Source organism: Amblyomma americanum, chromosome 1 (genome assembly GCF_052857255.1).
Source record: "Amblyomma americanum isolate KBUSLIRL-KWMA chromosome 1, ASM5285725v1, whole genome shotgun sequence".
Taxonomy (NCBI): Eukaryota; Metazoa; Arthropoda; class Arachnida; order Ixodida; family Ixodidae; genus Amblyomma; species Amblyomma americanum.
This window is the reverse complement of record NC_135497.1, coordinates 420,640,913-420,713,001: the sequence shown is the minus strand read 5'-3', so window position 1 is coordinate 420,713,001 and position 72,089 is coordinate 420,640,913. Positions and strand designations below refer to the sequence as shown.

The following is a 72,089-nucleotide window of genomic DNA, read 5'->3' as shown; positions in this document are numbered from 1 at the left end:
TCGGCCGTTCAGCGACGGCGCGCATCTTCACTCCACCTCCATCCACACCGATGTCCGCCGTCCGACTACTGCTTAATCCCACCGCAGGGACATCATTGTTACCTTACGGCCCCCATTGGCTATTTGGGATGTCGTTTTTGCTGAAGGACGAATCCCAAAATAAAAACGTAACAACTATTTATTCACTTGACGAACGCAACGAACGGGCACACCAACGCTTCGCACGTCTCGGTAGCGGAAAGAAGTCCTCTTCCCAGGCGGGCAACCTGTTTTTGTAGCCGCCCTCTGTGCCGCATGCCTCGGGGGACGCAGCGGTGGCGCTGTTTTATCGGTAACGCAGTCCAGCCTGCGGTCGTGTTAAACTGGGCCGGATGATAACAAGGCGGAGGCTGTGCGGAAATAAGCGCAGAGTGTGGCTCCACATCACATCTCCCCCCCCCCCCCCCCCCCCCGGCGGAGTGGAGAGCCCTCAGAGCTTGTAAAAATGTGTGCAGCAGCGTACCTGACCTCCATAGCGAGTAGTGACATAAGCAGGAAACGATTTCGTGGGTCGTGCATGGACGCCTGTGGGTGCACTGGTATTCCTGGTATGAAGGAATCGATGTAGGCTGGATTCAGCCGGTCGATAGAGACGCGGACGTGGTTCCCGTTAACGCAATGAGTGAAGATTTTGTCGTCGCGATGGAGTACTGGGTAGGGTCCGTTGGAAGATGGCTGGAAAGGCCTGCGGAGGGTGTAGTAGCGGCGAAAATTGTGCGCGCACGTTGCCAGATGCTTGAACATGAAAAGGGCAATCTTACAGTGGCGAGCTGCAGGTGGCGGGCGGAGGGCAGCAATGGTGCGTCGGAGCCGGTTGACGAAAACGGTGTTATCTAACGTCGTACTGGTGGATGGCGGTGCAGCAAGAAATTCGCCTGAGAGACGGAGTGGTTCCCCGTAGACCCGTAGACGAGCTGTGCGGGTGTAGCCTGAAGTCCGGCTTGAAGGTGGCGCGAAGACCTAGGGCGACGGCTGGGATGGCTTCGAGCCAGGTTTAGTATGGGTGGCACATGATGGCTGCTTTCAATTGTCGTCGGAAACGCTAGATAATCCCGTTGGCGCAAGGGTGGTAGCTGGTGGTCCTGGAGCGCTCGAACCCGATCGTAAGCCCGAGGAGCCTGAAAAAGTGGGATTCGAATTGTCGTCCTCGGTCGGTGGTGATACAGCGAGGGCACTCGAAGCGAGCAATCCAGGCGGGGAAGAAAGCCGAGGCGAGATCTCCCGCAGTGATTCCCTCAAGGGGCCACGCCTCAGGCCATCGAGCATACCTATCGATTTCGGGAACTTCGGCGCGGATGGCGTGGTACGGTGAATGATTTTCAACACCGATTACTTTGATGCTTGGCTAGTCGGTAGTTGTTCGCTGTCCTGGCGAAGAGTGTCCCGTTGTCGCGTCCATGAGACGGTCGTGGCGGCAGTCCGAAAGAAGGTTGTAGTGCGCCAAGAAATCAGAGCCGATGATTGGCTCTATGGCGCCGGCGATGACATAATTCCAATGAAGGACAGGGCTTAGGTTTCTAAATGGACTTGCAGGCAGAGTGAGCGCAAGTCTAGATTGTGGACCGGCTTGCCGCGCTGAGCTCGAAAGACGCAGGAGGACGCGTAAATTGAAGATGGGTTCGTGGGTTGCAGCAAATGTCGGAACCGCTGCTTTGTAATTTGGCCGTTGACGAAGATGCGATGGCTTTCAGATTGGCAGCTCGCATCCGTGTCTGCGAGCTGGATTTGGCATTTCCCTTATGTCCAGCAGAGTAGTGTGGTCGACACTGTCGTGCTCTGTCCCCGAAGTTTGGTTTGGTTTGGTTTATGGGGGTTTAACGTCCCAAGGCGACTGAGGCTATGAGGGACGCCGTTGTAAAGGTCTCCGAAAATTTCGACCACCTGGGGTTCTTTTACGTGCACTGACATCGTACAGCACACGGGCCTCTAGAATTTCGCCTCCATCGAAATTCGACCGCCGCGGCCGGGATCGAACCCGCGTCTTTCGTGTCAGCAGCCGAGCGCCGTAACCACTAAGCCACCGCGGCGGCTCTGTCCCCGAAGTGTCGATGGTAGAAGCACCGGTCGTTGTCACCAGGCTGCTGCGACGGGGTTTTGTCACTGGTTTGCGGGTGGCGCGTCCGCAAGTTTTGATCCAAGAGTCGTTGAATGAAGTTGAGCTGTCGACTGATATAGTCGAAACGGCGCGCAAGCTCTGTGGTGTTCAGCGGTGCGGCGACAGCCTTGATGCTGGGCAACTGATGCAAAGAGACCTTGATGACGCTATCCCGGCAATTTGGTCGATAGGTAGCGTCAGATGAGCCTGCAGAATTGCCTGGACGTGCGGTGGGAGTCGTTGAAGCCAAAGTTCTCGCAATAAGGAATCCTGGACTTCCATGCTGCCGGCGAAAGCCCGCATGTGGCAGAGGAGCTGCGAAGGCTTGCGCTTGGCAAGTTCTGCACACTGTAATTGTCGTACCTTCTGGTCTTCCGAGAGCGACAGTTACGTCCTGAGGTGTTTGTGATGATTTTCCGTTGGTGGGTTGGCAAGAATATCCCGCACCTCGTTGGCGTAGCGGGCATGGAAGTGGGCGACGACATAATCGTAGAGGGTCCGGCCTTGCGTCATGTGCGCGAGGGAGAACTGAGACTCGAATTGGGCGAACCATACCTCGAGAAAGTTGGCCCAAAACGGCGGAAGTTCCATGCAGGTTGCTGCGGCATGGAAGCGTTGAGTTGGCCGTGCCTTACTTCCTGAAGCTGTTGCTCCTGCTTGTCCATGGCGATGCGTTATTCTCTGTTGTCCGGATCACCAGATGTGTGATGTCGTTTCTGCTGAAGGACGAATCCCAAAATAAAATCTTTACAACTGATTATTCAGTTAGCAACGGCAGCGAACAAGCATACCAACGCTACGCATGTCTCGGTAGTGAAAGGAAAAAAGCCCTGTTCCCTACCGGGCATCCTGTTTTGTTTAGCCACCGTCGGTGACGAATGCCTTGGGTAACGCAGCGGTGGCGCTGTATTTCACTGGTAACGCAGTCCAGCGTGCGGCACTGTTACGTTGACCCGGATGATAACAAGGCTGAGGCTTCCCGGAAATATGCGCAGATTGTGTCGCCACAGCTATAAAATTCCTCAGTGCCGAAATATAAGGAAAAACTTTGAACTTGCCAGCCTCCCTCGTCTCCTAGCGCACCGCATAATAATCGAGCCTCCCAATGGCCTAGGCGCCATGGTCACGTGTTAGCACGCGCTTTTTGGCTCCGCAGCAGGCGTCGGCGCCATTTTCGTGGTAGAAATCGTGCTTCGTTTTCGTTTTGTGCGGTAGAGTTTTGGCGGGAAGCATTTCTCGAGCATTGGTGGTGTATAGTCGTTGCGGCGGCGCCCAGCTTCTGTTTCGGTTACGGGTCCTACATTCGAAGTGGCAGCGAGAAAACGTTTTAATTAGCACTGGCTTATCTCGGCTATGCCAGGATATACGTTGCGTGAGCTACTCTGAGCCGCTGAGCATCAATCGCCGCTGAGCAGCAATTTCGCTCTCCTCTATGGGTATACCTAACTGGCAAACGCTCCGCTATATGTATACCCCCATTGATACCTCTGCGCATGCGCACAAAATGAGAGGCTCTATGAAGCGTCTCCGGCGCAGCGTCAGACTTGGCTACTGCGCAACGGAGGCGCACAGCTGGGCACGCGCCGGCGCCAGTGCCTCTGCCGCGGCTATAAAGCCACGCTTCTGGAATGCGCTGAGCGGCGAAGCGCGCGCGGCGGCAGCGGCTCCGGTGCGCCAGCTGTATGCGGTGAGAATTCACTGCTTCTCGGTCATGCGTCGCACGGCTCTCCAGGAGCCACGCTAAACTTCTCAACCTTGGCGAGTGTAGCTCACGCTACAAAAGCAATGCAGCTCGCCGAAAGGTTTGGCTTTGTGAGATTGGCTAGACTAACATTGATAATGTGCTGGAATCGTGTCTTTCCGATTTAAGTGACCGTTCATCATTTGTCGCGCTTTTTCCGGAGGATTTGGTGCGAAGCGCAACAGTCATAATTCCGTTTGGAATGGCTGTAGATGGATTTGTTCGCTCGCGGGTTACGAGCGCCGTGCTTCTCACTGTATTAACCCCGCCAGTCACGCTGCTGGCTGTGCTAGGCTCTGCAGGTGTACTTTTGATGTCACGGGCATTAGGTGGAGTATTGTTTTGATTGTACTCGGACTCGGTCGCGGGCTCGAATCATAACTAGCGATTCATGTTGCTTGAGCTGCGCCGTTTACGAGGCTCGCTGTGCAGGTCTAGATTTTATGCTGCGCGCATCGGTGGGCGTATTTGTTTTGTTGCAGTTAGACTCCTTTGCTAACGAACTAGAGACTAATGAGGCGGATCTCGATGTTTGAGCGACGCTGTTCATGCCTCTTGCGGTGCAGGTCTTGCTTTCATGTCGCGGGCATTGCTGACCGTATTTGTTTTGATAGGGTTGATACCAAATTCGGTGGTTACTGTGCCTAGGCACAGTAACGGCAGCTATGGCTTGAATACTCTATATCTCCATGGATAATCCTGGAGGATACAAGCCAGGACCTCCGTTATCTTTGTTACATATATTTCTCCTTGTGTTCTAAATTTTTGAATCCAAGAACTTCCTAAACGAACAACGTTTTCCTTCAAAAAAGGCTGAGTAAATTCGAGTCTTGGTTTTTCAACGCTTGATTTTTTTTATTCTGCTTCGATGGAAAGTGATTCATTAACTGCGGCAGTCCTGGCTGCTGCGTGTTATGCATGGAGGTTACACGAGGTAAGAAAATGCCTCTTATCAGCCATTACTGCATATGGTGGCCCAAGATGACAATCACCAAAACAAACAACATTTTATTAGGTCATGCAGAGCTGTAGCTGCGCGCGAAGCAGCGGTTAAAATTCTTTTTTGATAGCTACTAGTAAATTCAAACTGTTAAGCATACATAAAACGCAGTCTGAAACAACTATATATTGCAGTGCGCTATTAGGGCACCGTATTCACCTATTTACAAACGATAAGGAGCGACAGTCAGTCGGATCCTTTTAACTTTAGCCTGTGAGGTGCCCGAGGTATAGTAACTCCGAAACAAGCGCTAAGCTCTCCTGCCCTAAAAAAAATTAAGATGAGCAGGCACCTAGGCACAACCGCGTGCATAAGCAAACGTGCCTTTGACAGAATATATTATGAAAGCATTACACCGCCTTCGTTTAAATGAAGACTAGGCCGCAAGTCTAGTCTGATGTCAGTCCACTCCCTCTTGGCAGAGTTAAGTTTTGAATTACATTGGGCAAAAGGCGCTGGTCCAAAACCAACATTCCGAGGATGTTCACTGGTGTGCCGCGAGCTCGCTCGCGCATGCGACTTCCACCGTGTGCACCGCGAACCAAGCGATTGCAGTGCAAAAGTTCCGAGAAAGCAGTGCAGCATGGGTCGAGGCAGTTGTTTGGGTAACTATAATTCTTGAATCGGCCATGCAATAATCTCATTGCGGCCGAATCAGACAGAAAAAGTGACAAACAATTTATTCTGCTGCGCGATCCACTGCGCGCCAAAGCGCGAGCATTGGGAAAGAACTCTTAGGATGGGCATAGAGCTCGGCCGCGCGCACCACCTTAACCGCGTGCACCGCAGTCAAAACGATCGCATCTAGAAACAAATTCGGTAAAGCAGTGCAGCGTTGCTCGGAGCAGTTGTTGTGTACATAGATTTTTAGATTTTTAAATCTCCTATGCCATGATCTCATTTCGCCCGCAACCAAAACAGAAAACGCACGCGCTGTCCACTGCGCGCCAAAGGGTCAGCATTGGGAGCGTCTGCTAGCTTCCGCTTGCCTAGGTGCTGCCACGTAGGCGCCCGGGAGGAGCCGAGAGAACGCGCGCCGGCAGAAGAGAAGGACGGAGGAGATGTCGTTACATTAAGTTAATCGAGGGGCTTTAATTGGCTTGAACTGCGGACGTTACTAGAGGTCCCCGTTGAACACGCCCGGTGAGCCTGCAGGCGCCAAAAATAGGTCGCTGAAGCCCCGCTTCTAATAAATAGCCACATTGGAAATGAACAATGAACTGTGATGTGATGGATGACTGGTGAGCTGCTATAATCTTTGAAAACGGTGCGTGTGGTCTTTTATCTGCCACTGACACAAGGTGGTCCTGGGGAATCCTTGTTAGATGACGTATGTGGATCAGCCGGGTGTCAAAGGTTATTTCGTTTATTTCATCCTTAAAGGCCCGAAGACATAACATAAGGAGGGGCTTACAAATGGTTTTGTGTATATGCACTCATGATGAAAACATAGGCACAATGAACTTAACACTGGAACTGCAAACACTAAAAAAAGAATAAAATACGCAGGATCAAGCGGTTATAATACGGGTAAAAAAATAAGCACAAAAATACAGGAAAAAGTACAGGGCAACTATAATTTCACGTGTTCTGAAAACGACTAGTGAGTTTCGCGCGAAATGTTTTGCGATCGTTGCATGAAACTACGTCGTTTGACAGGACATTTTAAAGTCTCATTGCGTCATAAAAAAAAGAATTGGTCAGCAAAAAAAGAACTGAGAGTGGGTAGTCCTGTGCAATTGTAATGGTAGCAGCTGTTAATGCGCTGCGAGGGTGACCTAGGCATGTGCGAAGTGCCTGACCTTGTATAGTTTGGAGGGCACGCAAATTCGTCTTGCATATGCTTGAAAGCACTGCTTCACAATACCACAAGAATTTCGAAAATAGGGCTGTGTACAATTGCAGAATTGATGGAATCGACGAGCTCCATGATTTTCCGCAAAGGAATCTGAGCAGGCGTGTCATACACATTAGCTTTTTGTTTACAAACCTGCAATGCTGGCTCCATGATAAATTCCGGTCTATAAAAATTACTAAAAACGATGGGAAGCACGATAGGCAATGACATGGCCGTCCATAGTTAGCGGATAACGATTCATATTTTTGCGCGTAAATGCTCCTATAGCGCACTTCTCGGCCGAGAAGATCAGACATTGCTCTCGGAGATAGGAGCAAGTTACGGTTGCTGCCCTCTGATGACTTGCTCGCAACTCGAGACGCGTCACAGAGGAAGCCCAGACGCAGATGTCGTCGGCATACAAGAGATATGGACGGTATTAGGTAGGTAGTCCGGGAGTCTTATAAGTGTTAGATTAATCCAAGCAGGACTAAACAATCCGCCATGAGGCACGCACCGCTAGGTATAAATCGCGGGTGTGGAGCCATCTTCGCACATAATAAAGGAATGTCATTTTGCTAAGATAGCTTTGGATCCACCTATGCATCCGTCCACAGATTCCAACATCCTCCAGAGAACCAAGGATGGCCTCATATGCCACTTTATCGTATGCACCTTTGACATCAAGAAAAAGTGCCGCGCACATGCGCTTCTGGCGTTTCTGTTGCTGTACTGTGGAGACAAGACCAACGACATTGTCTATATATGAGCGACCCCGTCGAAAACCCGCCATGGCATTAGGATACACGCTTCACTAACTTTCCCTTCATACGTGCTGGTTGTATACAGTGCAAGCAGTAATAGTGTTACTCGTAGCACGAATACGAAGAGAATCGTTTTTTTGTAACAGCGATTTAATATGCGGAAGTTTTCATTGATAGTACCTCTTTTCTAAATATACCCACCCCCCTCCAATTTATGTTTTGTGTAAAACTGACCCTGCAGACAATTACACTGCAAAAGTAATCTTCAGTCCCTCAAAACTCCTTTCACACGCCTAACTGTCACAAACGCACTGATACAAAGTGTCTTTGAAGCGAGTAATTTGCAGCTTGCACAGGATCGTATAGAAATTAATCAAATCTCCTAAGTTTTGGTAACCGTAATACTCCTGTCACGCCGCGAGCTGTCATTTTAAACTGGTGTTACTCGCGTTCAGTGTCCTTCCCGCAGCGTCACACGATTAACTTCACTCAAATTGGCTGTAAAAGTTCCAGCGCCGAAGTAAGTTTGGGGCTAACAACACTTGGCTGAAAGTTGAAATATTCCTCACACGGTACGGGTGTGAACAGTTATCTTTGCTGGGGGACGAAAACTTGTGTGCAATCCCGGCTTCCGGACAAGAGTCGCTTTGTGAGTTATACGCCAGAGAAGAAGACCGCTCGACTGTGTCGACAACGCCAGGTTTATGCGGCCGCTCTCGAGACTGGCAATGCCGCCAGGCAAGGCGAGAATCAAGCTAAGGCTGTAGAAAAGTGGCGATCGCTTCTTCGAGGTGAGCAGAGAAAGCAGCGAGAGATTCTGATCGCGCTGCACGGTTCGAAGAAGAAAAGCGGCTCAGTGCCGCTGCACGGGAGGCAGGTAAAGGCAGCAGATAAAGAAAGAGCAGTGCTCAGTGTGAGGAAAACAGTCGCGCAAAGGAGGCCGGACGTCAGTGTCCTCGATCCTCGATTCCATTCGCCCCAAGATGGCGGAATGGGATTGCGAAGAAGAGCGTACTTGGAAGCCGCTACCATGCAACACAAGAAGAGATTATGAGGGGCAATGCAAGGCGCGAGCTCGACGCACGTGAGAGACCGAAGCGACGATATTCAAACACAGAGCCTCGGGCCAGTCATCACTCGCGACAGCCATCGCTATCGTTGACACCACTATAGGAGATTACGAGGTGCGCACCGGTTGCTACAACGCTGCTCCTGCAGACACGGAAATTGACTTTCAAGCAATCTTCTTAGGAGTCTACGGTTAGAAGATGCTCGCAAGGAAGAACCCAGATTGAGTACAGGTCAGGACAGCAACAGTGTAAATAGGAGTCACTGAGGTATTGGACAAGCACTCACAGGACTGGCACGACAGAGCATGAAATAAAAGTCGCGTGTGGAGCACACCGCCGGGATTTTGGTGCCAACAAGTGCCTCGAATGGGTGCCAGTGCAAGCGGGCAGTGTCGGCAACAAGGCTGCGTATACCTTGGCGAACGAGGCTAAATAATCGCTGGCTATCGTCCTTTCCGCCGGATATGCGTGCCACCCGAGCCAAGACCCTCACGGGCTTCCCGAAGCACTCAATGACCTTCACCTGTTACCTGCAGGACAACCCCATGGACTCAAGTCCACAGTTGGGGAATGAGGTTTGGAGATTATTAAAAATATTATGGGTGTGAAATTATTGGAAGCAGGAAGGCGACTCATTACAGTAATGAATGAGTTTATATGCAATAGATAACTGAATGCGGAGAAAATGGCTTTAGAGTCAAATATATAGATGGTTGGGTTAAGAAAGAAACATGGGCGCGTCAATGAAAATGCAAGAAAGATAATGAAAATATTTAGGACGTTACCCCATTACAACGTAAAAGAAATTTTTGCATGCCGGAGGACGCATTACTGTTGCTCCGTCAAAGAATAGATGATGTGAAGGTCAGAAGGAAGACAGAAGACAAACACCAGCGGAATTGTTCGAACGGCAGATATAGACGCCACGTTTACTTTGAGCAGAAAAGCTGCGGAAGAATTGCAGGAAATGATCATTAGTTTCTGGTTCAGTAAAGAACTGGCGCAAAGTGAAGGCCATTAGACCAAATTTATGCTAATAGCTCCGAATTTCACGTTTTTTATAGCTTGCAGTGATTCTCATTGATGTATCTTAGATCTTGGAGACTATTCGCTATTCCCACGACTTGACAGAAATAAATATGTCTAGACCCCAAAAACAGTGCTCTTGCCGCTTTGAAACAGGCGGTTTCCCACCATTTTGTTTTAAAACAGCAGAGAACATTTGTTTCAAACAGTACAGAACATTAGTTTCAAATTGCACAGAAAAAAATGTGTGGTGTACGGTCTAAGTAACTGAAAGTCCTTCCATTACAATCCTAAAACCCACACCTGTACACCCCATAGCACAGGCTCAAAGCGTTTCGTTTCACTTCTGTATTATTGTGCCAGTAAAGAGATAATTTAGAAAAGTTCATTCGCAAGCCAGGCGCTACACACCGCCCGCTCTGGCCTCACGTTCACTCAGTGGCAGACTTCATCTGTTTAAAAATTAAACACGCTATGGCGTCAGTAATGCGTATCCCCTTTCTCCTCTCGCGTCCCCTTCAGGACATCGGTCCTCTGCGTCGGGTCCGCCACCACCTGCGCTAGATAGGAGCCAGTGTCAATTCTGGCAGATCCGCAAAACTCTCCGCACCGCTTGGTGAGCCAGTACTGGCAATCGTAGGGAGTTTCTCTCCAGAAGACTGATAACTGATGTCACTTCGTTACTGCTTTTGGGAAGCGCTGCGGCCTTGAATGAATATTTGTAACGCTATGGAAAGAACAAAATTGCATGCAGTGAGCTTTGATACACTTCCGGATATAAATCTGTTTAAAAGTTTTTCACTACTGCTGTTTTTCACTACTGTGTTTTTCACTACTGCCATGACACTAATCATAATCAGCCAAACTATGCCCAGGACACTGCAAAGATCTCTCTCAAATATCTAATTCACTATGTCCTGTGCCTGCCGCTCACTATTATCTCAACAAACTACCTAATCTCTTCCACCCTCCTAAACTTCTGGCGCCACCTGCTGTGCTTTCCTGCACTTGGAATCCAGCCCGATACCATAAAAGACCATCGGATATATTGCATTGAGATCACATTCTCCTGCCAATGCATATTTCTTCTCCATTTGTAATGGGACACGACAAATTCGAGTGAGCTGCATGGCCCACTTTTTTCCTTTCACCTAATGTTACACTTTTCATTTTCTATTCCATGCCCGCTTGTGTTGCCCTAATTTTAGGTTCGATATATTCGTAAGCCTCCATGTTTATACCTCATAAATGAGCACCGATAAGATACAGCTTTTATTTAGTTTCCTCTTGAGTGGCGCTGACAAGATGTCATTCATGATCTGAGAACTTCTGCCAAGTACATAAAAACCCATTCCTATACTCCTTATTTCACTTCGTGCTCCAAACGTGCGGTCTACACCAGCTAAAGCAGGTGTATTCCTTTACCACTCCAACGTTTTGTTGCCTTTCGTTACCTGCTACGCCATTCCGAGGCTGTTGGACATTGATTTTAGCATGTTACTTTAGACAAACCAGTTCTTGTTTTCTTTTACGCCCCATCATTCATCTTCAGAGTTCCTTATTAAAGCAATGCCATCAGCTGCCCGCGGATGTTATAAACCTATATCATCTGCATTTCTCAGTGCGTATCTCAGAATAAAACATGTTATCACGCTGTGGTGATTACTGGAGATATTGTATCTCCCTGCCTGAAGTATTCCTTGATTTGGATATTATTGGTTTGCAGAAGTACGCTTCTTTCAGCTCTTATTGAGCGAATATATGATTTAGCGAATATATTGTGACGAAGTAGAAGAAGACGAACTGTGCAGTGGCGCGGGCAGGAGTGCTCGCGCCAGGCCATCCGCATAAAATCATTCTGTAGTCACCTGTCATCTCATCTCATTCATGGGCTTGCCGTCACGTAACATTTGGTGTGAGGTGCTCGGCTCCCTTCTTCGCCATCCAGGTCCCAGAGCTTGGGCGTCCTGCGCCTGCCGTGATCAACGGTCATGTGTACCTGGTCCGCCCCGCCCGGCTGTGTCCCAACTCGCCAGACCTGAACCGACCTCGCCGTTCAGCCCAGCCCCGTCCCCCACCCGGACCACAACACACGACGAACTGACGACGTTGCCGCGACCAGAATGACCCGACCTACCCTGGACGCAGCCGACACGTGAAGACACCGCCCCCTGCACCTGCCGTTCGGTGCGTCCAATGGCCTTGGCCGCCGGCTCCTGGCACCCTGCAGCCCGGATGAATCGTGGACCGGGACTCATTCACCGATCGTCTCATCCACCGTGGCGGCAAGCCCGTCACCTCCTTCTTCTGTATTAGACCATTTTCAAGCCCATCGCCATCTGCAGCATTTCATCGTCACTGCTGATCTTCTCTTTCGCGATCGGGACGATCCCCCGGCGGCCCCGGGTAGTGTGACGAAGTAGAAGAAGACGAACTGTGCAGTGGCGCGGGCAGGAGTGCTCGCGCCAGGCCATCCGCATAAAATCATTCTGTAGTCACCTGTCATCTCATCTCATTCATGGGCTTGCCGTCACGTAACAATATAATGAGCGAATATATGATTCCAAACCCCAATCTATTTCAACTTTACCAACATTAGCCTAATAAGTAACCTTTCTATACGCAGCCCAAACAGACTTTTGGTCGCAGACAGCTGCACTCGCTTCAATACAAGCAAACGCATTCAAAAAATGGATTACATCATTTTGGCGACAAATCTGGTAGCTGATGCATTAAATCGGGGAAAGGGGCATTAAATCTTGGACAGTATGCGCTTCAGTTTTATTAGCGTCGTTGCTTATGATGCGAAGATGCTTAAAAGCTAGTTCGGTATTAAAGAATTCGAAGAATTATATGACAGATATATCATACACACATGTTCACATACGCAAGTGCTCCTTGCGGGAGCTGATGTACAAGTCCAAGGAAGCGGACATTCGATTCGAGGTGCCATTGGCCAGCTCCGGTTGCGCATTCGGATCATGGCGTGAGTCCTTGTGATTCTGCGAGAGGACGGTAGGGAAAATGTGGCGCATCTGGGGCATCCACGCTCGAGTCAATGCTGAAGCACATTAGGATGACGTCCGTGTCCGGGCAGGAAAGTCACCGCATCCGATCGCTCGCTGTCGTTCTGCCCTGTGTCGCAGTGCCTCAGCTCAGCATGTTCACCGTCTGCCTCCATGTCTGCGACAATGTGTGCACGGACAGTATACTGCAAAAAATAAGAAAACTGATCTTTATCGAAAATATACAGGAGGCACCCTTTCCTGAAGGCGCCGTACTCACTATTCTGTTCCGGATTGCCGCCACCAGTGGTCGTTATTACACGAAGAAGGACGAGCTGCGCGGAGGCACTCGAGTTTGAGGCTGACATTCCGAAGCGACTGACATGTTTAGAGCAAGCCGATGAGCCGCTCGCAGGCGTCTGGAGTGAAACATCACGGGTTGAATACGCTGCTCGCGAAGTGTACGTTGTTGCTACATTGTGCACCAGCGAACTGATCCCTGGACATTCCACGAAGCCGTCCAGGAGGGCATCCTGAACCAGAAAGGGTAATTTAAGTATCGTAAAGGAATTAAAGCACATCTTGGCGTAATCATTGAAGCGTAACTATTCAAGAGACATTGTTAAGACCAGCTGACATGTTGTTCGCCGATGGGGATTTTTTCCACATGAGTAAAAAATGGCCTTATTTAAGAAGTTTCAACATATTTATAACCTACGGTTGGAAATCTGCACGTGCTTTCTCCCATCTTTCCTCGTTTGTTGGCTATGAAACAGGGGTGGGAGATCAGCTTCTATATACCTCATTACTATTTGGCTCTTTCAGCGCCAAGTACTACCAAGGTTTGCTTGCGCAAAGCACGGTAAAACTACCTGCGTGAACATTTTATTATTTTTTCAAATGAGGTACAGCGAAATGGAACCGCAAGCAGTTCTATTTCTCAGCTATTGTAGCAAATTTCTCGGCAACAGAAAGCTCTGCTCTGCGCAGAGACCGTAAAAAGATCTAATAGAGAAATCAAGTTCACGCTTGTACCGCTCATATAGCGTGTGTTAAAGTTTTTGAGTTATATTTAAAAAAAGGAATTTTTCGGAAAATATATGGATTATGTGGCATAGTAGTGACAGGATGAGCGCACACCAGAAAATCGGTGAATCAACATAACTACTAAGATGACTAACTATTTTTCAATAATTAACTTTTGAAATAAGGTTTCGGCGTCTAGTTGCAATTAGAGTATTGTGGCCGGCCGTTAGTAAACGCCATTACCGGTTTTTGGGATTTCGAAAACGCGATTACCTTCGCTGCTATGGCTTTACAAAATCTGGCTGCATAGTGTGAAAATGCATGCACGTTTAAAAAGATCAAGACACAGGAAACGCTCTAGGGCACGTGACTAGTCAAAAAATACAAATTTTTACGAGCTACAGCGGCGAGGCGAATCGCGTTTCCGAAATTCCAAAAACTGTTATGGCAGTTACTAACGGCCGAGTACAAATATATAATTGGAACTAGAGGCCTAACTCTAATAGTTCAAAATTCATCATTGGAAATTAGTCAACCCTTTTACTAGTTAAGCTGATACTCCGGTTTACTGGCGTCCGCCAATCCTGGAAGTACCACGCCACAAAAGCAATATTTTTGACTCAAAAATAAGACTGAAAAATTACAATGTCTTGCTTGTGACACCAGGTATAATTTCTCGCACAAAACAACCAGGGACCGACTGGATACTAAAGTGAACGCTGTGTTGTCACTGCGTGAAAAGATAAAGATTTGAGATATTGTTAGCCATGACATGAAATGCAAGATGCTGCGCTGTTCGAGTCGTATGTTCGACAACAGTTAGATCGCAGCTGTTAAGCGTCCGTTGCTGTGGTTGAGCGGCACCGGCATTGTAACCAGCTGTGCCTACAACCTGCAAAGCGGTGGATGAAAGCACAGCGATAGCGTCGAGAACGCAACGTAGAACAGCAAAAAAGGATGGTGCAAATATTCACCCATGACAACACGAGGAGAAAATGAAGGGCTAGGGTAGGGCGACAGCGGTGGGTCAGGGAACGCTCGGTTTCCGATGCTCACGGAAAAATAAGCTGGCCTTGTCTTCTTAAGATTCTGAGAGCACTTCATTTTTGTTTGCGCGGGCAGTTGCTGACAGAATTTTCTCGTCTTTAAAGCTCAGGATGATGTTGCAGTCCTTTCAAGGTACGTGCGTCAAATGAAATATTCGAAAAGCCTCGATTAGCAGCGTCAGTATTCGAAATTCATCACGGCGTATGCACGACATTAAAGCCTTAACGCTTTGACAAACATCAAAGTCATGCGCAGAAAAGCAAATAGCCTTCACATTCCATTTTATCCTTACGTTTGAATGTGCTTGCTTATCAATCCCTAGTGACCATGAAAACTTCACATTCATCGCAAGCCCGCCCTCAACGCCATCCTACATTTTCTGAGGCCACTACGAACCAATCATCGATAAGTCTCCCAAGTAATCCACGCGTGTCCGAAACGTACCTCTTCACAGGAGCAAGTCGTCTCCATCAGCAGCGCATCAGGCAGAAGCTCGCCAGTAGGCTGCTTTCGTCCATCAGTGCGCGCACCGCGGTAGCAGGGTCAGCATCGAGGATCCAGCAGCGCAGCGCGAGCAGCGTCTTGTCCCGAGCCACGCACCGTGAGGGGATCCCAACGGCCACCATGTAGCGGCGGCTGAGCGAGAGCAACATGCGACCCGAGTGCCTCGCGGCCGAGCCGAAGACTTGCGCGTTATGGGTCGGGCTTATCCCGTCCGGGTAGAGTCTTCGTAATGCCGGTGATGCGTCGTACGCCTTCAGCTTCAGACCTGCGGATCAGAAGAGCTTTTTTGAGAGAGTGGTAGAAATCAAAGGCGATAGGTGTTGCTGCCACGGACGCGCATCGGATTAGCCTGGTGTTCACATGACTGGCATCCGGGGCTTCAGCTAATATTCCTTCCTATTGTTGGACTTCTTTTTCTTTAACGGCCACAAGCTTGATGGGCACAAGGAATAAAGTGAGACGAAAAACACGAACACTGTTTCGTTTATTATTGTTGTAATTATTTTAAACGTTTTGAGATCCTGTTAGTCGCCGCCTAATGTCTTAGCCAAACCCCCGAGGCGAACCCACCGTTCTCCTCTTGAGGAAAACGACAACATGCAGCCGGCTGATCCCCGTGTTAACTGGGCTCGAAGATGTTTTAAACAGTGACGCGCTCTTATGTGTCCTGGCTTCATTATTTGAAGTCAATCTTATGGATGTTTTTCTTTCACGTAGCTTTTCTCGTTCACATGCGCCGAGTTTCATATTTTTCCTTGCGATCACTTCAATCATTCCCTCTGGCACTCCACACCAAACCCTGGCCAGTTCTTTTTTGTGGGCATGCGCCATAACTGAAGAGGCAAACAACGATCACAACAGCGGCCGCAGGAGTGGCTCTTATTGCGTGAGGGTAACAACAACAACAACAGGAGTGGCAGCCGTTCTTGCTAGTCTAAACTGTTTTGTTATGCACCAGTCCTTCGATATATCATTAAAGGTACGATGCTGGAGCAGGAGCCCGGCATATTTCGCCGTGTTGGCTTTGGAGTCAGAGTAGATCAGCTGAGTCACAGCTGTTTAGCGATGCTTGTGCGCTTGGGTTGATCAGTATACAAACTAGAGAGACGCTGTGTGCATGAAACCGCAGAAACCGCAACCGGAAACAGTATGGCTGTGGAAAAATTGGTCACCCGCAAACAGGAGAAAGCTAAAGTTCATCGCCTTTGAAGCCCAAAATAACCGAGGAGAGGGAAACTGCAAAGTGAACCGCACACGAGACATGAGCGGAGAGTCGCAGCTGCCGATATTATGAGAGCCAAAAACCAACCTAACTGACGCTCAGTAGAGCGCGGGTGGACAGAATAATGCGCAACGCTGACACAAATACAACAAGAAACAATCTCATGGGTCTCGACTTCATGCACAGAGAGTACCTTAATTCTGTCGATCATCCAGACTTAGCGGCACATTTTCATTCACTTATGCTCAGCAGCTATATTTTTTGGCTAGTAGAGGAGGCTGTAATATGGCAGTTGTGACAGAGGTTAGCCGGTGCACAGAAAGACGCGCATTGAGAATTTAGAAGGCAATAGCTCTTGCCAGAGGTGTTTGTAGGATTCATAGAAATGCGAGATTTTATTTGTCGTTGGCCATTCTTATAGACGGAGAAGTACGGACCGGCTTGGGATTTACTGGCGAGGTGTGGTTTCTTCCTAAACGTTTAGAAAGTAGTTCGTCTTACCACACAAGTCTCCGGTCAAATTGAGTTCGTTTGTTGTTGACAATGTTTTATCTCTCATGTTCAAGCAGTGACAACAGGGTTTCTACCCTTCGTCCGTGAGACAACAAATCAAAACGTTGTTTCCAATGCGGTGGTTGTCAAACTTTCTCAGCAATGGAACGGTTTTGGGCCTTTAAGCTGTATCTTGCAGCTTTTTGTGCGCCTCCGCTGTCTTAACTTTTCAAGGCAGAAAAATTTTGATTTTATTTTATTTGATTTGATTTAGTTAACTTCAACATCAAAATCTTTACCTTTACCATCGATGATGCTTAGGTACACATGAGGCGCAGTTTGCAGTTTGGTACGTTATTGCGATAAATCGATTCAGCAACCATATTTCACTCTTAAACACATTGAACAGGCGTTTATGATATGTCATCTTGTGTGCGAAATCAACAGCCTTTTGATTTTGTTCTACATCGCAACAATGGAAATTTAAGTAAGCCAGGAAGCAGAGAAAAGCAGGAATAACACTTTGCAATCGGTTTCAATGTGGCAGGCGAACAGAGGCACTGTTGACTGCTACATCAAACCTGCGTTACGGAGGCAGGCGAGTTTATCATGACTGCATGCACGTTTGAGGAATTTTCGGTGGCTTTCAGATCGAAATCCTGGCCAGTCCCCTCTGTGTAGGTACGTGCCAAGCTGTAAGGGGCCAGAAACGGCAACTACAGCTCGCGCTGTCGAATTGGCAACTTATGTTGAGAGGAGGAGCTGCGGTACATACTTGTGAAGGTAACACGAAGAGAATCAAGACTGCAGTTCGGGGCCTGCTGAAAAGGGTTGGCTCGCGCTGCAGGGCGTTTCGATTCTATTCACACCGCTCCTCCACAAGAGCTCCCTGATACGCGATCGTTGAAGTCACTGGAACTCTGCAGGTTGCACAATCATCAGAAGAACGCGTGTAACGTTCAGCTGTGTTCATTCATAATGGCGACAAAAGCGCGACAAGGCGGGCACACGGAAGAAAGGGCACACACGAGGTAAAGCGCTTTTGCTGTGTTCCTTTTCTTTCGAGTACGCGTCTTGCTCGTGTTTAATATCTATTATGGATCTTATTCTTCTGCGAAGTTTTTACTTTGCTCTCCAGTCTTCTTTTTTTTTGCCTGCACTGTCCAGCGACCGGATGCCCTGCTCACCAACACCAGAGGTTATGGTTTAGGCCCCTTTGCTTTTCGACCCTTCACGCTCCGCCTCTGCAGCCCGACCGCTTTGCTCATGCCTCTCAGCTGCTCTCCGCTGCCCGTGTGAACTGGGATTACAATAGCAGGGAGCAGATTTTGGCCGTTCGGCGACGTCGCGCACCACCACCACACCTCCATCCGCCCCGATGTCCGCCGTCCGACTACCGCTTAATCCCACTGGCAGGGACATCGTTGTTACCATACGGCCCATTGGCTACTTGGGATGCCGTTTCTGCTGAAGGACGAATCCCAACATGAAAACGTAACAACTGTTTATTCATTTGGCGATGGCAGCTAACGGGCATACAAACGCTACTCACGTCTCGGTAGCGGAAGGAAGAAAGCCCTCTTCACAGCCAGGCAACATGTTTTCGTAGCCACCGTCGGTGACGCAAGCCTCGGGGGACGCAGCGGTGGCGCTGTGTTGTATCGGTAACGAAGTCCAGTGTGCAGCCGTGTTGCACTGGGCCGGATGATAACAAGGCGGAGGCAGCGCGGAAATATGTGCAGAATGTGTGGCCACATCACGGCTCCCCCTCCCCCCCGCGGAGTGGAGAGCCCTGAGAGCTTGTAAAATTTGTGCCGCAGCGTACCCGACCTCCATAGTGAGTAGTGACACAAGCAGGCAACGATGTCGGGGGTCGTCGATGGACGCCTGTGGGTGCACTGGTATATCAAGGTTCGGCGGAATCGATGTAGGCTGGCTTCAGCCGATCGATAGAGAAGCGGACGTCGTTCCCGTTAACGCGCTGGGTGAAGGTTTTGTCGTCGCGATGGACTACTGGGTAGGGTCCGTTGGAAGATGGCTGTTAAAGCCGGCGGAGGGTGCCGTAGCGGAGAAAATTGCGCGTGCACGTTGCCAGATCCTTGAATACGAAAGGGGCAGTCTTAAATTGGTGAGCTGCAGGTAACGGGCGGATGGCAGCAATGATGCGTCGGAGCCGGGTGACGAAATATGTGTAATCTGATGTCCCACTGGTGGATGGCGGTGCAGCAAGAAGTTCACCTGAGAGACCGAGGAGCTCCCCGTAAACGCGCTGTGCGGGTGTAGCCTGAAGGTCCAGCTTGAAGGTTGCGCGAAGACCTAGGTCGACGGCTGGGATGGCTTCAAGCCAGGTTGAGTCTGGGTGGCACATGATGGCGGCTTTCAATTGTCGTCGGAAACGCTAGATAAACCCGTTCGCGCAAGGGTGGTAGCTGGTGGTCCTGGAGCGATCGAACCCGATCGTATGCCCGAGGAGCCTGGAAAAGTGTGACTCGGATTGTCGTCCTTGGTCGGTAGTCACACAGCGAGGGGACTTGAAGCGAGCAATCCAGCCGGCGAAGAAAGCCGAGGCGACGTCTTCCGCAGTGATTCCCTCAAGGGGCCATGCCTAAGGCCATCGATTATACCGATCGATGGCGGTGAGGCAGTAGCGACCAGAGGGCTGGTCTAATGCTCCGAGCGGTGAAGTGACATGCCTGGTGACTTTAGCGCTCTGGCATTGAATTCAGGAGCGCGCCCAGGTGTGGATATCCCGCTGCACGGAGGGCAAGACTAAAGCGGTCGGCCACGAGGCGTGTAGAGGCGCGTATAGCGAAATGGCTGAAATTATGCAGCTAGTTGAATAGACCGCGGCGATGGGAAATTGGCACGTAAGGCCAGCTTCGTTCTGTTTACATCTTGTAGTAGATAGTCGTTGTCGATCCACGTATGGGGCTTGTTGCAGATGTTGTGAGGACCCGCCCTTAAGAAGTTCTTGCAGTTCGACGTCCGTAGATGGGCTTTAATTTGGCGAGGACGACAGCTGTTATCAGCGAAGAGCTTATAGCTGCCACATGTGAAAACGCGTCGGCGGACCACGTTGTCCTTCCCGCTGACGTGTTGGATGTCGGTGGTAAACTGGGCAATGAACGAGAGCTGGTTCGGCTGGACCGGCGGGATTTTGTCGCGGCGTTAAGAGAAGGCGCCGGTCAGAGGTTTATGGTCAGCGTATTTAGTGCAGTGCTGTACTTTGAGAATGTGGCGAAAGCATTGAACTGCTTCGTATATCGCTAGAAATTCTCTTTATTAAGCTTGCGAACTCGACAGGGCGGGGGTTGTGGTTTCATTGGTGGGACTGGCCGCCGAAGGGGTGTGTTCCGAGCTGAGATTTCTTGGAGAAGAACGACAATGGATGTTAGGTGTTGTATACGCGTTGCATAAAAGCGACGCCGACAGCGAAGCTTGAGGCCTCCATGAAGAGCTCACAAAAGAGCATCTGGCACAGGATGAGTGAGAAGTGTGGCGGTGCAGAGGGCAGCTTTGTCGAGTTGCGTTCCCTCTGTTGAAACTTCTTGGCCGAGGAATTGGACGACTGTAGTGCCGAGCGTGCTCTTTGCGAGATTGTCGAGAAGGCCGTGGCCATCGAGGGGTTGGAAAAGTAGACAAAGGTGCCTTTGGTGTTCGTCGGCGTTACGGGAAAAGGTAAATAGGATAGGTCAATGGGAATAGGTCAATAAGATAGACGAAGTAGAAGTCGAGGCGGCGGACGACTTCGTCGATGAAGCATTTAAGATTTGTCAAGCGTTCCTGAGGCCAACGCTCATGAAGGGAAACTCGACCAAGCCGAAAGGGGTAATGATAGCAGTTTTCGGGGCGTCGTCCGGATTGACGGGTATCTGTGTGTAGGCCTTCACCAAGTCTAGCACGGAGAAAACGTGGCAGCCATAAATGTTATAGGCGAAGTCCTGTATGCGGCGAACGGCGTACCTGTCCGGACTGGTGCGGCCGTTGAGGGCACACTAGACCCCCCGTCACCCCCCCCCCCCAAGGGCCTCCAGCCTTCGGTCTTCTTCGGGACAAGGTAAAGTGGTGAGGCCCATGGGCCGTCGGAGCGGCGGGCGATTCCCTCACAGAGCATGGCTTCGAACTCTCCTTTGGCAATGCTCATGAGGTTCGTCCGGGGCAAGGCGACAGGCGCGGCAGAATACTGGGGGGTGGGGGAGGGGGCATGAGGTGGTCCGGATTTAGTGCACAGTGGTGTGCTGTACATCTTGTGGCAACCCGTTAGGGATCGTCAAACCGGGAACTTCGGCGCTGATGGCATGGTACAGTGAATGATTTTCAACACCGATTACTTTGATGCTTGGCTGGTCGGTAGTCGGTCGCTGTCCTGGCGAAGAATGTCTCGTTGTCGCGTCCATGAGACGGACGTGGCCGCAGTTCGGAAGGAGGTTGTAGTGCGCCTAAAAGTATGAGCCGATGATTGGCTGGATGGCGCCGGCGATGAAAAAATTCCAATGAAGGCCACGGCGTAGGTTTTAAAACGGACTGGTAAGCAGAGCGATAGCAAGTCTTGATTGTGGACCGGTTTGCCGCGCTGAGCTCGAAAGATTTTTAGGACGGGTAGCTTGGAGATGGGCTCGTGGGTTGCAGCAAATGTGGGAACCGCTGCTTTGTAATTTGGCCGGTGACGAAGATGCGATGGCCTTCAGACTGGCAGCTCGCATCTGTGTCTGCGAGCTGAATTTGGCGTCTCCCTTATGTCCAGCACAGCAGGGTGGTCGACACTGTCGTGCTCTGTCCCCGAAATGTCGATAGTAGAAGCACCGGTCGTCGTCACCGGGCTGCTGCGACGGGGTTGTGTCACTGGTTTGCGGGTGGCGCGTCGGCAAGTTTTGATCCAAGAGTCGTTGAATAAGCTGAGCGGTCGATTGATATAGTCGATACGGCGCGCAAGCTCTGTGGTGTTCAGCGGTGCGGCGACAGCCTTTATGGTGGGCAACTGCGGCAAAGAGGCATTGATGACGCTATCCCGGCAAGTTGGTCGACAGGTAGCATCAGCTGAGCCTGCAGAATTGCCTGGACGTGCGGTGGGAGTCGTTGAAGCCAAAATGCTCGCAATAAGCAATCCTGGACTTCAATGTTTCCTGCGAAAACACGCATGTGGCAGAGGAGCTGAGAAGGCTTGCGCTTGGCAAGTTCTGCACACTGTATTTGTCGCACCTTCTGGTCTTCCGAGAGCGACAGTTATGTCCCGAGGTGCTTATGATGGTTTTCCGTTGGTGGGTTGGCAAGAATATCCCGGACCTCGTTGGCGTAGCGGGCATTGAAATGGGCGACGACATAATCGTAGCGGGTCCGGCCTTGCGTGATGTGCGTGAGGGAGAACTGAGCTTCAACTTGGGCGAACCATACCTCGGGAGAGTCGGCCCAAAATGGCGGAAGTTTCATGCAGGTGGCTGCGGCACGGAAGCGTTGAGTTGGCCGTGCCGTACTTCCTGAAGCTGTTGCTCCTTCTTGTCCATGGCGATGCGTTATTCTCCGTTGTCCGGATCACCAGATGTGGGATGTCGTTTCTGCTGAAGGACGAATCCCAAAATAAAATCTTTACAACTGGTTATTCAGTTAGCAACGGCACCGAGCAAGCATACCAACGCTACGCACGTCTCGGTAGCGAAGGAAAAAAGTCCTCTTCCCAACCGGGCAGTTTGTTTTCTTTATTCACCGTCGGTGACGTATGCCTCGGGTAACGCAGCGGTGGCGCTGTGTTTCATTGGTAACGCAGTCCAGCTTGCGGCACTCTTACGTTAACCCGGATGATAACAATGCTGAGGCTGCGCGGAAATATGCGCAGAGTGTGTCGCCACAGCTATAAAATTCCTCAGTGCCGAAAAATAAGGAAAAGCTTTGAGCTTGCCAGCTTCCCTCGTCTCCTAGCGAACCGCTGGATAAACGAGCCTCCCAATGGCCTAGGCACCATGGTTACGTGTTAGCACGCGCTTTTTGGCCCCGCAGCACACGCCGGCGCCTTTGTCGTGGTAGAAATCGTGCTTTATTTTCGTTTTGTGCGACAGAGTTTTGGCGGGAAGCATTTCTCAAGGTTTGGTGGTGTATACTCGTTGCGGCGGCGCCCAGCTTCTGTTTCGCTCACGGGTGCTACCACCGAAGTTGCAGCGAGAAAACGTTTTTCGTCATTCCGTCCGGAAAATTTATCACTGGCTTTGCTCGGCTATGCCAGGATATACGTAGCGCGAGCTACTATGAGCCGCTGAGCAGCAATCGCCACTGAGCAGCAATTTCGCTCTCCTCCATGGCTATAACTAACTGGCAAACGCTCCATTATATGTATACCCCCACTGATACCTCTGCGCATGCGCACAAAATGAGAGGCGCTATGAAGCGTCTCCGGCGCAGCGTCAGACTTGGCTACTGCGCAACGAAGGCGCACAGCTGGGCACGCGACGGCGCCAGCGACGGCGCCGCTATGAAGTCACGCCTCTGGAATGCGCAGAGCGGCGAGGCGCGCGCGGCAGCGGCGGCTCCGGAGCGCCAACTGTATGCCGTGTGACTTCACTGCTTCTCGGGCATGCGCAGCACGGCTCTACAAGACCCACGCGAATCTGCTCCACCTCGGCCAGTGTAGCTCACGCTACAAAAGCAATGCAGCTCAACGAAAGCGTTGGCTTCTTAAGATCGGCCAAGAAAAAATTGATAATTTACTGGATCCGCGTCTTACCGATTTATGTGACCGTTCTTCAGTTGTCGCGCTTTTTCCGGAGGATTTGGTGCGAAGCGCAACAGTTTTAATTCAGTTTGGCATGGCTGTAGATGGATTTGTTCGCTCGTGGGTTAAAAAGGCCGTGCTTCTCATTGCCTTAACCCCGCCAGTCACGCTGCTAGCTCTGCTAGGCTCTGCAGGTGTACTTTTGATGTCATGGGCATTACGTTGATTATTGGTTTGGTTGTACTGTGACTCATTCGCGGGGTCGGCTCAAAACTTGCGATTCGTGTTGTTTGAGCTGCGCTGTTTACGATGCTTGCTGTGCAGGTCTAGATTTCATGCTGCGTGCATCGGTGGGAGTATTTGTTCTGTTGCAGTTAGACTCCTTTGCTAACGAACACGAGACAAAAGAGGCGGATCTCGCTGTTTGGACGACGCTGCTCATGAATCTCGCGGTGCAGGTCTTGCTTTCATGTTGCGGGCATTGCTGGCCGTATTTGTTCTGATAGGGTTCATACCAAAATCGGTGGTTACTGTGTCTAGGCACAGTAACGGCAGCTATCGCTTGAATACTCCATATCTCCATGAATAATCCTGGAGAACACAAGCAAGGACCTCCGTTAACTTATTTACATATATTTCTCCTTGTGTTCCATATTTTTGAATCAAACAACTTCCTAAACGAACAACGTTTTCCTTCAAAAAAGGCTGAGTAAATTCGAGTCTTGGTTTTTCAACGCTTGACTTTTTTTTATTCTGCATCGACCGAAAGCGATTAATTAACTGCGGCCGTCCTGGCTGCTGCGTGTTAGGCATGGAGGTTATACGAGGTAAGACAATGCCTCTTACCAGCCATTATTGCATATGGTGGCCCAAGATGACAATAACCTAAACAAACAACATTTTATTAGGTCATGCAGAGCTGTAGCTGCGCGCGAAGCAGCGGTTAAAATCCTTTTTTAATTGCTACTAGTAAATTCAAACCGTTAGGCATACATAAAAAGCATTCTGAAACAACCATGTTACAGTGCGCTAGTAGGGGCACCGTATTCACCTATTTACAAACGATAAGGAACTGCAGTCAGTCGGATCCTTTTAACGTTAGCCTGTGAGGTGCCCGAGGTATAGTAACTCCGAAACAACCGCTAAGCTCTCTTGCCCTAAAAAAAAAAATTAAGATGAGCAGGCACCTAGGCGCAGCCGAGTGCATGAGCAAACGCGCCTAAGAGAGAATGTATTATGAAGGTATTACACCGCCTTCGTTCAAATAAAGACTAGGCTGCAAGTCTTGTCTGATGTCAGCAAACTCCGTCTTGGCGGAGTTAAGTTTTGAATTACATTGGGCAAAAGGCGCTGGTCCAAAACCAACACTCCGACGATGTTCAGTGCTGTACCGCGAGCTCGCTCAAGCATGCGACTTGCACTGTGAGCACCGCGACCAAAGCGATAGCAGTTCAAAATGTTCCGATAAAGGAGTGCAGCATGGCTCGAAGCAGTTGTTTGGGTAACTATATTTCTTGAATCGCCCGTGCAATGATTTCATCGCTGCTGAATCACAGAGAAAAAGCTACAAACAATTTATTCGGCCACGCGATCCACTGCGGGCAAAAGCGCGAGGATTGGGAAACAACTCTTAGGATGGGCTGCGAGCTCGGCCGCGGGCACCACCTCCACCGCGTGCACCGCAGTCAAAGTGATCGCATTAAGAAAAAAATTCGGTAAAGCAGTGCAGCGTTGCTCGAGGCAGTTGTTGAGTACATAGGTTTTTAAATCTCCTATGCCATGATCTCATTTCGCCCGCTGCCAAGGCAGAAAACGCACGCGCTATCCACTGCGCGCCAAAGGGAATTGGGAGCGTCTGCTAGCTTCCGCTTGCCTAGGTGCCGCCACGTAGGCGCCCGGGAGGAGCCGAGAGAAGGCGCGCCGGCACAAGAGAAGGATGGAGGAGATGTCGTTACTTTTAATTATTCGAGGGGCTTTAATTGGCTAGAACTGGGGACGGCACTAGAGGCGCCCTGTTGAACACGCCCGGAGAGCCTGCAGGCGCCAAAAATAGGTCGCTGAAGGCGCGCTGCTATAAATAGCCACATTCGAAATGAACAGTTTTCCCGTGCCGCGCAAAATATCCTGTCTCCACCACCGAACGAAAGCCGGAAACTGCGTCAGTGCAAGCGACTGGAAGCCTTGATGTGACCGCCCTTTTGAATGCCGTTACTTTCTTCCGTGGGGTGTAGCTGCACGAGCTCAGCAATATTGTCGCACGAAGCCACCGCTCCGCGCCCGTTAATGCTCGTTTTTAAAATCACCTTGCAAAATATTTGGAAGGGCTGGAGTCCAGGATACGCTGGATATTTTGTTACAGTCAGTGGTGCTTGTTAGCGTGTGGACTTGAAGGAAAAAAAGAATTGTAGAGAAAGTATCAATGCAGGCTTGGATTTTACATTTAAATTTTTTTTAAACAAATTTTGGAGTAAAGGCAGATAAGTAAATATGAGGTACTTCCTTTCATATTTGTGGGGTGCATGAGTGAAAGTGCTAAGAACAGTATTTCACTTCTCCATTAATAGTTTGGCGGGAGAAAAATAGCCGTGTAGAGAAATGAACAAGGCGAGTGACGGAAGTAATAATTTCTCCAAACAGTGCAAATCTGAGCAGCACGATTGTAGAACTTATACGGAAGTAAAAATACACTATAGTGTGTACTATATTACATGGATGTGTTCAGCATTCTTAAGCAAATATTTTAAATATCAGGAAAAGTAAGCTACTAGTACGGAAATGCAGAAGATAATGATCCATTATTCCGTAAAGTAGCAAAATCCTTCTTTTGTAGAGTTTCCATCCCTCGAATCGAGCACTTAACACTGTCGCAGAAAAACATTGGGGAAATCGTCTGAAGATTGCAAAAAACGTTAATAGCAAAAAAGTGTAACCCTACACACAGGAGGTCTGCGAATATATTGATAATAATAATGACTTTATTTGCATCACACGTACATGATGCCGGAGGCCAGCAGAAAAAGCTGTCATTAAGGCAGCTTGACAAGGCCGCCGGCACCCACACTGGCAACTACAGGTAGCGGTCAGCAACCACAAAACAAATGCATGAAAGTGTGAAACCGCAAACAAAAGCTATACATTGAAAAAAGGAAGTTTCCACGAAAACCTGACTGCAACAAGAGGGCACACACTTTCAACAAATCTCATCGCCGGAGATATATAGACAACATAGCAAAATGAAAGTGACGCTTTGAGATAGAATATTGTGAGACTATTTTGTTGTTCTTATTTTTAGTTCGTAAAGTAGTGGCGAAGTTTGTTACAGTGAAATCTTGCTAGGCAAGAAATCCACATGGGCAACATATATTACGATAGTGGAGATTTAGTACGAGCCTTGGCAGGCAATATCAATCATCAGCATAGAACGCATCCTCGCAAAACGTCTCCTAAAAATAAAAACATCAAGTGTACCGTGGAGTTTTGTGTGAATACACGACAGTGACAAAAAATGAGTAAAATGGAGGATAAACTAAAATAATGGCCTAACTCACAAGCACTGAGATCACATGAATTTTTCATGGACAGCCGAGTGTTCTTTGTTGGGACAAATTTGTAGTGCCGAATGCGATGCGCCCAAACAGCCGCTTGCTTGTTGCCTGACTTCATGTCTCGTTTTCATGGCTTCTTTTCTAATGTACTGCACGAGTCAATCACTAGTCATTCGTAAATTACGGCCTTGAACCTGACACTACACAACGATGCTCTGTCGTTCATTTGGTCATGCCAACCCCACCAGAAGGGCAGGCATGTAGCCAGAAGTGCTTTAGAGAAGAGGCCTTAGGTACCTTTTTGTATAAATGGGAATGGAGCGATGGTGGTGGTTGGGGGGAGGGGTGTTTGGGCAGTACACACTAAAATAGATCACAGCAAATAAAAACGGGAGAAGTGGTTTAGGTTCATATCGGGGGAGGTCCGCATCCCCTCGGGATAAGTGCCTCCAGACGTGTTCTGCAGAGTGCCACCATTGAGTGCTTGCCCTGCGACAAGTCCACTTGAACCCTTATGATTACAGATATGGTTCGTGTGCAGGTTGCCACATTTACTCGCTTAACACAAGTACCTACAGATATATAGTTGCTACTCGCTTCCTATTTTCCCGCCGGTTATAACGCGATGTCGGCGAATTAACGATACTAATGGCAAAGCATACTTTTATCAGCTTCATCACGTAATGTCTTATAAACCGCTTTCTTGTTCTATTAATTTAGAGTTAACCGTATGCGTGAATCGTTTGTGTCTGAAATAAACATTTACCTCTGCAAAAACTCACAAGGGCTCGTTAATAAAAGTGAACATATAGTTTCGACGTGTTTTACAACACCCCAATTGTGGAAATGCCATAGAAGTCAAAAGGCAGGAACGCTGCGCGAATGCCTAGCTTGTAAGGCAACAACCTAATTTTATTGCGGTGAGATGGGAGCAAAGAATGCCACCTTGTTAAACAAACAGCTGCGCTAGCGCTGACACCTGCCTTCAAGAAGCTTAGTTCGGCCGTCGCATACGCGCGAGTCCGATGCAATCGAGACGTTTATGTCAACGGAAGTGTTGGCTGTTTTGGCTGTTTTCGGAGAAAACAGCCAGGGCCTCACGTTTACATGGGACGTACGTACCAGTTTTCGTGAAGGATCATCTATGCTGGGCGTAGAATCCCAGATTTAAGTAAGGATTGTTACCTTTTGACAGCACTCATTCGAAGCTTGTAAAACAGAGTGATAATTGCCAATTTCCTATCGAATGCTCAGCAAGGTCGTGCCATCAGATGACGCCTATGAGCGTTCTCGGCCATGTTCAGCGGCTGTAAGTAGCATAGTACCGCCCCTATTTATTTTGGCTGTTTCTGAAATGTTACTGCAGAATGTGAAGTGACTACATGATAACTGAAACCAGGAAGTACAAAATAAACCTATGTAAGCTATTTCTTACTTTCTTAAAGTGTCCATGGCGCCTAAAAAGTTGCAACTCTATATCAGGTTCAACATGTTTTGTGCGCGCCCCAAGCTTTCGACAATTTACGTTGTGCGTAAGCTAGAAAAACGACCAATTTGCACCATGAAACATATAAGAGAGTTAATCAAATCTTGGCCACGAGTTGTGTAGCAGATTCCTTTATGTTTCGGTCTTATTTACTTAGCTCAAACCAGTCGTTGTTTCAGTGAGCGTGCCAGTGAATGCTCGCGGAATGTGCGCAACAAGCATGGAAGCTTCCTTTACGAGCACTGCAAAATTTGCAAAAATGTTGTCCGGAATTAGATCAGACAATTTTTTAAAGAGCGGTGAAGACAAAATAGACAGAGTAATAGTTTACGAGTTATTTTTATCAACAAAGCGGGAAGCGTGCGCCTTAGCAGTCCGTCAGTGCTAATCAGTGCCACGGATGCGGCTTTTCTTGAAGTGTTCCTTTAGGCTTTAGATATTTGAAATTTCGTGTGCATTTTTGTTTGTCACTGGTAGATTGTTATTGCCTTTTAACTCTTTTAGAATCGTATATATCTTTTATTATTTTGATGCTGAGATGATTTCTCGAAGATGTTTAAGGTTTCAAGAGCACTGTCTTCCCAAAATCTTGTTGGTCATTTTTTGTTTTTATTGTCAGTGGTTTTGTTTATGTAGGAGTGTGGCAAAAATTTTAGCGTACTTTTTGCCTTGGACTAGTGTGCTTCTTTGTTACGCAAATGAATTCACGTTCCTTGTTATTACTGATATTTTGTGCGCTCTCTTAGCCTTGGGACTGAGTCAAACAAATTTATTTTCATTGCTTTCTAGTGGCGTGACCCGTTGTGCTGAGTTGTTTTCCTGCCCGTAATACGCAGCGCCAATAGTCTGCATGGTGTTTGTTGTCTTTTTTGTGCTTTAGGATTCTGTGAAACGGCTTGGCTGCTTCATGAAAATGCAAGAGTTTGGGCGAATAAACCTCATTTGAAAGTTGGCGCCTGTCCCGTTGTTTTCTTGTGCCTTCCTTGTCCCTTTTGTGCCGTCTTGCGAATCAACCTTAGCTACGAACCAACTACCCCTAATGAAATTATTTTTTCCGCATTCAGGGACCCCAGCCCAGCGCGAACCCGAGACTCAAAGCATGAGTCCGGCCCAGGCCCGCCGATTGAGGCCCGGGCTGGCCCGAGCCCGCTACATCATCATTCTACTGAGCCCGGACCAGCTAAAAAATTAGAAGTATACTTCTACTACACAAGAAAAGAAGGCGTTCGAAGAGCGCTGACTTCGCAATAACGTTTTTAAAAAATGCTAAAGCAAACACAAAATGAGAAGGCGGGTGCCCGCGCTCGGTTTTTTGAACAGTGATCTTCTTTGTGAATAGCCTTGAAGATCCGAGAGCGAAATGGAAAGGGTTGCATACAGTCGCAATAAAATATGTTTTACTATTAATCGGTCATTTAATACTGCCGTCGATCTCTAAATATTAAACCGTCGTTGAAGGCGTAGGTAGCAATGACATTTAACTTTTTTTAATGAGCATGAACTCGCTTGTTCAATTAAGGAGTGCAATGACTGCGTTTCTCCAGAAATATGAGCCTAACGTTACAAAATGTTACCAGTTATACAATGTTAGTTAATACATTCGTCAAATAAACGTTGATCATTAATTGGTACCAGTGACGCGGGTAGTTGATTCCACACGTTGGAGGTCCGACGACCGAGGCTAGCTTTCATGCTGCTTAAGCTTGCAGTTCTGTTAGAATTAAAGTGTACGAACCTAAAAACAGTATTTTGGACCATTTCAAGTGACTGCGTTACATTCTGGTGATAAGGATCCCGTATGAGTGTCTCGTACAGTAAAAGCGTCAGAGATGGGGGTGATTTTCCGAAGTCATGGTGAATACATCCATGACTTTTGTTGGCATTTTTAACGACATGTTTAAAGTGATAAGTCCAGGTAAAGTCGATGATAAAGTGAACACCGATTTATTTAAGAGAGTGCGAACTCTAGTGTCATGTTAATGAGGACCAATTATTACTCATTCCAAACAGCTTGAACTGGCGCTTGTTAGCTTTAAAATCCAATAGGGCAAGATGATCTTGAGTTGATCTTGATTGTAACGCTCGCGGTTTGTATTCGGAGAAAATCGTAGGTGTGAAGTGCGAGCTTGAATGGTTGTTTTCGAACGCTACAGGGCTGTCCGTATTTGGTGTCGCACCAACTGCGCCTTGCACTCGGAAGGACCGACTCGTCAGGCTTTGCTTGATGAGTGGCGTCGTGTGGTTTCAAATAGAATGTGAGCAATTTACTGCGGTAGTGCTTTGGTGAATGGCACAAATTTAATGATATCGGAATTCGAGAAATACCACGCGTCTTTGTTTTCCGCCTCAGATGCTGAGCGTGCGGCGCGGTTCGTTTTGCTTGCAAATCCTCTTTAGAAGATGCGTGCTCGGCAAATTAAGACTACTTACGTGCTGTTTGGTTTGGTTGGTTTATGGAGTTTAGCGTCTCACAGAGACTCAGGCTATGAGGAACACCATATTTGAGAGCTCCTTGAAATGTCCTTGGCCTGATGTTCTTTGGAGTTCTCTGACCTTGAACAGTATACAAGCCTCTAGAATGCGACCGCCGAGGCCGGTATCAAACCCGCGTCTTCCAGGTCAGCATTGGTGTGTCATAGCCACTCAGCCACTGCGGTGCTGTGAATAACAAAAGGACTTGTGTGTGATCGTAAGCTAGTACTACTTAGTAAGCAGTGCTTATGTCTGGAAGGCCTTTCCGCGAGGTCCACGTACCAGGTCAAGGGAGTTCGGGTGAAAGCCGGCACATATAAGCTTCACTTTAACCAAACCACCATATGACTTGCGGTTTAGCAAAGAATTCCGGTCTGACGTCGCCTCTTCCGGTTCGGTTGCCATGACTTCCGGCCTAATTACGCCACTTCGGTTCAGAGCTTTAAAAACTTCGGTTCACGGCTGACGTCACGCCAAAATTGTCCCTGGCCTGAGTTTGAAACCCACTTAGGAGCAAATAATTTTCCTTTCCTGATTATGTAAGCACTGCTAATGACGTCAGGCGGTCACGTGGGTTTTCGGTCTCTCTCATACACAGTTGGTCAACGCCGGATATTAACAGATGAGCCATATAAGGCTTTTGCATCAACATCTGACCCTTTAACTTCAGCAGAAGTAGAATATGCCACTGATTAGCTGTAGCTCTAAAAGACACTAGGGCCCGTCGGCCTTTCTGAAAAATATTGCAAGGCCTTGAAGCCTCCATGGAGTCCCGTTCGACTTAAGGTTTTCATCTTTAGGCTGAATGTCGGAGTTTTTCGAAAAACTTTAGAAAAATTAAAGAAAAGTTTTTCCTCTTTCGTCCTGTCCAGGCCTGGCTAAAAAGGACAATTTCTGATCCAGACCAAGCGCGTTCAGCGCACTAGCATCTACCGCTGAGAACCGGGCACGGTAAAGCGTATTTTAAGACAAGTAGCACACCAAAAATCGTGGTGTTAGCGGTGCTTGATAAGTAACTCAGGCTTTGTTAAGGGCTCCTGTGACGTCTATTAGTCAAGAAAAAATATTGCTGGGCAGCCTCTAGGTTTTTACGCTGAGATTACTCTGAAGCAAAAAAGCCAGTTCGCAGCAGTTAATTCTACCACAGCTAACTGCGGCTGAGGGCCGAAAGCACGCATAACACGAACGACATAACACCGCGTGGGCTTCTATTTTGAGGAAATTCGCCGCTGTAGTGCAGAAATCATCAGCAGCAGTAGGACCATTAGCGCTGTCGCACTCCGCTGAGTGTTCCCATAATTTTTTGTGGTTACTGCAAATTTTATGACATGCACAATTGGCTGAATAGATTACTTATGTTCGTAAAAAAAGAGTCGTGCTCAGTAGCGATCATATGAAGGCTAGTTCATTTGGCCTCCATAACCACTAATAATTGCTTCCTATGAGGGCACAACTTTAATGATTCTCCGAGGTTGCGCTGGTTTTGGTTCGACAGATGTGTTTTCTTTCCCTACGTAGAGATGGACAACCGGGCACAGCATGTCTAGCCGCAAGTGTGCGTGCTCGGCCATCGCGCTTCTCTGGAGCTCGTTCAATAATGCACGTTAAATATTACTTTTTTGTACTTTGTCAAGGCATTACGGAGCAGCGCCACTGCACGTATTCGTCGTGTTTCAATATCGCCGTTCAGGTTCGTAAGCATATAGACTTTCCCAACTGCTCTTGTTAGGCAGTATCTAAGAATGGCACTTTTTGTACATTTAAATTTCACTTTAATGACAATTAAATTACGGCGACTTTCAAGCGATTGTTCTCTACCATGCGTTTGACTGTGGGAGGTCCGTGGGGTTATCGTACTGCGAAGTGGGGTCGCCTGTAGTGTTATTTGTTTAAGAACGAGCTGACCACTGGAGATGTATATTGTTTATCCCAATTAGCATGGGCTGTACTGCAACAATGTGCGAGGTATCGAAGTTTGATTAGTCGATTTTAACATGACTGAGCGCGTCGAAATAATTCGTGGTGTGTCGCGTGTCAGCACTCATTCGTGGCCACGTTTAAAAATAAATCCGATTCTAAAATCCAAGAGAACAGCCAACAAATAGACGGCACCCAGGAAATAATACACGTACGCTGTAAATGACGCTCCATGCTTTCACAATCTGCTCTAAGATGCTTGCGCCAGCTATGGATGAAGGCTTTGTTTCACAGGGCGGGAAAATATTACAAATGTACTTCGAAATGCCTTATTTGCATCTGTTTTCATGGGAATAGCGCCTGGCTGTTGCCCCACCCGGGCTAAACCACGCACAAAAACACGTATATAACAGCGTTTAAAGAATGTATCAGCTTCAATATGACGTTCGAACTTCGACATTCTCTTATAATGTGTACTCGCCTGATGTTGACTGAGATTCACTTCATAGATGCCATGGGAAAAAAGAAAATAATTTTGAAGGTGTTTGTTTACATGCATTTCTAAGGGCCCCAATTCAATCAGGGTCCCAAACAGCGACATCAGCGTCTTTGAATATTGCATACGTCACATACTCGTGTCTGTGTATGGCAACATCGATCTGTGACGTAAATATATGTCTATTCCGGCCATTTCTTTACATTCTTCGCCGCGTGATGGGCGTTTTTATTAATGGCCATTTAAGATTCTCGCCAACGTAGGCCCAAGAAGGTACGTTGCACAGTTGAGGAATACGTTATCAAAAACCATGTTAAACTGAGTTGGAAGAACCTTGAAAGGCATTAAGCAACGCCTGCCCACCTTCAAAATGAGACAGAAGCAGATTGAGAACAACCTGCGGTGTTCTGAAGGAAGGGCAAAGACACTGGAAAAATAAATCTGAAGAAAAAAATATAGCTTGAGAACAGGACCAGAAAGAATCACATAATTTAACGAAGGCACTAATAGTTAGCTGTTCAAGGCGGATCTATATGGGATGAACAATAGATTCATGGTAATTTTGTTCGACGCCAAAATAAAACCGAGGCATAACCGCAAGTCGGGCCTCTCGAAAGGTTGAAAAGAGAGACGCCTGTAGACAACGCTGCCGGATAAAAGGGCGCAACCAAACTCAAGGATGGCACGGACGTAAAAATTACAGGTCATTGGCCTTATTCTGTAAGCTGTCCTTTTTGCATTACCCATTTTGCGTCAAATTGGTGCTCTGTCATTGGTCACTCTAAGTCGCTTTGGGACCAACCAAACATTTCCATTTACATCATGAATTTATTTACGCAGCTAAATTCACGATCTGTATCACTAGGGTTTGAGTCGTTCAGAGTAAAAAGTGGACTTGAGGGGCAGCCACGCTAAATATCATTTAATATATCCTTCGAAGTTTACAATTTGACGAAATGCACAAAACAACAAACGCGGTTGGTTCCGCGCTGCCATGTCGCATGGCAGCCCAAGCAGCCGGCAGGTGGCACCGATGGAGTTCAGAGGTGGGCAAATTACCTCATTTTTACTTTTCCTCTCTCACCCTCAAATTTGAATCAATGGCGCTCCCTCATCTTCGTCCTCACTTACAAAAATTTGTTGGCCCTCCCTCGCTCTCCCCCTCACACCTTCGGCCCTCCCTTATGCTCGCCCTCACTCACAGTCGTTTTAAAACGAGTTATCTTTTGTAGTCGGTAACTACTAGCGGTATTACTCTGTAATAAACACATAACACAAGACCTCAAGGCACTATTGAACGAGGCGCTAGACGCTTAAAATGGTTTGGGTGTAGATGTGTGTTGTTTGAGCTAATATGTGCGACAAAACCGAGAGAGTTACGAGTTGAGGCCCAAAATATCACTAAGCTTTTACTTCTTGCACGCACTTTATGCATACATGCATGCGCCCTGCACTTCTCGATCTATATGCACTGTTCAAATGAGTCAACGTGTTGTTGTGTCTGCGTACAAAACCTAATGCACGCCAAGAATATTTAGAAAACAATGCAGTAGCGTTTACTACAACATTTACTATAACTGCTAAGTACAGGATAGACTCAGAAAAAGGAAAGTTTGTAGGTCGCTTAATTATCATTACACGATGACATGGCGATGGCACTGGGTCTTCTGAATTTTATTGCTTATAATCTTCCGACATTTCGCGCGGTTTGCTGCATGCTCGTCTTGTGACATTTCCAAGCGCACAGCTGGAAGGTGAGATAGACCACGCTTTCAAAATACAGCGTGAGAGACTGGCAGTTTAACACGCGTGAACGCGGCTAACCGCCGAAGACGACGACGTGGCAAGCACAGCTGGAGAGCTTGGTACATCATTTAGGCAGGATGTTAAGATTTTTCCCAAATGATTGTTAATCTGATGAAAGTATACGAACCGACTCCTTCTTGGTGATGTCCTCAGCCTTACCTCGTGTCTAGTGGTCTGTTGCTCTGTTTTTTTGCGATGTGTTTCGTGGCATTACCTAAATGCTTTGTAAAAAATATAGTTAATGTAAATATAATATACTTTCAATGTAATAAATACCATTCTAAAATAAAAGTTGTGGCTATAGCGTAGTGGTCTGAAGCAGCGGGCAGCGGAACTGATTTTTAGCGCTTCTGCGGTTTCAGACCCTGAACCCCCAGCAATGAAGTTTTATTTATTTTTGCCTTCCCCCGATGCGGTGCCGTGTCTCCGCTGCAGGGAGGCTCTTATATTGTAGCTTAAAGCGAATCATTATTCAGGCATCTTCAAAATCAAATGGCTCGCTTAAATTCAGCATTTCCGTTGAATAATGTTTGTCACTAACTCCCCTAGTCTGGATTGAACAATTTCTGTCATTGCCATTTTAGTGCCCTAGCGCTTACACTCCGCCGAAAAGCAGTTGCCTGTCTGTCCGAAGCCTGCTTCTAGCATATAGGCCTCCTTGGTCGCGTGACGTTCTGACGTAATCGCAAGCTACCCACCGGATTGTGAGCAAACTGCCCACCATGGGAGGTCAATCAATGATTAGTCGCGTGAGATTCCTCAGGAACAACATGGGTCTCTCAAGCACCCTCCTATGGCAGCACATGCCATCGCAAGGCAGAAGCGCATAGCTTAACTGTTGCACCTCTGCGCCAGGAGCAGAATAATGATTCCCAGGGATCTGTGAATGTAGAGAATGACCAATTTTATGGCAGTACAAGTCTAAAAGGATACAATACTACGCAAACATCATATAATATATCAACCCAATTAAGCCAGTTCATGTCAAGAAAGGCATAGATTGTCAAGATAAACCATGCGAAGCAGGAGTAATGGTGCTAGAGAACAATAATTTGGTGTTTACCGCAAGCTAAGCTGCCCGTGATTTTTTCGCTTCCATGTCTACGCATGGTCTAAGCACTAAGTGTTAGTTCCCTACACGCATGCAAGAAATTTGGTTCATAAAATCAGGGTTATGATCCCGTGGCTATAGGTCTCGCCAGAGACAGATGGAAACTAAGAAATGTTACTGTTCTTTGGAGAAAAGTAATTTTTTTTCTTTATTAGCACGACGTACAATGCAAGGCAGAGCGAGCAATGATTGAGACCAAGAAAGTGAAGCTGCTGCTTTATTGTCATGGCAAGACTACAGCGGTTCGCTTTTTCCAACCACAATGCGGCACCGCTTTCCTGTAGGCTGTTTCAAATGGCGATTTGATTGAAATCAGAGTTCTCATTTGACTTCGACGAATACCTTGCTTCTTCGCAGATTCCGATAGCTGCCCAACATTACCTATTTGAATACTCCATTACGCATACGCCTTTAGGAGATTGAGGCTGGCCGAGAGCGACAGCAGTTGCTTTTCCCGATGTCTGCTTAGTGCAAGTGCTGCTATAGTCGCCACCTCCTTGTTTTCTGCTGAGAGGCAGTAGTTCAGTCAAAGAATAGATGTTTATTGCCGGCATGACTGTCTGTGCTCTACAACCATGAATTAGCAAAACATTCATTTGGGCGAGTTGGTAGATATTCATGATTTGAACAGCGCGAACTACAAGGGACAAGAAAAGAAGGGAAACAGGACAAGCGCTGACTCGCAACTAAAAGGTTTATTCAATGAAACCTTCTTATATGAAGAAACAATCAAAGGGAAAAAAAACAACACAAAAAACTAAAAACCATGAAACGCAACATTCGTCAGGTGCTCCCGAGATAATTCATCTCCCTATCGCAAAGGAACACAGAAGGTTTGCTGACGCACTTCAGTTGATCCCCTGCGATGTGAAAAGCCTCGACAACTTCTCGTGTCGTCTGATCACTGTGGGTGTATAGCACACGGGTTTGATTTGGGTTTGCACTGCATTATTCAATCAAACCCGTGTGCTATACACCCACAGTGATCAGACGACACGAGAAGTTGTCGAGGCTTTTCACATCGCAGAGGATCAACTGAAGTGCGTCAGCAAACCTTCTGTGTTCCTTTGCGATAGGGAGATGAATTATCTCGGGAGCACCTGACGAATGTTGCGTTTCATGGTTTTTAGTTTTTTGTGTTGTTTTTTTCCCTTTGATTGTTTCTTCATATAAGAAGGTTTCATTGAATAAACCTTTTAGTTGCGAGTCAGCGCTTGTCCTGTTTCCCTTCTTTTCTTGTCCCTTGTAGTTCGCGCTGTTCAAATCATGACAACCATGAATGCCGTCACACCACGTGACATTGAGAGCAGCATGCAAATAAGTGGTATATGGGAGTTATTTGCATGCTGCTCACAATGTCACGTGGTGTGACGGCATTCGCGGTTGTAGAGCACAGACAGTCATGCTGGCAATAAACATCTATCCTTTGACTGAACTAGAACCTCTCAGAAGAAAACGAGGCGGCGACGATAGCAGCAGTTGCACTAAGCAGACATGGTATATGAGAGTTTGTGTCCCAAGCCAGCAGATGGGCTATGAGGGACGCCGTAATCAAGGTCTCGAGATTAATTTCAACAACTTGGGGTCCTTTACAGCGTGCGCTGATATCGCACAGCATGCGGCCCATTTCGAAGTTGGCCTTCGTATAAATGCGGGATTCTCTAGCCAGGGTTCAAACCGGCATCCTTGGGCTCAGAAGCCGAACGCCTTAGACACTAAGGCTTTGCGATAGTTAGTCACATGAAAAGCGGCAAGAATTTTACAGGTAGGTAGGCAATGGAAAGCACAGTCTTTAGTCCGCCTATAAGGCACGTCTTGCTGTCTTCCTGTCTTGGCATATTGCTGTAGGAAGCACCAATCAAATGCCTAAAGATCAAAATTGGAGCGCCTTGTCTAATCATTGTTCTGTCAGCACTCACAGGGCTAGGCGAGTCCGGGCGCCCATTGAAAAATTGTAGCTGGGAGAACTCTTGACTTCATCCGGACAACGGGCAGGTAAAGCTATAAACCTAAGTGCATAGCACTGCTCAATTCATGTCATTGTGTTGAGAAATGGTAGCCGTTGAGATATTAGGAAGTGGGGGAGAAAAGATATTGTGTGTTAGAAATAGGTAGATGGCCCGGGTGGCGCTCTTCCTAATGCGCGATGGTTGCAGGAGGTAAAGCAATGCGGAGCAGTCCAACAAGGATTGACAATCGCAAGGGCTACAGTCGAATGCCACTTTCATTATTTCCCTCCGAGCCGCAGGCCCGTCTCGTTAACCTCCATGTATTTAGGCTTTCCCTCTCTCTATCCAACATTACCTAGAACGAACTCTGGTTAGGTGTTATGGGTACGTTGAACTGCACTCCCTCTACCTTCCTTTGCAGCAGGGTCCGTTACACAACTTATTTGCCTGTCGGCATGGCATTCGATTTATGCAAATGTTTAGAGCGTAAATATTATCTCCCTCCTTGAAATATATTCACTCTCAGGCTATGATTTTTTCAACATTTTCTCTTTTTTTCTGCAGCAGTCTCTAACCACATGTCAGCAGTTCGCACACATCGGTCTAGAAGCCTGCTTTTTTCTTTCTCTCTCTATCGGCGAGAGGCTGGGTGTTGCGAGTAATGGAGCCATGACAGCACCTTCTGCCGACGGTACACGGGGCCTGGTGGCGATCAATGGCACCGCCAAGTCCTTTAGCGCCAATGCACTGGCGACTTCAGGAGTTACGGGCGGCACCGGGGCATGGACCACCACATCAGCTGACCCCAGCGGCAACACCGGCGGCTGGTCCTCACCAGGAAGCGGATGGGGCTGCTGCTCACTCGAATCCGATGACGTAGAACTGTGACGTTTCCCCCGAAAGATAGGTGCCCGAATACGCGAACAAATGACTATTCTGAAGCCCTATTTTCGTAACAACTAGACAAGTAAGTTGCGGACGATTCTTCTTAATGTTGAGTGAGACACGAGAATTGTGGGGCAAACTAGTGCGTAGAAGGGGACCGTCCGCGGTCTACCGGATAAAGTACTACGCATGAGCCTTCAAACGACGTCCACTATTGAAACCTCAGCCAGAGGTCACTGCCAAAATTTCACCTCCGTAAGAAACGTAAAAGCAGGTCGTACGCTGTTCTTTTTTTATGGCAGCCTTCACTGCAGCAAAGCAGGGGGAGCCAAACGAGCTCTTTCTTGTAGCGCTGGCAGCAGATGTAAAATGACTGGCACAAGGCAAAGATGAGTTGCAGTCAGTGGCATTTTTTTGCTTGCAAAAGCTTAGAGTTTAGCCCTCTACAGGGTAAAGCGCTCTGCTTATACATGTAGGAAGCAGCTTGTAACGTGGTTCTAATTTAGAGATAGTGGTACGCACGCAACGTTTTATAGATGCATACTATATTAGTTGTGTCCTTGGCATCCTGCCTGCTTGGACACTTTTGTTGCTACGTTTTTCCTTCCCTTGCGAGAGAAAGACGTGGAGTGGCAGAAGAGTGTCACGAGCCGAGCTTAAGAAATGGAAACATGCAGCGCAGTGGAATCACATCAGTCCTTCAGCCCTCAGTAGTCCCAAGCAACCTCTGTATCCACCCAGACGAAGATATATCATTCCCTCTCAAGACCAAGGTTTTCCTATATATAAATTGCGCACAAATTTCTTACCATGCAGGGCTACCGTCCTAGGTAGCACATGACAGCGGGCCAATATTACAAAGCCACTGGCAAAGCGTGGCCCTAAGTGGGCCCAGAGTTGCCAATGAGGATCCGATATTGGCTGTGCCATCAAACAATAATGGCTATGCAGGGCCATGTTAGCCAAAGATCTCCCATTCTATGCCAGAATTGGCTAAGCCATTTTCAAAGCCTGGCTATCATGGGCCATGTTAGCCAGAGTTCTCCCACTCTTTGCCAGAATTGGCTAAGCCATTTTCGAAACCTCGCTATCATGGGTCATGTTAGCCAGAGTTATCCCACTCTTTGACAGAATTGGCTAAGCCACTTTCGAAACCTGGCTATATTGGCCTTGATTGCCACCCTTTATCCAGTGTTAATAGTATACTGGCAGGTGTTCGTGAACCTTGCACCATCCATTATACTGGGTAGAAGATTGATTTTATAATTTACTATTTATAATAGTTTATAATTTCGAACGCGCTAAAACTCGTTCGAGCTCCTGGGCTGCGCCTGGGCGAGTTCAAGAATTTGAAGTTTTAATATTGTTTTTCTTTCGGAACACTTTCGCGCTATACGTGTGGAGTTGGATAAACAACGAATATTTTCCGACTGCGCAGTCGGAGATAGAGGCATAGTTACGACGAAAAAACTCAATGAAACCGAACTAAGCTGTCAGCAGATCGCGCCGGCCAGAGGGAGCTCTCGCACAGGAGAAACTAAAGGAGGAGCGTGTCGACGCCATCGAGGCGCGGCGCGGCAACGTCGGCCGTGGGCTCCGCCGCTGATGAATTGTGTTCTATTAATACGAAAACTGAAAATTGATGACCATTTCTCATAAAATCTCCGTTGCGTGCTGACAGAACACAAAGACCGGACTCCTTAGTTTACTGCTACGAGGTTCTCATATTATTGAATTTTGCTCAATGTGAGTGAGATCCATAATATTCATCTTCAGTTGGGAAGTTTTGCAATTCGGTCACCAAACAGCATTTCAAAGGGGTCCGTCACTCACCCGGAATTGGTGGTCTTTTGCGGTGACGGATAACGACTGGTAGCGTTGGCGAGTAAATTGGCGGCCACATTAAGCACCAATGTGTCGATTTGCTCGTAGAGCCATTCGTAGAAAATGGCGTCAGAAGATCCTGTCCGCTCCGTCGGCAAAGAGTTGCCCTCCGCGTCCAGTGCGAGCACTTCTTGAAGGCCATGCATATCTCTAAGCAGTGACTAGCTGAAGCTAAGGCGGTTCTGTTAATCAACATGTGGTGCCTTACACCGCTGTCATCTTAAACAGCGTCTGTGTTTTACTAGCGCTACACAAATAACATTCGAGTGGAAATAATTAATATCTACAGAGCCTTTCAAGATTTTCTTGAACGATTGCCTTCGACGACAATTTTTGTGTGGAAAGGTTGATAGTCTTCGCTGACGTTTTAAGGTCAGAACCCCAGCGTCATATTTGCCGCTACTTGGGGTGTCGATTTTCACAGCCTGATTGGGCACATAACAGAATATGGGGCAATTATCTGAAGGGATTGGGAATTAACTGTTAAACCCTCATGACCATTCGTAAAAAGTTTGCATACGCGCTTTCATTCCGGATGGCGATTGCAGCAAAGATGAAATCGCCTGCATGCAGAAATGGCCCGGTTGTTGGCGCCTACGGTATTAGTTAACAGTCACATAATTGCTTCGGCACAAAAGTACACCCAATAATGTAAATGACTACTATTCCCAATCGAACGACCACTACACTTTGCGGTAATGTGCTAGGAGTAGTTACATTTTATTTTAATACCTCTTAATTGTATTCGAAATACCAAAGAAACGCTTATGGCGCATGGTGTTGAATCAAACCGAGAATGGCCGTTGCTGTGGGCAGTGCGTTCCTAGACACGAGTTCAAGGACGGTTTTGAAAACATTTCTAAGCTCCTATTTGATTTTCCCCTTCAAGTGGCGATGAGAGTAATCACCTTGTTCATGATGAAATCGGGGTTTCTCGATGTCTTGGTGGCTCTAACTCGCCAACATTCACGTTACTAGAGGAAAGCAGAAGGTTAACTATTTATTTACAGCGGAAATAAAACAAGAAGAAGCTAGCAAGGAGAAAACTTAACAACATGACTAAACCGATCAGACAAATTGAGTCCCGGTTCAACCCAGAGCGCTTACTTTAACCCCTCTGTCTCCGCACTTAGCGGAGACAGCAACCAATAAGATAATGAGAAACTGCTCACCAATCAAAGGTTAGGAAAGGAAACGAAAGTTCCCGCTAGGTTATTACAGATTAGATTAAGGATATCGACTAAACAATTATCGGGGAAAAACAAAAACCTGCTATTGCCTTGGCCAGGCAAACATTTAGGAAAGGAGAGGTTTCAATCAAAAGCACAAACAGCACATACACAACTACGATTCCCGACCGCACAGAAATTAGCAGATTCCTATCCTCGACATCTGCCTTCTCTTTCGCACACGTACATGTGAGGCAATCTCATGCCGAAGGAACGGTCGTTCGAGACGTTCGGTTCCTTACAGAAACAAAAAAACAGTCGTCAATGAAATCAGCGCTCCACGACCACCTTATTCTACGACGTGCCTCTCGCGCATGTCCAAAACTCAGCAACCCTTTGTCTCCACGCACAGGTCAACCCCCGTACCTGCCTAAGCTTCTTCGCGGCGGGTTATGCCTGTGACGGCGCGAAGAACACAAAGACATCCGCGGCAAGTAGGGGAGATTGGTACGGGATGGTCCCTGTGTTAGCGACGCACTGACTACAATACAGTCGCCGCCAAGTTCCCGTCGGGGGTCCGTCTCAGGCTAAGCGGCTTGACAAATGCCGCATTTCTGGCGACCACCAGAGAGATGGCGCCCCGGAAAGTTCAAAGAACTTCACACTCCTGCTCATTCTAAAAAGCTTACACGTGGTTACTTCTCCATTGTGACCACCGTGATCCCAGATGGGAGGCAGCGAACGATTTCATTGATGTATGTATAAATGACTATCGCTACTACCAAGAATATGTTTTGCTCTAATAAATAGGCGTACAAGTGGCGTTGTAAAAGTGTCCATGATACTTTAAATATTCTGTAAATAAGCACTCTAATTATTACATCAATTATAACATGGACATTCAGAACAAACCTTTTGCACAAATCATCAAGCCAGGTTGCTATCAAATGAAAAATCCCATTAGCATGGCAGCAAGACCCAACCTCAGGGCAGTAGTTACGTGCAGCACTTTCGATTTCAATTACAAGGCTAACGCCGGCGCAATGTCTATGCCTCATGCAGTTGGCGAGCAGTTGACGGACAGAGGTGCCATTATGCTTTGGTGGTGGCATGTCAAGTGCTGCATGCCCAAGGACTGCCATGCCGCCATGGGGAAGTGGTTTTTGCTACGGAGGAAATCTGGCTTCGGGATATCTACAGAGGAGGGTCAATACTAAACAAATACGGGTCCTATTTTTGACATAACATTGCGCCATAAGTTAAAAGTATATTCAGCGACGTACAGAGAAATTCACTGCTTTTTGAAGAAACACTCAGTAACACCGTGGTGGCTCAGTGGTTAGGGCGCTCGACTACTGATCCGGAGTTCCCGGGTTCGAACCCGACCGCGGCGGCTGCGTTTTTATGGAGGAAAAACGCTAAGGCGCCCGTGTGCTGTGCGATGTCAGTGCACGTTAAAGATCCCCAGGTGGTCGACATTATTCCGGAGCCCTCCACTACGGCACCTCCTTCTTCCTTTCCTCTTTCACTCCCTCCCTTATCCCTTCCCTTACGGCGCGGTTCAGGTGTCCAACGATATATGAGACAGATACTGCGCCATTTACATTCCCCAAAAAACCAATTATTATAAACACTCAAGAGCGGCTACTTTATGTCATGTTTTATTTGCGCCCCGCCGGAATATTTTGATACCTGCTTTGCATGCAAACGATTCTCAGCGATAGAACTAAATCTTCGACTTAACAGACCGACCCTTTCGTGTGCCATAAATTTTGGTAGATTGCTCTCATTTATCTGTCTGGTCGCTAGGGCAAAAAAAAAGCACGCCACCATCTGGAACACATTGAAGTAACGAGCGTTAGCTGTTTGGTGTACTAGACGAAGAAGGCGAAGAAGAACCCGCCCGTTGTCCAGTTAGACCCCCTCAGGATACGTCCCAAATGAAACTTGCTTCGTTTGTAGGGTCAAGGTGGGCCTAGAATTCGGCTCGCAGCCCAAACTGGTAACGCTACACTTAGTAATTGAAGGTACACAATGTTTAGCTATGATTTAATTTTTTTTATTCCTATACCACAACTCATAGGGTTTTAATTACCTACCAAATTCGGTACACAACTGTCCCTTGATGGGTACCCCTTGCTGTCGGAGTATATATAGAGGAAGGAATGTATGCACTCAAAGCGGCTCCTTACGTGGACAGTTTTCGTCACGTTGTAGAATATTTATTAGGGTGAGGGAGAAAAGAGATGGGAGGGCACAATCATTTTTATTGGCCGCCATCTTGGAATAGAGGAACCGAAACTATGTGGCCAATTGATCCCTTGGCATCATTCTCACATAGTTCCACCCCTATACACCATTTTTTACCGGGACGTCATTATTTGCACGTGGCAGGTGGTTGTTTCTTCTATGCTATTGTAGATCGCGCTGCAAGTCTCCATCCGAGATATGCTGTTTCCTGGTTGCTGCCATAGATGCTGTGAGCTCAGGGTGATAGCATACCCCCAGAAATCTGGAAACGTGATGAGTAAGAGCTAACGCTCTTAAAAAATTAAGCTAAGCGCATAATGCCTATGAGAATGAAGCTATTGCTGCAGCGCCACGAAGTTTTCTGATTATGGGAATCGTGCGAAATCACTAAAGAAATAAATGTACCACTGCTTAGGCACCCTTAAATTTTATCTTCTCTCAATGAAATGTTTACAAAGGGAAGACACGGAAAAGTAAAGTCGGCGACATACTTTTAAAGAGAATCCTGATCGCGAACTTCCTCAGAATAATAATATATTTGATAACACATGGAGATTGACGCTCTAGAATGAAGCTTTAACTCCTTACCCTCTTTTTTGATCGCCGTGGTGTTCATTCCTATCAAATCTAAGAACGCAACCAGCCTCCAACATAATCTTGTGGCAACGCAATTAACGTGTTTTTCATTTCATATTTTTCTAGCGCCCTGTAGTGCAGCGATAAGATGCGTCTCAATAAACTTAACGGATGAATCTGAGGCCTGTTGTTTTCTGTACTTCACGGTGGCTCCAGGCATAAATCTCCATGTGTGCGGCTTGCGGGGAAACTGTGCAGAAGGAGCACGGAGAGGGTGCGCGCTGGTGTATATCAGTATTAATTCCGTCCTGAGGAGGTCTTTAGAGCCTTGATGCGCTGGCTTGAATGAGGAGTAGGCCGGGCACTCTTTGCGATAAATAGAACTATTTACAAAACGTATATACTTATATCGAACTCAAGCGACAATCCGCGGTAGGCCTAGTCGACCGCCAAGAGTTGATACCAGAGATTACACGTCCCAACTTCGCCGCCTAGCAGGCTTTGCGCCAACGAAAGCCAGGAAGCCTTGGCCTGGACCATCACTGATGAGTCAAGACACTCATATGCCGCCTTTTCCTGCGTTTTTAAAGCCTCCGAAAGCGTTTTTAAAGCCATTAAAGCACTGCTCACGCACTTTTCTTCGCGCTCAGACAGCCCCTAATTGCAGTGCCCGCTGGAACTAACCCATTCAGGCACAACGTTGACGCGGTGTAATTCGTGGCAGTTTGCGAAGCTCGCGATCGCTTGTTGCTCTGGCTATGAAAAACCCACATGTCGCGGCTCCGCCTCCTTGAGCGCGGACTTCTCGGCACTTCCGAGAGGACAAGGGGGCGAGGGCTCTACCTGAGCCAAAGCAGGGGGGGGGGGGGGGCAAAGCCAGCAAAGCACTAATTCATCGCGGCCTTACAATCAGTAAGTTCATGGTTCATGGGGGTTTAACGTCCCAAAGCGACTCAGGCTATGAGGGACGCCGTAGTGAAGGTCTCCGGGAATTTCGACCAACTGGGGTTCTATAACGTGCACTGACATCGCACAGTACACGGGGGTCTAGAGTTTCGCCTCCATCTAGATTCGACTGCCGCGGCCGGGATCGAACCCGCGTCTTTCGGACCAGCAGCCGAGCACCGTAACCACACAGCCACCGCGGCGGCCTCACAATCAGTAAGTAGATATTTCCTCACCCAGGAAGCCAAGCACCGCAGGAATGACCTTCCTTCATACAGGTGGTAGGCTACGGAGCCGCCGAGCGAAAGCCCCTGAAAAGCTGGGCAAGCCTTGTGGGCGGGGCGCGCTTGCGAGTATGATCTTCATTTTTGTTTCTCCATCCCCAGCTTAAAACGCTGAAATTCGCCAGCGACGCCTGGCTGCAGCTGAAGAAGCCGGAAAGAAGAAAGGGTGTTAAGGACGCTCTACGCGTCCAGCGGAGGATGGACAATAACTACGATAATATACCGAAGCTGTGCAAGGTAGAAGAAATATGCAAAATGAATTTCATTAACACTCGCTAGAAATCTCAAGAGCAGTATGAAGCCTCAGACTATTCAGGCACACGCTCAGTTACTGCTTGCCATACCATTCCTTATATATTTCTTCGTAGTTGTGAGTGGCGTAAATGTAGTTATATGTAAGTGGCATAATAAAAAGGAACAGTAAGTTGAAGAAAACATATCTTTTTATTAAAATGACTGCTGCGATTGCTACAGAGGACAAGGCATAGTTTCTTGTGCAAGCGGGTTGAAAATAGCGTGAAAAATGTTTATTCGAGATATTTAGGCTTCAAGCTTAGTCCAACATTATCATGATTATTACTAACACAAAGGGCCAGGAAGTAAGGAGGAAAAATAAGTCAGGCGGACAGCTCCTGTCTGATTGGGCGCCGTGCCCGGTTGGCATCGGGTGCTAAGAGATTAATGTTGAAAACCAGTAATGAAACTAATAGCTTAATGTAAAGAGGGTATAACAGACGTTTAGTTGAATGCTCGCCATCGTGATGCGCTCTCCGACAGCTACGCATATGCGTCGCATACACGTAATTATAGATTAAATTAGCTGCGATGATGCTCTTCTGACAAAATCATGAGCTACTGATTTTATAATACCTTAAAGGTATGGCACAGATAGGTTTTATTGCTAGTTTGTTCCTTCTGTCTGTCATTTATAATCAGTCCCCGTAAGGGCACGGAAACAATGTTATTCGGTTTCTTTGGAAAGGACGTGAGTTTCGATTCAATTATGACAGCGAAGCAACGGGCCCTCTAAAAGATTCCTCGACTCCTGGCCCGAATTTTACACTCAGTACAGGCGCTGTATTCTGCGGCCACAGCAGGTTTGACGTTAGCCGACAGACTGTCCTCCCGCCGATGTACAATTTCAGGGGGAGAAGGAGCAAATTATGCCGTCTTCGAAGCGCAGGTTTGTAGAGGGCAGTGGTAGCGTTATAGACATTTTGTTCGACACCTTGAGGGAAGACACATTGCGTTCAGAATGAAGTCGCGCGTAGCACTCTCCCGTAGAACCGCTGGAGCATCTGATTCATACCACATGACGTAGTGTGAATGATAGTCCCCCGTTAAGGCTGCAAAATGAAAGTTCAGTTTCCGCAAAACTGCATTTAATGAATAGTTGAAATGCCTATATAACTAAAGACAGCCCATTTAATTATTTTTCCAGTCGATTGCATAATATAAAGGGTATTTCACATTAAATTGTCTACAATTTTTAAAGATGCTGTTTATGAGTAACAGGATTCCTTCTTTCAGCATAAAATTGACAGCGGTGCAGCGCCTAAAAATACAACTTAGACGTACCAACTTGCAGACAGAATAGCCAAAATTGAGTAGATAACTTTTTAGCCAATACTGTTAGTCTCTTAATTTATTAGTGGGGTGTAGCCCATTGTAAACAATACCAATATGAGATTTTTTTTAAACTTTTGAGCTCGCAGTTACCCTTGACGCTGTAACCCAGGACATTTAGGGTATTTAAGTGCGTTAGGTGCACTGCAGATGTTGCTTCGTATGCATGATTCTCTACAGTGAATTATTGCGCGATGTATACAAAATTAGCGGGGCCACAGCGGCGAGGCCAAATGAGTTTTCCAAATTCATTAAACCTACCGTTACAAAAATTTCTTTACACAGTCCAAGAAGTCTACAGAATTTCTATAGACAAATGCTTTAAATCAGTCTATAGACAATCTATAGATTTATGGCCATACACTTTTAGTAGACTTTTGTCTATAGACAGTCCATAGACAAATGTCTACTGAAATTAGATAGGTCCATAGACAGTTTATAGACACTGGTGCATAGACAGTCTATAAAAGATTTATAGATTTACGGCCATACACTTCCTATAGACTTCTGTCCACAGACCATCTATAGACAAATGTCTACTGATAATAGACACAGGTCCATAGGCAGTCCATAGATGATCTATAAACTTAGGCTATACACTTCCTGTAGATTTCTGTCTATAGACAAAAGTCTACTGGTCCAGTATACGTAGGTCTATAGACTGTCTATAGATATTCCACAGTTATGTGGGCTGGCAATGCTGTAGACATTTGTCTATAGACAGTCTATAGAGCTCTGGCTACAAAACCTTTAGTACACCATTGTCTGTAGGCAGACAATGGTCTATTTACAACTACAACTCTTGAAAAACAGTCTACAACTGTTGAAAAGGTCACCACACGGTCTTCACAAATGACATGACGATCAATATACTTAGTTTAGTTTATTTCCAAGCTATGCAGGCAAGGAATATGCAATACGTGCACTATAAGAATGCACCACATAAAAATATATGTTGAACGTAATGTTCCGACTATAGTTTCCTCAGAAGCAATCTAGCGACCTCTTGTGTGCAGTCAGTCATCCGGGCATGTGGAGCTGTACAGTGGAGTGGAAGGATAAAAATGAGAGGAACTGAAAAAAAAATTCCCACTCCATCTCTACAAATGGGCTTTAAAACACAAGGCATATATATCCTGGCTATCCCATTCAAGAAAGCTAGTCGATGTTTTGGTATGGTTTTATGGGGTCCAAAGACCCAAGGTGACTCAGGCTATGAGAGGCGCCGTAGTGAAAGGTTGCGGAGTATTTTCGGCCACCTGCGGTTTCTTACCATGCACTGACATTGCATAGAACACAGGCCTCTATCATTTTGCCTATATCAAAACGCAACCGGCTAGACCAGGATCGAACCTGCATCATTCAGTTTGTTGTAATAGTACAGTTTATTTTGGACAAAAATATACTAAATTTGTCCCGCGTGAGAAGGCTAACGGCATTTTTGCCTGATGAGGCCATCCCACTCCTGACGGCAGTGCAAACACTATAGGCATATTCGAACACATTCGCAGTAGTGTACATCGTACAACAACCAATATGTATGCAAACACACAAAACAAATCGGCAACCCTGAGTACTGTGTGCATGCTTCTGTATATGGAAAAAAATTTTTTTACTGATTCCCGAATACTATTTACATGTACAACACACCAAAATATCATCCATTACACAAAAGAAATTCTTTGACTTATTATTCCTTTAGGTACATATGCCTTAGTGTTTTCTTTATGTAGTGATTGGGAGGTTGATAATAAATTAAAGATGGCTGGATGTTGATTCAATAAATTTGTTATTTGCATACACAATCTCACATCACCATAGTTGGAGTCGGATCAAGGCACCTGTATTTTACCTTCCCTAAGGAGATGCGGAGTGTGTTTCTTTTTGTATTGAACCTCAAAATTTGAACGGTGTAACATATACTAATGCACAATTTCCAGATATAACTTATATTTGAATAGCTTACTGGTGTCTAGTATGTCATAGATCGTAAAGTATGGCAAGCAATGTTCTATTTTTGGAATTTTCGAATACCACGTATTGAGCGCTTTTGCAGAGGGTGCAGCTAATCAAGGTTTCTTTGTGTTTTGTCTGACGATACCAGGGAGCAGTATGTTAAACTTGAAGAAAAGAGAGCATAGTAAGTTTGTTGCTTTACTGGCAACTTGTGTAATATGTCAAAAACACGTGAAAGTTCAATTCGGAGAGCTTCTGTGTGCGAATTCCAGAGAAACGTTTCATGAAAGATGACACCTAGAAAGCAAATCTTCTTAGACTGGTTGATAATGTTATTCCGGAACTTCAATTTGAACTCACTATCTTTTTTGCTACCTTTAGGCTTCAAAATCAGGTATTTCGTCTTGTTTGTCTTTAGCTCTAGACTATTAAAGGTGGTGGTGGTAGTGGTTTTATTAAAAATAATAGTAGAAAGGAAGGAAAAGATTTTTGCTAGCCCCGGCATCTGCCATCGATACTGAAGCACCTGAGCTGGGGCAGCGGAAATAAAGGATAGCAGGCAGAATGGAGAAACGAAATGAAAGAGGTGAGGGGACAGGAAGAGAGGATAGGGGGAGAAGTAATATGTAAAAAACTATTTACACAATAAGAAATGTGTCCAGGTTGTGCGCGTGATTAAAGGTCAAACAAACGTTTAAATTGTGAAGCAATTCATTTGCTTCCCTGTAAACGAAGCTTTCATTCCAACCTGAAAAAAATACATTAGTGTCATCTGCATGTAATACCATTTCAGAGCAGCCTGGGGTGTTTACAATATCACTCATATATATTAAGAATAATATGGGGCCTAGAATGGATCCCTATGGAATTCCGTATTTAATAGTGCCTCGATCAGATTTGGTGCTTTTTATTGTGGCGTATTGCTCCCTGCAAATTAAACAGCTTTCTATCAGGACATGTGGTGTACCTCGGATTCCATAGAATGGTAGCTTTATTAATATTATATCATGATGGACCGAATCAAAGGCTTTCCTGAAATCAAGAAATAAACCCAAAGTAAGCTTTCATTTCTTAATGTCAAGAATTTTCTGCTTAGTATTGTCACAGGCCAGACGGAGAACAGTCGTAGACGTAGAGGGGGACCGCAGAACGGCCGAGGTTTTTAATCGCCCAGAACAGAGCCAGCTCGAGCGCGCCTCACGCGAACGCGACCACTTCGTCCTCGTCACGGCTTAGCGCGCAGGTAGCTCGAGCCAGGTCCGTGGCATTAGTCCCCCGAAAAAGAAGAGCATCGTCCCGATGCGAGGGTATGTACAAAGCAGAAAACGAACAAAAAGAAACAAATTAAAACGCAGAACCCGAACACAGTTTAAAGTGGAGCGTCATCGCTCTCACGCGAGAAGTATGGCTTAAGTCGCATTACATGCACAATGTCAGTCCGTGGTTGCCGACGACCGGTAGCCACAGTTCCACGTGGAAAAACCTCATAATCCACGTTTCCAACACGACGGAGCACCTCATAAGGTCCGAAATATCGGTGCAGCAGTTTTTCGGACAATCCCTTTTGGCGGACAGGGGTCCACACCCACACACGGTCACCGATGTTGTAGGTAACCTCCCTGTGGCGCCGGTTGTAACGACTGGAGTCCGTGTCTTGTTGAGCTGTGATGTGCAAACGAGCAAGCTGGCGAGCTTGCTCGGCTTGTTCGACAAAGGAGCCCGTATCTGGTGTCAAGTCATCATCCACGCACGGGAGCATGGCGTCCAGCATCATCCGCACTTCTCTGCCGTAGACTAGACGGAATGGTGTAAAGCGGGTTGTTTCTTGAGTCGCAGTGGTGTACGCGAATGTGATGTAGGGGAGTATTTGGTCCCAGGTTCTGTGCTCCACATCCACGTTTATGGAAATAATGTCGGCCAGTGTTTTATTCAGGCGTTCTGTGAGCCCATTTGTTTGGGGATGGTATGCTGTCGTTGTTCGATGGCTGGTGTGACTCAGCTCAAAGATGTCGTGGACAAGCTGAGCTGTAAATGCCTTCCCTCGGTCTGTGATGACGACGGACGGAGCGCCGTGACGAAGCACTATTGCACGCATAAAGAAGTGCGCAACTTCGAACGCTGTGCCTTGAGGGAGAGCCTGCGTTTCGGCGTAACGCGTCAGGTAATCGGTTGCAACAGCTATCCATCTGTTTCCTCCCGACGACAAGGGAAATGGTCCGAGGAGGTCCATGCCGACTTGTTCAAAGGGTATGTTAGGAGGCATGATAGGTTGCAACATGCCAGGCGGTTTCAGAGGCGGCGTCTTCCTACGCTGGCACTCACGGCAGGTCCGAATATATCGCTTCACACATGAGGCAAGGTTGGGCCAATAGTAGTTCTGCCGTACTCTGGCAAGTGTGCGCGTGAATCCAAGGTGCCCAGAGGTCGGCTCGTCGTGGCAGGCGAGGAGGATCTCGTGGCGGAGGGCGGCTGGTATAACCAGAAGGTAACTCTTACCACTGGAGGCGGAGTTTTTCTTATACAACACTCCGCCTCGAAGACATAGGGATGGCAGCCTACGAGCCAGGTGGGAGGGTATCGAGGGATGGTGACCTTCTAGATGCTCCATGAGCAGCTTCAACTCGTCGTCCGCACGTTGTTGTGCGATGATGTCGGACGACGTGACTGCACCAAGGAATGCTTCGTCTTCTGCGTTACCTTCGTAAGGTTGCACGGGTGAACGCGACAAGCTGTCAGCGTCGGTGTGCTTGCGACCAGACTTGTAGATGATCGTGAAGTCAAATTCCTGTAAGCGTAATGCCCAACGTGCTAGGCGGCCACATGGGTCCTTAAAGTTTGTCAACCAGCACAATGAGTGGTGGTCAGTAATAACCTTGAACTGCCAGCCATACAGATAGGGGCGGAACTTTGTGATAGCCCATACTACGGCCAAACATTCCTTCTCAGTTGTAGAGTAGTTACACTCTGCACGGGAAAGTGCACGGCTAGCATAAGCGATTACTTTTTCGACACCGTTCGGACGCTGGACGAGAACCGCTCCAAGACCGACGTTGCTGGCGTCCGTGTGAATTTCAGTGGCGGCATCATCGTCAAAATGGGCTAGTACTGGTGGTGATTGTAGCCGACGTCGTAGATCGTCAAAAGCAGTTTGCTGCTCGGCACCCCACAAAAATGGCTCCTCATCTCGTGTCAAGCGCGTCAGAGGACTGGCCAGCTTAGCAAAGTTTTTTATGAAACGTCGGTAGTACGAACAAAGGCCTAGAAATCGTCGGACGGCTTTTTTATCAGTGGGAACCGGGAAGTCCGCGACGGCAGAAATTTTGTCAGGGTCTGGCCGGATGCCCTCGGAGCTGACGACATGCCCGAGAAACTTCAATTCAGTAAATCCAAAATGGCATTTTTGCGGCTTTAGATTAAGATGAGCTGATCGGACGGCTTCTAACACCACTCTGAGCCGCTGCAAATGTTCCTAAAACGTTGTTGAAAAAATGATAACATCATCCAGGTATACTAGACATGTTTGCCATTTAAGGCCGGTGAGCACGGTATCCATCATTCGCTGGAACGTTGCTGGAGCACAGCAGTGTCCGAAGGGGAGCACACGAAATTCATAGAGGCCGTCCGGGGTGACAAAGGCGGTTTTCTCCCGGTCCCTCTCATCAACTTCTATTTGCCAATATCCGCTGCGCAGATCTACCGAAGAAAAGTATTTTGCTTGGCGCAGTCTGTCGAGGGAATCATCTATACGAGGTAGCGGATAGACATCTTTTTTTGTTACGCTGTTAAGTTTTCTGTAATCCACACAGAAGCGCAGCGTGCCATCCTTGTTTTTTACGAGAACGACAGGAGACCCAGGGACTATTCGATGGCTGGATTATGCCGTCATTGAGCATCTCCTTCACTTGCGTTTGGATGGCCTCCCGCTCTCGGGGAGATACGCGATAAGGCTGTTGATGTATTGGGCGCGCGCCATCGTGCTTGACTATCCGATGCTTAGTGATGGGCGTCTGACGTACCTTAGACGACGAGGTAAAGCAGTCCTTAAACTGCAGCAACAATTCTTGCAATTGCTGCCTTTCTGCGGGCGGGAGGCCCTCGTTTATGTGAACGGCGCTTACTGCCTCTTCGTCAACTTCACCAGGCGTGTCTTCTAGGCATGCGAAACACTCAGCCACCTCTTGGACGGGGTCGACGTGGGCGATGGCTGTGCCACCAAATAAATGGCGGTGTTCATTACTGAAATTGGTCACGAGGACTTCAGTGCGACCGTCAGATAGAAAGGCGAGCCCTCTTGCTACGCAAACACCCATGGTGAGCAAAAGAGAGACATTTGGCTCAACAACACGTTGTCCGCAATGTGGCGCGTCGCAAGTGACCCTAGCCAGAATACTCGCCCGTGGAGGCACCGTTACAGCATCGTCGGATATACGCAGTGCGGCTCTGCAATTCTCGGGGGCGGGTTTGGTGGCAGCGAGTTCAGTTGAAAATGTAACCAATCGATTTCGAAGGTCTATAGTCGCACCATTTTCTCGAAGAAAGTCGAGACCGAGAATGACGTCTCGTGAGCATTCAGGCAAAATGAGGAACGTTGCCACGAACGTTTCAGTTACCTTATTCTTTCTGAATTCAAACTGCTCTTTTAGTATCAAGTTAAGCAGAGTGAGTAAATCTACAATTCTTTTGTTCATTATGTGTTCAGCAACTTTTGAAAAGACTGAAAGTGCTGGCACTGGTCTATAGCTGTTCAAGTCTTCAAAAGCACCACCATTATGAATAGCTGGAACACGCGCAAGCTTCATTTGGTTTGGAAATATCCCTCTTTGAAGTATGCAGTTGCATATATGCGTTAGGACTGGATTTATCAGTGCGGCTATAGCTTTCATGGGGGAAACATTCACATCAACATAGGCTGATGCACAGTTGTCCTTCGGCGTTATGTTTATGTTGAGGACTTCTTCGGCGCAAGTTGGAGTGAGAAATACAGCTTGAGGACATTGAACATTCATGTATTGTTCACACAGTAATGTATCATGAATATCATTTGAGGCACCAACTTCTTCAAAGTGCGGGTTGAAAAGGTTTGCAATGTTTTCGTCAGTTCAACCCTGTGTAGGTAATGCACAGCTGTAATGTCGTCTTGTGTAATAGCCTTAACTTGCAGTTTTTCTGCAATCTCATTTAATTTGCTTATCAAGTGCTTATCCTGGGTTTCAGTCAATATATTGTCACGTGGTGGTGACGTTGAAGAACACAGTATCAGTACTGTGAAAGACAAAACTAACTTTTATTGGGCGAACCTGTGCCCACAAAAGAGGCTACATTTACAGCACAACGGTAGCGGCGAGCACGGTCGGCGATCGTCGAAAATCTGATCCGCGGGTCAAGCGCGTCAGCTGTTATATAGCAGTCGTCGAATGTTCAAGACTAATTGTTGGGACCCGCGTGCCTTCCACAAAGTTCTACACCATTCGCGTCAGGCGATGAAATCAGATAACATAGGTTCGTCTACAACAGACAGCGAACAGACGCATCGATGACTTGCCAGAAACTTCGGATAGATGCAGGCGCGTCCCGCGCTGTGCGATACACTTGTTAGGCGGCGAAACGTGGTCGCCCGATAAAGATAAATGACACGTGTCATTACCCCCCCTCTTGAAAAGCACCGACCCGATGCTGCAAACAAACGAAATAAAGAAAAGCACTCGTAGCAAAGAAAACAACAAAAATAAGGAAGTTCGTCAGCGTCCGTAAAAGAGTTTAAGGCGCACCACGTGGACCACTTCAGATCGTGCGCGGCGCCGCTGTGAATGCGAAATGCCGTCTGGCACGACCTCATAGTCCAGTGAGCCAATACGTCGAATGACCTTGTAAGGTCCGAAATAGCGTCGCAATAGTTTCTCACTGAGTCCTCGTCGGCGTATCGGGGTCCATACCCAAACACGGTCGCCGGGCTGGTACTCGACGAAGCGTCGTCGCAGGTTGTAGTGTCGGCTGTCGGCACGCTGCTGGTTCTTGATCCGTAGGCGGGCGAGCTGTCGAGCTTCTTCGGCGCGCTGGAGATAGATAGCGACGTCAAGATTTTCCTCGTCAGTGACGTGCGGCAGCATGGCGTCGAGCGGCGTCGTAGGGTTCCTGCCGTAAACCAACTTAAATGGCGTGATCTGTGTTGTTTCTTGCACCGCCGTGTTGTAAGCGAATTTTACGTATGGCAGGACCGCATCCACATACATTGCTAGCATGTCGGCGAGGGTCTTGTTCAGGCGCTCCGTGAGACCATTCGTATGCGGATGGTAGACAGTTGTTCTCCTGTGACTTGTCTGGCTGTATTGCAGAATGGCTTGCGTGAGCTCTGCTGTAAAAGCCGTTCCTCTGTCGGTGATGAGGACTTCTGGAGCACCATGTCGCAGCAGGATGTTCTCGACGAAACATTTCGTCACTTCGGCTGCGCTTCCTTTCGGCAGAGCTTTAGTTTCAGCGAAGCGGGTGAGATAGTCCGTCGCCACGACGATCCACTTATTTCCGGAAGTTGATGTCGGAAACGGTCCCAACAAGCCCATCCCGATCTGCTGAAAAGGTCGGTAAGGAGGCTTGATCGGCTGTAGTAATCCCGCTGGCCTTGTCGGTTGTGTCTTGCGCCGCTGACAGTCTCGGCATGTCTTGACGTAACGGGCGACATCGGCGGTTAGGTGCGGCCAGTAATATCTTTCTTGTATCCTTGATAGCGTCCGGGAGAAACCGAGGTGCCCAGCGGTCAGATAGTCATGTAGGGCGTGCAGTACTTCTGGACGCAGCGCCGACGGAACAACAAGATAGTTGGCGCGGACTGGTGAGAAGTTCCTCACGAGTAGGTTGCTTTGAAGCGTGAACGAAGACAATCCACGCTTAAATGCCCTTGGGACAACGTCGGTGTGCCCTTCCAAACAATCGACTAGGGCTTTTAGCTCCGGGTCTCCTCGTTGCTGTTCGGCGAAGTCTTCCGTGCTTATTATTCCAAGGTAGGCGTCGTCATCCTCGTCATCTTGCGGCGGCGGGTCAATGGGGGCGCGTGATAGGCAATCAGCATCTCAGTGTTTTCGTCTGGACTTGTAGGTTACAGTGATGTCGTATTCTTGTAGTCTGAGGCTCCACCGTGCCAGCCGTCCGGAAGGGTCCTTTAAGTTAGCTAGCCAACACAATGCGTGATGGTCGCTGACCACTTTGAATGGCCTGCCATATAAGTAAGGGCGAAATTTCGCTGTGGCCCAAACGATGGCGAGGCATTCCTTTTCGGTTGTAGAAAAATTGCCTTCCGTTTTTGATAACGACCGGCTAGCGTAAGCTATCACGTGTTCATGCCCATCTTTTCTCTGGACTAGGACGGCACCGAGGCCTAGGCTACTTGCGTCAGTGTGGATTTCGGTATCGGCGTGCTCGTCGAAGTGCCCAAGTACGGGCGGCGACTGCATGCATCGTTTGAGTTCTTGAAATGCGTCGGCCTGCGGCGTTTCCCACTTGAACTCGAAGTCACATTTAGTGAGCTGTGTCAGCGGCTCAGCGATGCGTGAAAAGTCCTTGACAAATCGCCTGTACTAGGCACACATACGAAGAAATCTACGCACTGCCTTCTTGTCGATCGGCTGCGGGAGCTGTGCTATGGCAGCTGTCTTCTGTGGGTCAGGATGGACACCAGACTTGCTGATGATGTGGCCTAGGAACAGAAGCTCATCGTAAGCGAAGCGGCACTTTTCTGGCTTCAGAGTGAGCCTCGATGACTTGATGGCCTCTAGTACTGTGGCAAGTCGCCAAGGTGATCGTCGAAATTTGCGGCGAAGACAACGACGTCATCCAAGTAAACGAGACAAGTCTGCCACTTCAATCCTGCTAAAACCGTGCCCATCACGCTCTGGAACGTTGCAGCCGCCGAGCACAGTCCAAATGGCATGACCTTGAACTCGTAGAGGCCGTCTGGGGTGATGAAGGCGGTCTTTTCGCGATCTCTTTCGTCGACTTCTATTTGCCAATAGCCAGACTTGAGGTCCATCGACGAGAAGTATTTTGCGTTCTAGAGCCGATCCAATGCGTCGTCTATCCGTGGGAGGGGGTATACGTCCTTCTTCGTGATCTTGTTCAGACGACGATAATCGACGCAGAAACGGAGTGTTCCGTCCTTTTTCTTCACCAGGACAACAGGGGATGCCCACGGGCTTTTCGACGGCTGGATGATGTCATCGCGCAGCATTTCGTCCACTTGCTCTCTTATCGCTTCACGTTCTCGCGGCGAAATTCGGTAAGGGCTCTACCGGAGTGGTCGAGCGCACTCCTCGGTGATTATGCGATGCTTGGCGACTGGTGTTTGTCGAATCCTCGATGACGTCGAAAAGCAGCCTTTGTATCGTCGGAGCAGACTTCTGAGCTGCTGTTGCTTAATCACGGGGAGACTTGGATTAATGTTGTAGTCTGGTTCGGGAACCATGGTCATCGTGGTAGATGCGGCGGAATCCGAGATGACAAACGCATTACTGGTTTCCAGAATTTTCTCGATGTATGCGATCGTCGTGCCCTTGTTGATGTGCTTGAACTCCTGGCTGAAGTTTGTCAGCAACACCTCAATTTTCCCTCCATGCAGTCGAGCGATCCCTCTTGCGACGCAAATTTCACCGTCTAGCAGTAGACGTTGGTCGCCTTCGATGACACCTTCTACGTCAGCGGGTATTTCGGTGCCGATCTAAATAACAATGCTGGAGCGAGGCGAGATGCTCACTTGATCTTCGAGCACACTCAAGGCGTGGTGACTACGAGGGCTCTCCGGCGGTATTGCTTTATCTTCCGACAGCGTTATTGACTTCGACTTCAGGTCGATGATTGCGCCGTGTTGGTTCAGGAAGTCCATACCGAGAATGACGTCTCGTGAACACTGTTGGAGGATAACGAAGGTGGCAGGGTAAGTGCGGTCATGAATGGTTATTCTTGCCGCACCTCCACCAGATGTCACGTGGTGGTGACGTTGAAGAACACAGTAGCAGTACTGTGAAAGACAAAACTAACTTTTATTGGGCGAACCTGTGCCCACAAAAGAGGCTACACTTACAGCACAACGGTATAAACAAAATTTATTGGTACACCAGACCACATTTACATAAGAAAACTGGCAGTCACGAACAGCACATAATGTAATTTCAAAAAGAAGCAAAATATGCGCAAACGAGTCACCAATATGCACGGATACAAACAGAAACGGAACAGGCCAACAATATATATACAGTGAATACCATGGCGCGGCATGTTTCCAAATTCAACATACATCTCAGTACACGATGGTTTCAAAGAGGGGAAGGTTGGGGGGGGTAAAGGGAGGGGGAAAGTTACCATGCGCGTACAACACTTGTTCCCAGATGTGTACATAACTGGGTAAGGGGATGATTACCGTTACCACGGCCAACCCAGGGCAAACTCAGCGAGTATTAACTAGTATTGCATGATTGGGAGCACCACTTTGTTAGAATGTACAGAAATAAAGTGGGTCGACCAGCGCCGCAAGAACAGTGCTTCGCCGCCCACTGTTAGTTCTTCCTCTAGAAATTGCCGCACAATGAGGCGCACCCTCCTCAAGAGCGGAAACATGGCGCGTTGCCGTGTTCCGCGCACTTCGGCCAAGCCTCGCTGCTTCCAAAGCGCGTAAAAAATCACTGCTATCACAAGGCGCTCAAAGGATGAGCGCCTTCGCGAGTTGCGCTGACGCGGGCGCACCCTAAACATCCTGTAGATCAGGAGCCACAAAGTACGCGCTACGACGCAGTCTTCCAGGGCGTGCCGCTGTGTCTCAACAGCGCCGCAGTTGGTGCAGCGCGCGTTTGGCACGATGCCCCATCTTTCGAGACGCTCTCTCGTCGGCAGTGCTTGCCAACGGCGACGCCATTTGAAGTCTTGTACTTCTTTTGGCAACAGGCTCGATGCAAAGACCTGCCATTTTCTAGGAGAAGTTTTTCTGCCTGATCAATACTGAAATCCAAAACAGCAACCGCCGCACTAACGCGTGCCACTGGTGTTTCGCGTATATCCGCGTCCGGGAACTGGCATAGCTAGAACCGGAAAAAGTCAGTTGCCACTTTGTAAATGGGCATAGGTTGCTCTGCTTGAGGCCCCGTGTGTCGCTGCGTTAGGAACAGTTGACTCCCAGTACCCAACCAATACAGGACTAGTGATCGACCTCTGTATACATTTGGGCCGCTAGTAGGTCGAGAACTGCTTTGGTGGCGAAAGCTCGCGCTGTTGCCTGCCAGGAGGGCAGGTTCAAGCCTCCTCTATCGCGTTCTGTGGCCAGCATTTGACGGGACACTGGGGCCGGCTTTCCGTTCCACAGGACTTGTCCTGCGAGCGAGTTCAGCTTCCCTGCCACGTGAAGCGGCAGTGGAGCAACACGCGCAACGAAGCAAGCGTACGCAGCTGCGCACGTACGGAAGAATAGTGCCTTGGCGTTCAAAGTTAGTTCTAGGTGTGCAATCGAATCTATGGCCCGTCGCGCTCGAGTGATAGCGTCGTCACACGTTCTCGGTGACAATCCTGCTGGCGTGAACACGATTTCTAAAACTCGCACAAAATCGACGAACTGGATTCCACCGGGCAAGGGGTCCTGAAACGTGCCAAAGCTCAGGGCTTGGCTCTTTGTGGTGTTCAATTGCGCCCCTGAGAGGGCTGCATACTCGCTGAAAACTTGCCAGAAAGCAAGGAAACTGTTCGCATCTCGCAAGAAAAGTGAGATGTCGTCCGCATAAGGAGACACAGAAACTCTTTCCTGCCCCGGAAGGGAAAAACCTCGGATAGCAGGGTGGTCTTCAAGTGCACGGAGCAGAGGGTCCAGCGAGAGCACGAAGAGAGCGGGAGAGAGGGGACAACCTTGTCGAACTCCTCGCGTCACACAAATTTCCCCGCTGAACGCCCCATTTAAAACCAGTTGACAAGACAGGCCCGAATATAGAGCACCTACTAAGTTAGTAAATTTGTCCGGAAGGCCCAGCGGTAGCGGCCAGCACGGTCGGCGATCGTCGAAAATCTGATCCGCGGGTCAAGCGTCGGCTGTTATATAGCAGTCGTCGAATGTTCCAGACTAATCGTTGGGACCCGCGTGCCTTCCACAAAGTTCTACACCATTCGCGTCAGGCGATGAAATCAGATAACATAGGTTCGTCTACAACAGACAGCGAACAGACGCATCGATGACTTGCCAGAAACTTCGGATAGATGCAGGCGCGTCCCGCGCTGTGCGATACACTTGTTAGGCGGCGAAACGTGGTCGCCCGATAAAGATAAATGACACGTGTCATTACCCCCCCTCTTGAAAAGCACCGACCCGATGCTGCAAACAAACGAAATAAAGAAAAGCACTCGTAGCAAAGAAAACAACAAAAATAAGGAAGTTCGTCAGCGTCCGTAAAAGAGTTTAAGGCGCACCACGTGGACCACTTCAGATCGTGCGCGGCGCCGCTGTGAATGCGAAATGCCGTCTGGCACGACCTCATAGTCCAGTGAGCCAATACGTCGAATGACCTTGTAAGGTCCGAAATAGCGTCGCAATAGTTTCTCACTGAGTCCTCGTCGGCGTATCGGGGTCCATACCCAAACACGGTCGCCGGGCTGGTACTCGACGAAGCGTCGTCGCAGGTTGTAGTGTCGGCTGTCGGCACGCTGCTGGTTCTTGATCCGTAGGCGGGCGAGCTGTCGAGCTTCTTCGGCGCGCTGGAGATAGATAGCGACGTCAAGATTTTCCTCGTCAGTGACGTGCGGCAGCATGGCGTCGAGCGGCGTCGTAGGGTTCCTGCCGTAAACCAACTTAAATGGCGTGATCTGTGTTGTTTCTTGCACCGCCGTGTTGTAAGCGAATTTTACGTATGGCAGGACCGCATCCACATACATTGCTAGCATGTCGGCGAGGGTCTTGTTCAGGCGCTCCGTGAGACCATTCGTATGCGGATGGTAGACAGTTGTTCTCCTGTGACTTGTCTGGCTGTATTGCAGAATGGCTTGCGTGAGCTCTGCTGTAAAAGCCGTTCCTCTGTCGGTGATGAGGACTTCTGGAGCACCATGTCGCAGCAGGATGTTCTCGACGAAACATTTCGTCACTTCGGCTGCGCTTCCTTTCGGCAGAGCTTTAGTTTCAGCGAAGCGGGTGAGATAGTCCGTCGCCATGACGATCCACTTATTTCCGGAAGTTGATGTCGGAAACGGTCCCAACAAGCCCATCCCGATCTGCTGAAAAGGTCGGTAAGGAGGCTTGATCGGCTGTAGTAATCCCGCTGGCCTTGTCGGTTGTGTCTTGCGCCGCTGACAGTCTCGGCATGTCTTGACGTAACGGGCGACATCGGCGGTTAGGTGCGGCCAGTAATATCTTTCTTGTATCCTTGATAGCGTCCGGGAGAAACCGAGGTGCCCAGCGGTCAGATAGTCATGTAGGGCGTGCAGTACTTCTGGACGCAGCGCCGACGGAACAACAAGATAGTTGGCGCGGACTGGTGAGAAGTTCCTCACGAGTAGGTTGCTTTGAAGCGTGAACGAAGACAATCCACGCTTAAATGCCCTTGGGACAACGTCGGTGTGCCCTTCCAAACAATCGACTAGGGCTTTTAGCTCCGGGTCTCCTCGTTGCTGTTCGGCGAAGTCTTCCGTGCTTATTATTCCAAGGTAGGCGTCGTCATCCTCGTCATCTTGCGGCGGCGGGTCAATGGGGGCGCGTGATAGGCAATCAGCATCTGAGTGTTTTCGTCTGGACTTGTAGGTTACAGTGATGTCGTATTCTTGTAGTCTGAGGCTCCACCGTGCCAGCCGTCCGGAAGGGTCCTTTAAGTTAGCTAGCCAACACAATGCGTGATGGTCGCTGACCACTTTGAATGGCCTGCCATATAAGTAAGGGCGAAATTTCGCTGTGGCCCAAACGATGGCGAGGCATTCCTTTTCGGTTGTAGAAAAATTGCCTTCCGTTTTTGATAACGACCGGCTAGCGTAAGCTATCACGTGTTCATGCCCATCTTTTCTCTGGACTAGGACGGCACCGAGGCCTAGGCTACTTGCGTCAGTGTGGATTTCGGTATCGGCGTGCTCGTCGAAGTGCCCAAGTACGGGCGGCGACTGCATGCATCGTTTGAGTTCTTGAAATGCGTCGGCCTGCGGCGTTTCCCACTTGAACTCGAAGTCACATTTAGTGAGCTGTGTCAGCGGCTCAGCGATGCGTGAAAAGTCCTTGACAAATCGCCTGTACTAGGCACACATACGAAGAAATCTACGCACTGCCTTCTTGTCGATCGGCTGCGGGAGCTGTGCTATGGCAGCTGTCTTCTGTGGGTCAGGGTGGACACCAGACTTGCTGATGATGTGGCCTAGGAACAGAAGCTCATCGTAAGCGAAGCGGCACTTTTCTGGCTTCAGAGTGAGCCTCGATGACTTGATGGCCTCTAGTACTGTGGCAAGTCGCCAAGGTGATCGTCGAAATTTGCGGCGAAGACAACGACGTCATCCAAGTAAACGAGACAAGTCTGCCACTTCAATCCTGCTAAAACCGTGCCCATCACGCTCTGGAACGTTGCAGGCGCCGAGCACAGTCCAAATGGCATGACCTTGAACTCGTAGAGGCCGTCTGGGGTGATGAAGGCGGTCTTTTCGCGATCTCTTTCGTCGACTTCTATTTGCCAATAGCCAGACTTGAGGTCCATCGACGAGAAGTATTTTGCGTTCTAGAGCCGATCCAATGCGTCGTCTATCCGTGGGAGGGGGTATACGTCCTTCTTCGTGATCTTGTTCAGACGACGATAATCGACGCAGAAACGGAGTGTTCTGTCCTTTTTCTTCACCAGGACAACAGGGGATGCCCACGGGCTTTTCGACGGCTGGATGATGTCATCGCGCAGCATTTCGTCCACTTGCTCTCTTATCGCTTCACGTTCTCGCGGCGAAATTCGGTAAGGGCTCTACCGGAGTGGTCGAGCGCACTCCTCGGTGATTATGCGATGCTTGGCGACTGGTGTTTGTCGAATCCTCGATGACGTCGAAAAGCAGCCTTTGTATCGTCGGAGCAGACTTCTGAGCTGCTGTTGCTTAATCACGGGGAGACTTGGATTAATGTTGTAGTCTGGTTCGGGAACCATGGTCATCGTGGTAGATGCGGCGGAATCCGAGATGACAAACGCATTACTGGTTTCCAGAATTTTCTCGATGTATGCGATCGTCGTGCCCTTGTTGATGTGCTTGAACTCCTGGCTGAAGTTTGTCAGCAACACCTCAATTTTCCCTCCATGCAGTCGAGCGATCCCTCTTGCGACGCAAATTTCACCGTCTAGCAGTAGACGTTGGTCGCCTTCGATGACACCTTCTACGTCAGCGGGTATTTCGGTGCCGATCTAAATAACAATGCTGGAGCGAGGCGAGATGCTCACTTGATCTTCGAGCACACTCAAGGCGTGGTGACTACGAGGGCTCTCCGGCGGTATTGCTTTATCTTCCGACAGCGTTATTGACTTCGACTTCAGGTCGATGATTGCGCCGTGTTGGTTCAGGAAGTCCATACCGAGAATGACGTCTCGTGAACACTGTTGGAGGATAACGAAGGTGGCAGGGTAAGTGCGGTCATGAATGGTTATTCTTGCCGCACCTCCACCAGATGTCACGTGGTGGTGACGTTGAAGAACACAGTAGCAGTACTGTGAAAGACAAAACTAACTTTTATTGGGCGAACCTGTGCCCACAAAAGAGGCTACACTTACAGCACAACGGTATAAACAGAATTTATTGGTACACCAGACCACATTTACATAAGAAAACTGGCAGTCACGAACAGCACATAATGTAATTTCAAAAAGAAGCAAAATATGCGCAAACGAGTCACCAATATGCACGGATACAAACAGAAACGGAACAGGCCAACAATATATATACAGTGAATACCATGGCGCGGCATGTTTCCAAATTCAACATACATCTCAGTACACGATGGTTTCAAAGAGGGGAAGGTTGGGGGGGGGGGGTAAAGGGAGGGGGAAAGTTACCATGCGCGTACAACACTTGTTCCCAGATGTGTACATAACTGGGTAAGGGGATGATTACCGTTACCACGGCCAACCCAGGGCAAACTCAGCGAGTATTAACTAGTATTGCATGATTGGGAGCACCACTTTGTTAGAATGTACAGAAATAAAGTGGGTCGACCAGCGCCGCAAGAACAGTGCTTCGCCGCCCACTGTTAGTTCTTCCTCTAGAAATTGCCGCACAATGAGGCGCACCCTCCTCAAGAGCGGAAACATGGCGCGTTGCCGTGTTCCGCGCACTTCGGCCAAGCCTCGCTGCTTCCAAAGCGCGTAAAAAATCACTGCTATCACAAGGCGCTCAAAGGATGAGCGCCTTCGCGAGTTGCGCTGACGCGGGCGCACCCTAAACATCCTGTAGATCAGGAGCCACAAAGTACGCGCTACGACGCAGTCTTCCAGGGCGTGCCGCTGTGTCTCAACAGCGCCGCAGTTGGTGCAGCGCGCGTTTGGCACGATGCCCCATCTTTCGAGACGCTCTCTCGTCGGCAGTGCTTGCCAACGGCGACGCCATTTGAAGTCTTGTACTTCTTTTGGCAACAGGCTCGATGCAAAGACCTGCCATTTTCTAGGAGAAGTTTTTCTGCCTGATCAATACTGAAATCCAAAACAGCAACCGCCGCACTAACGCGTGCCACTGGTGTTTCGCGTATATCCGCGTCCGGGAACTGGCATAGCTAGAACCGGAAAAAGTCAGTTGCCACTTTGTAAATGGGCATAGGTTGCTCTGCTTGAGGCCCCGTGTGTCGCTGCGTTAGGAACAGTTGACTCCCAGTACCCAACCAATACAGGACTAGTGATCGACCTCTGTATACATTTGGGCCGCTAGTAGGTCGAGAACTGCTTTGGTGGCGAAAGCTCGCGCTGTTGCCTGCCAGGAGGGCAGGTTCAAGCCTCCTCTATCGCGTTCTGTGGCCAGCATTTGACGGGACACTGGGGCCGGCTTTCCGTTCCACAGGACTTGTCCTGCGAGCGAGTTCAGCTTCCCTGCCACGTGAAGCGGCAGTGGAGCAACACGCGCAACGAAGCAAGCGTACGCAGCTGCGCACGTACGGAAGAATAGTGCCTTGGCGTTCAAAGTTAGTTCTAGGTGTGCAATCGAATCTATGGCCCGTCGCGCTCGAGTGATAGCGTCGTCACACGTTCTCGGTGACAATCCTGCTGGCGTGAACACGATTTCTAAAACTCGCACAAAATCGACGAACTGGATTCCACCGGGCAAGGGGTCCTGAAACGTGCCAAAGCTCAGGGCTTGGCTCTTTGTGGTGTTCAATTGCGCCCCTGAGAGGGCTGCATACTCGCTGAAAACTTGCCAGAAAGCAAGGAAACTGTTCGCATCTCGCAAGAAAAGTGAGATGTCGTCCGCATAAGGAGACACAGAAACTCTTTCCTGCCCCGGAAGGGAAAAACCTCGGATAGCTGGGTGGTCTTCAAGTGCACGGAGCAGAGGGTCCAGCGAGAGCACGAAGAGAGCGGGAGAGAGGGGACAACCTTGTCGAACTCCTCGCGTCACACAAATTTCCCCGCTGAACGCCCCATTTAAAACCAGTTGACAAGACAGGCCCGAATATAGAGCACCTACTAAGTTAGTAAATTTGTCCGGAAGGCCCAGCGGTAGCGGCCAGCACGGTCGGCGATCGTCGAAAATCTGATCCGCGGGTCAAGCGTCGGCTGTTATATAGCAGTCGTCGAATGTTCCAGACTAATCGTTGGGACCCGCGTGCCTTCCACAAAGTTCTACACCATTCGCGTCAGGTGATGAAATCAGATAACATAAGGTTCGGCTACAACAGACAGCGAACAGAAGCATTGATGACTTGCCAGAAACTTCGGATAGATGCAGGCGCGTCCCGCGCTGTGCGATAACATTTGTTAGGCGGCGAAACGTGGTTGCCCGATGAAGATAAATGACAAGTGTCAATATGAAGCTCTAGGGTCACAAAGCGACTACGCCACTCCAAATCATCTAGGTCCTCCTTCAGTTGAGCTATATCACTACCTACATTGTTAGATTTCCAGCCCTTCAATTCGCTTCGTTAGTTGTTTTGTAGTTTTTTCTGGAGCAGTCAGATGGTTCTGAAAGTCGTCAAACTTATCAGAGAGCAACCGCATTTGCGACTCAAATTAATCAAACTTTTTTGACAAAGGCAAAAGAGCATCAAGATTCGTTTCAGTCGGCAGTAATCTGAGTATCACGTCGGAATCATGCTGCGGATTTTCTGTGGTGCTTGTACCCCGTTGCGGTTGCCTCGACAAGAGTCACATTTCCATGCTTTTTTTGGCTTCGCGCTTAGCATAGAAAGATTCTTCTGTTATTCTTACACATGCGCTACGATGGAAATTAAATTTGCACTCTGAGCATGTTGCAAAGATGCTATCAGTGAGTGGAAGACGGCAAGCACAACAACGAGCTATAGTAAGCTCAGATCTTTTACAAAATACCCATCCACTTAGTAGCAGCGACGACATAAAAAGAAAACAAAATCACATTGGGTCAGGCATAATTATGCACACACCTGCACAAAGGCAGAGACGGTTACATGATGCTCGCAGTTACCGCCACCACTGCCAAGTGAGGTCCCAGTGAAAGGAATCTTCTTTTATAGCCCACAGTGAATAGTTGATGCTGTGCCGGATTTCCGGGTGACACCGACGGCCACGCCTTCCTGGTCCGTAGCTCAAGACTACCGTCTGTCTTCAGGCTGCACAGTGGGTAATCTGCACAAAGGCAGAGACTGTTACGTGATCACTTGACGTAGCTTTGCATAACAACTGATGACTTGGCATAACTTGAGCACCTGAAGAACACGATAACCACTGAGCCATCGCGCCGGATTCATCATTTCTGTAAATATGCATGACAAATTCTAAGTGGCTGTCATAAAACATTGTAACTAATACCCACATCCCATGCAGCACTCCACCTTTGCACTAAATACCTACTGCCAATACTGACCTCTGTATGCAATCCCTTTATATTATTTGGAATAGAATACTTAGAAAACTTGTGCCATTTATCATCACTGACTCGCTACGAGCTGTTGAGAATGCTGCCCCATAAAACGTACATTCAGTGCTCCTTGCAAAAGGATCCAAACAGAATATTCAAGCATTTATTCTTATACCTGCCATTGAACAAGCGCCTCAAAATGCCCTGCATGAAGCCTGGTACATACGCCGATACTCAAACGGGCACAAGCCATGCAAAACCTACCAGGCAGACTGCGAACCAGTTCACCACAGTTTTCGCCCACAACTTGAAACACTAAGACGAAATAACATACTCATACACCAGCGTGCGCTCTTTGGAACAAGGGGGTTACAGCGCTTCCATGCCGTGCTCATTATCCTGAAAAACTCAAACAGCACAAAATGGCTGCAGCGGTGGCATGTCAGAACCAGATGTGAGCTTCAGACAACAAGATCATTATTCCAAGGATGAAATACCATCTCAAATTCAGTCAAGTTTTTACCTCAAGTGCAGCCCGGACAGAGCAGTAAAAAGGAGATTCTTGCATGCAGGTACCCTAACCTAACGCTGAAAGAAAAAATCAAAGAAAGCAACGAACACGCTCAAAGTAAGAATTATTTCGTTGAAACAATTAACGTGTTCATCAAAAGGCGCAGCCATAATGAAACAGCGCGAGCAGAATTGCATTCGTGGCGCAAATAAGCGCCAAGTTACATTGGCGTTTTTGTAATGTAGCTGTCTGAGATCAGAAACGCATACTCTGCCTCTCGCACAATTGGTATTGAAGAAATTTGTGCACGCGTAAGCGGGCTTCATGAACGAGCCTCCCGGAACGAAATATAAGCCATCTCTTGTCAAGGTCACCCTTGCTCAGCTTTCGAAATTAATTGACCGCAGGCCAGCGGCGGCCGCCAACGGCTCTGATTGCAGGGATGGACGAATCCATACGTGTGCAACGAAAGCGGAGACGGGATGCAGATCGTAGTTTCTGCGCGGTGTTTGTACACGCTCGCCATTTGCGCCGGCAACCACTTTTTTTCTACCATCACTTTATTAGCATTCTTCCACCGCCGCTTCACTACAACTTTGACAAACGCCTCGAGCTTTAGTCAATAGCGTTAGAAAACATACTTGGTGAAACGTCGCTGCCCACGACGCGCACCGAGTGAGCGGCTACAACAAACAAGCAATTAATGCACACCTCTCAATGAACAGCAATCCATGGTCCCGACCTGTGATAACACAAAGAATAAAAAAAATGTAATCCACCTCAGAACTTGATTGTGAGTTTCCGCAGATGAAAGTAAATCGTGCTCACACGGCTCCAACTAACGCATAGTTTTATTTCGGCCTTCACTCGCGGGTTAAGCGACATTCAGGCTGTGCACCTACCTTTCAACACGGAAAAGCCAGTAGACAGCTCGCGAGGAGGTCTTACCGTCCCGGGTTTCGCACAAACTGCCTTTCCACACGTTAGGAAAAGCGTAGTGGCATAGACGTAAGCGCAATATTCGAGAACATGGCGGCTGCCGCTCCTCACACAAACGGGTTTACAAAAGCCTCTTACAAACGTGGATAGGAAGTTTGTCGCTGCGCACATAATCTGCTCTGCACACACAGCCATGCTAAGAGTGGCTAAGGAGACCAAATGAATAAAAATAATCGTGTAGACTCACCGTAAGTCGACGATTAGGTTGAATTTCAATCAAAACGTAATCCACGAGAGAAAACGCCGCCGACACCGACACACCGACGCACACACTTGTTTACTGCCCGGATGATTTTCCGCCGCCTCAGGGCAAAATGAGTAAAAAGTGAAACAGAAGCCAATGTCATCGTCATGGCTATATTGGTTGCCCTCTTGCCAAGAGTAGCTTGCTCTAGTATCCAAGACCACAAAGGGTCATTGGTTTAAAGCCAAAATTCTCCACTCGCGCTTTAAAAACCTTATTACTTTCGCCAAAACAAAAAACCGAAACCTTACTACTTTGTCCATGCGAGCCGCATCTCCCATCGAATAGTTTGTGGCGCCCTCTTCAAATAATTATTATGCTGCATAACAAAACGTCTTTATGGCGTGTTCTCGTGTTTGTAAAACCGGTATGGACAACAGCGTGCGTATCGCCTCCGATGCAGCAGGTGTACGGCGAAGAATGAAAATAGACTGGGTTTCTGATTGTTGAGTCGCAGCACTTTTTCACCTGAATGCAAACTGCAAAGGTATAAATGGCATATCTTAATTCGGCAGGGAACCATGGTCTTTGAGACTCTTCTAATCATGTTTCTGAGAGATGGGTACATCCTTGAATTCTCACCCTTCTTATTCCCCCTTTTTTAAAGGAGGTTTTAAGGAGAAATGAAATTAGTCACTGATGAAATGCTTCTTAATTAAGCGCGTTGGGCAGTAACGATAGAACGATGTAAAGGTATGTTATCGAGCGATTCCTTTAAGGGAGAACGTGTTCGTTGGATGTAGTATGGTTGGCAGCACCCTTATTTTCAGAAATCGGTGCCTTTTTTCGCTCTATTTGTCAGCATTAAAGATTGTTGTGTAATATTCTCAATATGCGTCGCGGTTTAAGGAAAATAGGCTTTCAAAGCTTCTAAAAACAATATACAGGAAGCTATTGCATTGCCGTCGGACAATATTTTTTTTTATTCCTGAAATAGCAAAGGAAGCGGAGGACTCTGACAATAGTTGCGGTCACCCGATGCAGTTTGGTTCGTTGGGGTTTAACGTCCCAAGCCAACTCAGGGAATGAGGGAAGTCGTAGTGAAGGGCTCCGGAAATATCGACCGGCTGGGGTTCTTTAACGGGCGCTGACATCGCACACTACACGGGCCTCAAGAATTTCGCCTCCATCGAAATTCGACCGCCGCGGCAAGCATCGAACCCGCGTCTTTCGGGTCAGCAGCCGAGCGCCATAAACAACCACCGCGGCGGCCCGATGCAGTTCTGCTCAGCATGCAATGCGAAAAAAATGGATATTTTATGGACTTAGTCGAGAGGCAGTGTATACATTGTTAGATAACAATGGGATTGTTATAAATAATAGGCAATAGGTCTATAAAAAAATTGTCTCTATACTGTCTAAAGATTGTGAATCGACGATAGGAAATTAATTCGGTTAGAGATTTTGGTCTATAATTGTCTATGGGCCGTTTAATGACAAATGGCTGCTAAGCCGGTTAAAGACATTAGTCTATAGATGGTTTATAGATTGTCTAAAGGCAAAAGGAAATAAGGCTGTTATAAACTTTAGTCTATACATGGTTTATAGATTGTCTATAGACAAAAGGAAATTATGGCGTATATAGGCTTTAGTCTATAGATGGTCTATAGATTGTCTATGGACAAAATAAACTAAGGCAGATATACACTTTAATCTGTAGAAAATCTATTGACCACCTATAGACAAAGGAAAATTGTTTCTGCTATAGACTTCAGTGTATAGATGATCTATAGACTTTCTAAGCACAAACAGAAATGAGGCAGTTATAGAGTTCAGTCTATAGATAATCTGATGACCGTCTATAGACAAAGAAAACTTGTCTGTTATAGACACCGTTCAAAATGCTATGCAGATAAAAAGCGCTCTTCTAACTCAAGAAGACTATTTTTAAATATTGCTGAACTGAACATTTAAGCTGAAACATGAGGTATACAAACAGTATCCATGAAAATGAGTGCCTGGCTGCTAGCCTTACGTGCACTAGAATTTGGGAGAAAACAACAGGAAAATGATTAGAAGAATGGACAGCTGGGCGACTTGGTAATAATTCATTGTGGGTGGTACAGGGCGAACAAGACGACGGACAATAGCAAGCAGACAACGCAGACGAGCGCTGACTCGCAACAAAAAATTTTGTTGAGAAGATCGAACTTTTACACATGAAAATCAAGTGACTCGACAGAGCATCGAGCACTTTCTAAAGCAATTTCAAGAAAGTACAACTATCGACACTGATCTGACATGTGGCGAAGTCCAATCAAAAACACCCCTTTCCCCAAACGCCCTCCCACCCCTCCTGATTACCAGAAGGAAAAAAAAGATCATGAGTTCTGAATCTAGAAACCAGACCTCTTTATCAACCAACAACAGGGAAGGCTGGCTGACACACTGTGACTGCTTCTTTCTGAAGAAATAA

At 47.9% G+C, this 72,089-nt stretch overlaps 1 protein-coding gene across 2 annotated transcripts; it reads right to left on the bottom strand.

The window, feature by feature from the left end:
• Positions 1-12,369: 12,369 nt before the first annotated feature.
• On the bottom strand, positions 12,370-46,396 carry LOC144103415 (uncharacterized). 2 transcript variants are annotated; one of them, XR_013308294.1, is made up of 4 exons: positions 46,296-46,396; positions 15,095-15,419; positions 12,858-13,110; positions 12,370-12,783 (listed from the first exon to the last, which is right to left on the bottom strand). XR_013308294.1 is itself a non-coding variant. In XM_077636140.1 (4 exons), exons 2-4 carry the CDS (start codon positions 15,119-15,121, stop codon positions 12,628-12,630), a joined length of 408 nt encoding a protein of 135 aa, XP_077492266.1. In that variant the 5' UTR covers positions 15,122-15,419; positions 46,296-46,396; the 3' UTR covers positions 12,370-12,627. The 2 variants fall into 2 exon arrangements, 1 of the variants encoding a protein (XP_077492266.1); XM_077636140.1 differs by having other exon boundaries at positions 12,370-12,755.
• Positions 46,397-72,089: the final 25,693 nt, after the last annotated feature.

Excerpts from the sequence above, each read along its gene's own strand:
- LOC144103415 (XM_077636140.1), bottom strand. The coding sequence starts at position 15,121 with ATGGAGACGACTTGCTCCTGTGAAGAG. Across the intron at positions 13,111-15,094 it reads CGACTTGCTCCTGTGAAGAG|GATGCCCTCCTGGACGGCTT; the intron begins GTACGTTTCGGA and ends TTTCTGGTTCAG. Across the intron at positions 12,756-12,857 it reads CGGCAATCCGGAACAGAATA|ACATGGAGGCAGACGGTGAA; the intron begins GTGAGTACGGCG and ends ACATTGTCGCAG.